The following is a 72,089-nucleotide window of genomic DNA, read 5'->3' on the forward strand; positions in this document are numbered from 1 at the left end:
TAAAATTCAAATATATATTTACTTGATATTTATCTAAATGGTTGAGACAATAAAAAAATATAACATTGGTATCTATAGATAAAAATTGACATCTTCTTGCAAAACTTAGCTAGTCTCCAGATCCATGTAGGTAAATGGTGACTGGCTACTCTTCAGGTCATTAGGGCTGTAGGTACCTAAAGATTATGTGGAAGATGGAGGATGGTTAGCTACTTAACACATCCATTTCTCCCTCCATTCCTTTCTTCATGATGAGAGAGATTCCATTTCCTTGAGCCCTTCACAGTTAGATGTGGTCATGTTACTGATTTCTAACCAGAATGGATGTGATATGTGCTGTTCCCAAAGGACCGCTGACATACAAAAGTTTCATGTTCCTGGTCCTTCTATGGGTAACAGTACAGAGAAACACAGAGAATGTGGAATTCCAAATGAAGAAGGAGCCACGGGTCTCCATGTTTCAGCATTCAGCTGTACAAATTTTAGACTTTATTATGTTCTTGGGGGGTGGGGTAGTAGTAGTAGATATCACCCTAGTAACCTGGCAATCCATCCTAATCTCTTTGGAGTTTTCAAACACATTACATTTGCATAGTTTGCATAATTTTGGAGAGAAAAGTTTCTCCTGAAAACTAGATGAGGACCTAGTTTTTCATGAAACATAGCTACGTGACTATATGCCCATGACTTTGTCTTAGACACAACTGTGATCAAGAGCATGGATGGCCACCATGATACCTGCAGTGTCCACTTCGAGCATTACATCAGATTTTATATGCAATCGTAGGTTAGAAATTCAACCAAGACAAAAGAAAGCCCAACTCTACCTGAACTGAGTTTCAGAATTGTTTTCTCTAGGATAGAAGTGCGTACCCATCCTAAGGAAGGCATAGAGAAGAGAACAATGAAAGGAAGCATAACATATATCCACGTGCATCAGGTCCCAAATGTATGCACTGTACACAGTGTTTATCTTTGAGGACAGTGCTATGCCATAAGAGCTTATAGCCACCATGGAGTATCCCATGGTTACTATATGTTAAACCTTGGAATCTTGAAGAGAGGTATTACCCCATAGGGTAAAAAAGTAAATCAAACTTTTGAGTATATTAAGGCATGCCTGAGTTTAAGTCCAATGCTTTTCATGTTTCATGCGACCTTTAGCAAGCTAGGACCATCTTGACTCACCATAGGCTTATAGTATTAGCCAATTGAAGGGGCCATTTGAAATGAATGAGTGAGGTCCATATCCGGTCCCACCCTAAAACTCGACATCTACACAGGCTACTTATTTTTACTTAGTCTCTCTACTCCATGGTCCTAAGCTCTCCATTTCTAGGAAGGAGGGGACACCCTGTCTCTGTAGACCAGAGAACCTCAGAAGCTACTCTGTGTTTACCCAATCATATGGTAGAAGGGCAGGAGTCACTTTTTTTTTTGTTGTTTTGTTGTTCTTTTTCAAAACATTCAAGAAGCTTAAGGAAACAATCTTTGTGAGATCCTGTGAAGATGTAATTCTAGATGGCCTCCCAGCTGGGTCAGGCCAGCCAGGGTCAAGCTGGAGACCTCAAGGGGAAAGAAAGCTTCCACAGGAAGGACACATGGGTCCCTGAAAATAGATGATTCAAGGTTGGACCAAAATAAACTTACCATAGCCTAAATATTAGGACAGGCAAAACCCACTCCCAGAACATCAGGGCCCCCAATCTCATGGCCAGACTGGAGAAGGCTCCCAGATGGAAAAAAGAGTATTACGTGACCTATGACCATCCCTCTTGATGTGGAGTGAGGTTCAGGGTGTGGCTCCTGTCAAAATGACAGAAGACAATGTGAAGTTGCTGGCAGTTGGCCTTCACCTTGGCCAATCATTTCCAAATTGGGAAAAGAGGTAAATTAGTGCAATCTCCTTCTCAGAGGTTATTTAGTTCTGTCTCTCAAGGCAATTGTTACTCTGTACTCAGTTTACTTTCTCTCTCCAGAGTCCTCCTTTTGATCCCAGCCATTTGCAATGATTGGATGCTGACCACTGCCATCACCTCAGTCTCTAAAAGCACCACTCATCTCGGCTGGCCAGAGCAGAAGCTGGGCTTTGTTATGATCTCGAGCCTGCAATGCAATGGCATAGTCTACTCTGCTACTCCAGCATCCAGTTCTAACTAGCTGCTTCATGGAGGCTCTGGCATTCCCAGAAACTGCCTGGAAAGGTAAGCTTTATATGGTGAGATTCAAAAGATGGGAAGGAACCAGATGAAAAATTCTTCCTCCTTTGTCTTCCAAGGAACTGCCCGACTACTCTTTACCTTCCCTCCAAAGATTATCCATGGAACTTGCTGTGTCTTCTTATAAAGTGTGGTGCAATGGATAGCATACCAGTTACATTTTCCACCCTCTTATTTTCTACCTTGGATAGATACACTTCACTCTTCCCACCCTAGAGCTGGCTTTCAGATGTTAGTGTATTTGCTTGAGTGCTTGAGTATTTAGCCTGAGAGACTTCATTTCAGTTCCTCTTTCTGCATCTGAAGGATCTCATTCAGGAAGACTACCCACCCCTACCCACTTAGCTACTATGTGTTCTGCCTTTTAAAGCATGTGTCTCAACAGGAAGTGGGCTTGCACACCTCTGTAGTTCTTAAAATAACTCTATTTCCTTTCTTTTCATTTCATGTATTTTAGGTTGATAGCTTGAGTTTGAAGTCTTAGAATGTCTTTGATTGGCTTATCAGAACGATAATATAAATCTATGTGCACACCTTTACAGAAATCTAAAGAGAAAATCTCATTCTCACAGACCCTGGGTAAAGACTGAAGTATGCACCTATGAAGCTCAAACAATGGCTTCCACTGGAAGAAATTACCCAGGAGTGTCATTTCCCAGAGTCTAATTCACAGAATGCCAGGTGCATGGGCTTAGATACTCTAAAAATAAAATGAGAGCTGTTCTCAAATAAACTTGGGTGATAGAAGGTTAAACAAAATTAAATAGTTTCTGCCCCTCCCTCATAGAATTTCTGAGACATCATAGCACAGACTAGTGTTATTTTCTGGAAAAAATATTCACAGCTTCTTTGGGGGAGGGTTGAGATGGGTCTTACTATTTATCACTCAATATCTTAGAAATGTAGACCAGGCTGGCCTTGAACTCACAAAAATCCACCTGTCTCTGCCTTGAAAGTGCTGGGATTAAAGGCATGAACTACTACACCCATCAGTTCATGGCATTTTTATAAATTACCTTTTATTCCCCCTGAACTTCCCAGAGGACTCTATAGCAAGTACGTCCTACAGTTATGAGAGTGCTGGCCTATGAAAAGAATCCCCCACCCCATTCTCTCATAACTTCAACTTGAAAAGTTGTTGAAGATACCACAGATGTACAGAGTCAACATGACACTTTCATGAGAAAATATTAGAAGTCTACCTCAGGACTACTAAAGTAATGAAAACTAATGCTATCCATTAAGAAAAAAAACCTTGAGGCTGGAGAGATGGCTTACTGGGTAAAGCACTGCTGAGCAAGCCTGATAACTTAAGTTTGGATGACTGATATGGTAGAGCCCATCTGTAATCTCAGTGTTCCAATAAGAGATGGGAGGCTGAGACAGGACAATCTCCAGAAGTTCATGGGCCAGCACATTCATCATTAAATGACAACCTATGAAAGATCCTGCCTCAAACAAGGTAAAGGTGAATGAACAGTGAGAGCTGACACCTGAGGCACATACATGACACATACATGTCCACACTGTCATACATGAACACAGGTATACATAAAAAGAAAAACTGTAGGCAGAACTTACTGTCTTCCTATAGAGCTCCATCCACAGATCAACCAGCACCCATAACTTTCCCATTTCCTTCCCATGTTCCATTGCAGCTCTGACCTCACCCTCACCTTCACCCTCACCCTCACCATTCCAGGAGAATGAAGAGCCATGGCTCAGCTTGAGTGCCTGTATATTCTCAGACGTCAGGGCCCAACTTAACTGTGCCTAGCCAGAGTGTAAATTTCAAGCATTCTCTTCCCCCTCCTCCCACCACTGCCCCCAGCTTCTTCTATTCTAGGCTTAATAACACTCAACAAAGATGGCTGCAGTTAGCCCTCAGACTACCTAAAGAGGGAGGTTGGAAGGAGTGAAGACCTCAGTAAGCCCCCTGATAATAGGTGGTGGAGATGAGCTGCATATAGAAGCCAGAGACCCCTACAAACCCATGTATTAAAGAACTCACCTAGGGAAACTGTAGGAAGAACAGAGAAGCATGCTGGGAAGGATGCTATAAGGTGGTAGCAAGACCAAACACTGAGCTGGGTTTTTCATAAAGAGAAGGAAGGGTCTTTGGGGACTATGTAAAACACCTACCTTCCAATATTATGCATGAGAGAGTACATTGGCTTATCCAGAGCCATGGAATCAATTAGTGGCCCAGAACATGGAGCAGTATGGCCATGCTGTTCTGGACAATGATTCTGTGAGCCTCTCCAGGATTAATGTGCACCATGAGAGTTTGTGGGTCAGTGATATCAATGATAAGGTACAAACTGCATGGTTATGTTTTTAGCTTTCTGCCTGCTTCCCATTCTTCCCCAAAAAGTACAGTGGGGTTAGAGGAAGCAGTACAAATACGGAGGAAAGTATCAACATACTTCAGAAGATATTTGGAATGTGGTCTGTATTCTGGTTTCTTCTATTACAGCCAGATAACTAAACCAGATTTAATGGTTTAATTAAGGGAATGACTGTTGGAGTGTAGAAGAAAGAAGAGGGAGGAGAAATGGGAGGCTTTTCACACAGCTTCCCCCTGGTCTCATTAAGTAGAACATGCCTTCTTCCTGTACCCTGTGACCTGAAGGCTCCCAGAAAGATGGGCTGGTACCCCCCAAGGACGTGGAGTCCCTAACCACAAAAGAGGTAGGGGTCTTTATGTTTTTGTATAAATTCTATCTTGGCTGCACAGGCCATAGGGAAGCCATCTGCATCATGGGTGTAACCCAATCCTAGCTGATGGGAAATGTCTGCAGGGTCCCAAGGAGCCCAACAGATTGCATCGATCTGGAAAGCCTGCCTGTCTTCCCAGGGCTTTGCAGCCCAGATCCACAGACTCAGCACGCAGTGTTCTCCAGAACAAGCCAACCATGAAAAGAACTCGCCAGCCAAGGAAAGTGATAGCTCAAAGCCAGGGAGTATTCCAGGCTAGCCATTCCCAGTATCTGTCAGCCTGCTACCTCACATCTTTGTAAGACTAGCAGTCAGAACAGCATCTCTTCTCAGGCTTTTGGGAATGGTGAAGCAAAAATACTTTTTGTGAATACAGCATCTCACCACACAGGCTCTGGCCCCACAAGTGCCACTTGGAGAAGGCACCACTGCTCAGGGATTCACGTGGTTGACTGGGACAGAACAAGGTAGTTTCTAGCAGAAGAGCCATTTACCTCTCTTTCAGGGACTCTGTTAACCACAGCAGACAGCACAAGGCAGAGCAACAGCTCCTAGGAACTTTATCATCAAAGACTACTGAGTGATGATGTCTTAACAAAAACCTTTCTGTATGTGTACATGTTGATTAATATATCAGGAAAGGATAGGTATGATACACAGATGAGAGCAAGAGGGAGGAGGGATAGACATGTAGGAATTTGTAAATGTAAGGATTTGATTTGTAAGGGTAGATAGATGATAGAAGATAGATTAGATAGTTAAATAGATAATATATAGATATGGATAGGTAGGTAGATAGTAGATAATGAATAAATGACAAATAGATAAGAGATAGATAGATAGATAGATAGATAGATAGATAGATAGATAGATAGATAGATAAGAGATAGACAGATTCGACCCTTCCTTCCCTTCCTCCCTCCATCTTTGATCTTCTGTTTCTCCTACTTTTCACTCTCCTCTACTTTTTTTTTCCGGAGCTGAGGACCGAACCCAGGGCCTTGCACTTGCTAGGCAAGCACTCTACCACTGAGCTAAATCCCCAACCCTCCTCTACTTTTAAGGTCCTGTGATTAACACTGGGGCTGCCTCACTAGATTAATCTCTTTATTTTGAGATCCACTCATCAGAAATCTCCATTTTTCCCTTTGTCATGTAGCCTAACATTTGCACAGGATCCATGGTGAGTTCCTTTCTGACCCCTGTAAAGAAATGCATTCTAGAAACAACTTCAGAAACAAGGGTTTATTTGCTTCATGTTTTCAGAGTTTTTAATCTGTTGTGGGAAGATATGGTGGAGCAGATTATGTCATGGTAGACAAGAAGGAGAAAAAGGGTCCCAGGAAGTGGATAGAAATAGTCCCCAAGGCATGTCTCCTGGTGATTCACTTCCTGTAGATGAGCCCCACCTCCTAAAGTTTAGGTACCCTCCCAAAATAGCACCACTATCTCTGAACAAAGTCTTCAACACAGGAGCCTCAGGGGATACTCCATATTCAAACCATAGCACAAAAGTAGTGTGGTCATCTCAGCAGAGCCACTCTTCTGCTTGTATTAGGGTCCAGTTGACCTCAGCCTATGGTTCTGCAATACACACATTACAGTTTATGGACAACTAGGATTGGTGCCATGATGTTTAGCTCTCTTGCTTGTAGCCTACAGAGGAATCTAATATGGTTCTTCTGCCCATCTACCTGACAAGACACAGCTACCAATTGCTTCCTTTCATTCCACCTCCCACTGCATCTTTAAGGAAGTTTATGGAGAGCTATAAGATGTATGGACTGAAAAATCCAGCTGGAACTGGAATGGAATTTTTAGGGAACTGAGGGCACAAGGGAAACAGCACCTCCCCAGCAGAACTTGATTTCTCTGTCCTCAAATTCAGACTATAGATAAAAGACAGTTTCTATAAAGTATTTATTACTGACTTTCCTTTGTTTCCTTTCTAGGTCCACTGGAAGATGCTTCCCCCAGGGAATAGCAGGCTATAACTGTCAGAAAACTAACAATTTTGGGAGCAGTCTTCAGCCAATAGCAGACAGAAACCAGTGGGTAAATTCTGAGTACCCCCAGACCTTTGGGACAATCCCGAGTCATGATCTCTACACAGAGATCCCAAGGGAACCTTCATGTAGCCCAATTCCTACAGCAGAAATATTAACCATTCATGCAACCAGGATAAGCAACACTTCCCAGTCAACACTGTATGTCCCACACATAAGGAATCTCTCAATCCTGGGAAAATGGGATGTTTGGCTGTTGTAAGCATTATTTGCTCACTACCCTGGCTCTCTTCTTTTTCCTTTCATTTCTTTTCTTTTCATTTTCCAAACACCCAGTGTTACTTCCTGATATTGCTTTCAAGCAAACTACTTCTAACCAAATACTCATCCCAAGAGTGGCTTTAAGAGCAACCAAACTATTATAAACTCTGGGGTCCAATTTATGCTTAACATACAGGGCTGGGTCACCATGGCCACATATGCTGTGCCCACTTAAAACTCCAGGGGATGGCCATTCCCAGACTGAGTTGCAAACTCTTTGGCATAGTGTATGGCAGGTTCTAATAACAGCTGGTATCTGGGGCCCCCTGTCAGTTTGTGCTAGGATTAAACTCTCCTTTCCCCACCTCCCACCACATGGAAAGAGAAGGCACACAATGTCGTAGAAAAAAAAATCTTCCCATAAAGAAAGCAGGTTTAAATCCTCCCTCACCCTTTGCCTCCTCCTCACCCTAACCCTGCCCTGCCCTTTTCCAGATGTTTCCACTTAGTCATGGTGGGGGCTGAGCAGGGGATGAACAGCATGACTTTGCTTGAACACCCTTTACAATCGATTGAGCTATGGCAGCTGGGCTTGCCCCCAGATGGGGCGAGCTCAGTGCAGACAGCGATTATACATGGGAAAACAGAGAGCCTTCGGGACCAGACCACAATGGCTGGCGCCTCTGCAGTTCTCTCTCAGCTTCAATTAGCAACTCTGAATTAGGAAGAGCTCTCTCAGCTTTGACACTCCTCCCACAGTCAGCCTCACCTGGGAGACAGCCTGCCCCAGGGAGAAGAGGCAGCCCAAGTGGTGGACATCTGCACACTCCTAATGAGGCTGGCCCAGGATGGGAGCTCAGCTAATTGTTCCAATCGGCCGTGATGTCTGGCTTCCAGCTGCCATGTCTGGCAGCACCATTTGGATGTCTTGAGTTTACTGTAAGGTTGGGATTGAGAGACCCTTAGGAATGGAGGGTGTCAGCTGGGACTCATGCTGAAGCAATTAAGGGACATTTGTTGCAGGTGAAGAATGGTGAGATAGTAAAATAAAAATATCACAGCTTGCTGTCATCTTACCAGGAAATCCATAGTCCCCAGCCAAGGCGGACCATTCCAAGAACACGAAGCATGTGGTACGTGATTGCTGGAGCACAAGAAGGCTAAGCAATGTCCTTCATGCTGAACTGGGAACCTGGATTCTCAAAGGGTAAATTAACCAGATCATTGCTGGGCCCCATTCCTGAAAAAAACAGATGACTCAACTTACCCACCCTAAGCCCCAACCCTATTTAACCTGAAGTTAACAAGTAGAAGCTTCAGGCTTCTCGTTAACACCACCATTTTCAAAGCCTTAGCAGTAGTACATGGTAGGCTTTATTTGCACTAATTGTAAAAGAAACAATATTTCAACCTTAGCACCACTGTCTTTTTCCACTCCAACCTCCTCTGAGTCCTCTGTTACAGGGTGGTATGAGCATTGGAGTTGTTTAGCCAAGAGAAACTGACTTCCAGGGTACAACCAGTTTTACAATGGGGGCTGTTTATGTGGCTGTGGGAATAACTTCCAGAAATAGGCTCTCTACCCTCTGTACTCACGATTGCGTTGTCATGGCCTACAGGTGCCAGGGAACAATCTGTGACATAAATAAGACCTAAGGTACCCAACTGTATATGTTCACAGGACACAACAGATTCAAGCACTGAAATCTAAAGGGCCACACACTAGCATGTGATCTGTTATTCAGCCATAGAAACAGAACTGTGCCTGGGGTTGGGGCGGGGGGATTCAATTCTCACCAACGCTTAAGCAAAATGACAAGGTTCTCTCTTATCACATACTTCATAACTCAACATACATATTTATAAATGTGGCTATACAATGAAATTGGTCTCAGTGAAGTCGAAAGAGTATACTCTGACAGAGACAAGTGAATTGAAACATGAAAAGGTCATGGCAGACCAAGACACAGAATGCATTAAAAGAGGTTCATTTTAAATGGGAGTGACGAATGGGATCTTGCATTGCTTTGGTGGTTTAATTTTAAAAGAGACGAACACATGGGAGGATAGGTTTAATTTCTTGCTGATCTTACTGTCATTGACTAATAACAAAATTCATAAAACCACAAGGCCATGAGCAGCAAATTGGATAATGAGTGCAATCAGTTCAAAAAGTATTGAAAGTCAGCCAAGAAGGCTTATCAACAACATCAACAACAAAAGAAAACTTGATTAAAAGATGGCCAAGGACTTTAATAGATGTCTCTTCAAAGAAAACGTACACATAACCAATAAGCCTATGAAAGGATGCTCGGCATCACTAATCACTGGATGATTTAAATTAGGAATTAAAACAATGAAGCAACTTCAAATGTAGGAGGATTGCTATCAGAGGAGTGGAAAGAAAGGGGGAGGGGGAGATGACAAGTGTTGGTGAAGATTTGGAGAACCTGGAAGCCTTGTGTAATTATTGGGAATGTCATGATGCAACCTCTATGAAAAACAAACTTGGACTCCTTCAAACCTGAGTAGACCTAGCCCTGATCCAGTAACTACACTTCTGCTATGGACTCAAGAGATCAGGAAGTAGGGTCTCAAGAAGAGGCTGCGAACGTTCACGACAGCATGATTGATTCTCCACAGTCAAAAGACAGAAGGAAACCAAGCATCCACCACCAGATACATGAATATACAAAATGCCATATATTGATACAATGAATTATTAATCATCATCTAAAAGGAAGAGACTTCAGACACACGCTAACATGCAAAATCCTTCAGTACATTGTGCCAAATGAAGCAAGACAATCACAAAAAGACAGAGATTTTATGACTCCACTTACGGGAGATATGTAGGGTGAAGTCAAATTCATGGGACTCGAAAACAGAATGTTTGGCTTCTTTAAGACAGAGTTTTAGAGATTGACCTGACCACACAGGTGAATGTCCTTAATATCACCAAACTGTGTTAAAGTGGTTAAGTCAGAAAGCTTTCTCTTTTGTATATTTTTACTGCAATTGAAAGCTTTTAAATTAAAAAGGACTAGAAATGTCTTAAATCTCTTTAATTTTTACATTTTCTTTTACGTGCATGCTGTTTTGCCCACATGTATAACTTTACAGCACACATGTGCCTGGTTCTCACAGAGATTTAAAAACAGTTGGAATCTTCTGGGATGGTTGTGAATCACCTCATGAGTGCTGGAAGCTGAACCTGGGACTGGGCAAGAGTAACAAGTGCTCTTAATTGCCAAGCCACCTCTCTATCCCAGAAAAATGCCTTAAGTTTTAGAGCTCATATATGAAAGGAAAGTAATCAAGTTCATCCCCAAAACAGGACTTGATAAGCTTAATAAGGCATGACATTGCCATTAACAAATTATAAAATTCACAGATACTCTCAGTACTGGAAAAAAAATCACAGAATTTGCCAAGTGATCAATAACTTTGAAAAAGCAAATTTAGGGGTTGGAGAGATGGCTCAAGGGTTAAGAGTTCTTACTGCTCTTGCGGAAGACCCAAGTTTGGTTCCCAGCACCAAAACCACTATAACTAAGATTTCAGGGAATCCAAGTCCTCTGGCCTCTGAAGGCGCCTGCACGCTCATGATGTACATAAACTCACATAGGCGCTAACCAATGAATAAATTGTCAATTTCAACTAACAAACAGGGAACAAGAAAGACTAGACTAGTTTTCAATATTATTACAGAAAATCATTGTACCAAATTATTGATGGATTTAAAAGAAAAATAAAGCAAACCTGAGTATGTCTGTAGCCAAAGGTGTAGGAAACAAAGTATTATTAAAGGTCCTTTCATGAATTATCAATTAACAAAGTAACGATTCGTGATTTGACAATTAATAGATGACTGTTTTATTGTTGGTATTCTGTTTATGGTATTTTGTAAGCATGATTGAATTTAATATTTTTGTTATGCTTTCTTTTCTCATCATAACTTGAAGACTCACTTTTATATGGAATGTTATACTCTTTTTCTGAAGAGGGTCCCCAGTTGCCTAATTACATGGATGCAAGATTCCCTTCCTAAACCTGGGTATGCCCTCCCTCACCACAGCAGTGATCTCAGGGCGGCTGAACTTTGATTTGTATCCATCTCTCAATAGAAATCAATGTAAATGATTTACATGACTGTGACACTCTGCCTTTGTGGTCTAGAATTCCTCTGATCACAAACTTGGTCTTGATTACTATACCTTCCAATGAGAGGGAAATTTTTGAAACTTGATGCTCCCTACAGGTGAGCAGGGGACACAGAATAAACACAAAACCAAAGGACCTCTGGAAACCCAAAGTCATACAGAGAATAAACCAATTCTCCCTAAATCACTTACCTCAGTATCAATATTTTCTTATTTCCCCACCCCCCACCCCAACCCCACTCTAGTAGCAATTGTCGTAGGACAGCAAAGACCACAGAACAGGGGCTGGCTCTGAAGAACATGCGAAGAGAGACAAGCTAGTTTGGATCCATTGGATAAATAAGTATTTGCTTAGGTCAGGACAGGCCCTTGGGTGCCCTTGGAAAATTGATGAAAGAAAATGTAGTTAAGAGTAATTAAGCTGCCACTCCTCTCTTAGACATTTCTTCTTGGGGGTGAGGGGGACCATTAGAGTACTAATCCAATAGACCAGCAGAGCATGAATGTGGTATGACAATGGTCCTCAGGGAATAAAGTGGAAAGTAAGATTGACTCCTTCCAGACACTGGTAGATTGACAAGAAGAGATGACCACAAAAGCTGAGTCAAAACCTATTCCTAGATTTTGGGTACAGGGAACTGATGGAAGGAGATAAGTGTTATTTACTTAGACAAGGAAGGTGGGAGGAGAGACGGTGGCGGGAGGTACAGGGAACATCAAGTTCCATTTCACTCAGGTGGAAGAAGAACAATGTGTGAGTCATCCAGGTGGGAATGCCAAGTAGATCCTTGAGTCTATCAGTCTGGAACTTGGTGTCAAAGTACAAATGCGTGGCTTATCAAACTAACGACAGTATTTAAATCCTGAGAATAGATTAGACTGCTTAGAGAGAAGGTCGAGAAAAGAAATGGGGGCAGGAGAAAAAACTAGGTTCGAGAACACAAGAATTTTGATAGAATGAAGAAGTCAGCAAAGCCAATGTAGCTAAAAATGTAGAAGAACCTGGGGAGAGTAATCTCAAAATCCAAGAGAAGAATGAGATTTTAAAAAGCAGTGAGAAAGAGGTCCACTATGCCAAATGCAGCAGACGTACAAATCTAAGGCTTTGGTCCTGTGTTATCAAATCAACGACACAAATAAAGGTGCCCAACATGCACTGCTTAGAACCTAAGGGACTTGTCCAAATGTCATAAAGGAAGTTGGTAAGGTTGTTCTTGGCTTATAGTGATAGCATCCTGAACATGACCACTCTCATCTGATCTTGGAAGCAAAGCAGAGTCGAGCCTGCTTACTACTTGGCTGTAATCTCCTATTCCCTAACTGAATATGAGATTACACAGAGAGACTCTGATGCAGCCATCCTGATAAGGAAATAGTGGAAGTGAAGCCAAGTCAGGATGAATCGGCTCTAGAGGGGCAATTGTGATCACTTAAGAGAGCTGGGAAACAATGTCAGAAAACCCATACCCATCATAAGCTGGCTTGAGAATATCACCATTATCATATCACCAGTAAAGAATAAAAATGCCTGGGGTTGGGGATTTAGCTCAGTGGTAGAGTGCTTGCCTAGCAAGCACAAGGCCCTGGGTTCCATCCTCAGCTTCGGAAAAAAAAAAAAAGAAGAAGAATAAAAATGCCCAAGGACCAGAAAGTTCCTATAATGTCTATTCTACTTTATCATGAAGACCATCACCCACTGACTTCAACCAAGATCCCATTCTCTACTCCAAGAGAGAGAGACCTTTCCCTCTCAGCTACCACAAGACTGCTTCCAACAGTGGCCACCTCCATATATCAACACAGAGATCTGTTTGTGCAAATCTCCCCTGATCCTCCACAATCAGTGACTTCCTGATGACGAGTTTTGAAATCATCCCTGGTTGGAATATTTATACCATGAAAACTGGCCAGCACTGAGTTTCAGCTTGCTGAATTGCTCCAGCCTGCTGCTGAGTACCGTTCTGTAAGACACAACATGCTAATCGAGGAGTGAGCAGGAGTGGGCAAATACCTTGGGAATGTACTTTTCATAGATTCTTAGTGTTTGTTAGTACATTAAAAACTCAGAAGGACCTTTTACATAGAAACTGATTCAAGATTTTTAAACAACAGTTTTCCAAATTTCTTTGACCGCAGATCTCTATCTTGTGAAACATATATCACTACCATCTGGAGTTCATGCTACCTTGATTTTCTTTTTTTAAAATAAAAGTATTAACACAAAAATGGAGATAGAAACCCCTAATGGATCTCTTGCTCATTCCCATGGCTATTTTGAGAGGTGCACAGATGATGGATGGTCTCAACCCTTCTCATGACGGCTGAAAGACACTTATTATTTATGACTTGAGTTCTGTGTCATGATTGCTGCCATTAATAATGATGGTTTAGCCCCAAGGCTGAGAAGGTGGCAGGTCTGGAGTCTCTCTTGCTTAGCTTGACATTCCTGTGATATGGGAGTTCGGGCTATAAAGCTCAAAATGTTTGACTAGCACAGGGAGTGCTCAATTTCAAATTCTTTTCCTCATTCAACAGCGGGAGCATGGGGGACCCAGGGAAGGGGTTTTTCTTGAGCTGTGGAAACTTCTGCTGCCTAACAGATTGAATGGAAGAGCTCCCGGGGACCCAGTGGACCAGAACAACCACGTTCATTAGGAGAGCCAGGAAGCGGCCATGGGGGTCTTGTCTGTCCACAACTTGGCAGGACACAAAGTATTTTACCAAAAGGACTCTCACAGCTGGAAGGAGCAGGTGCCGACAGAGTGAGCCTGTGCAAAACTGGAGAGAGATTAAGGCAGGAAGGAAATTGGATTTTCCCAAGTTTCAAAGGGGAGGGGTATCCTAGGAGGAGGCAAGCGAAGAAGCAGAGAGAGGCTGAAATTGATTTAAGACTTGAAATAAATATCCTTAACCAGCAAATAGCTGTCGTTCTGCACTTTAACAATTTAATGGGCAAAAAGACCCAGTATTAACTGAACCCACGCCTCCATCAGAGGGGGAGATTATCAGTTACTGAGCAGGGAGAACTAAACCAAACACAGTGTTCACGTCCCACAGTTCCCTAGAAGCAAAACGTCTTGCCAGGAAAAAAAGTCTTCCTGGTTTTTCCCCTCTGTCACTCCTCTCTGGACAAAGAGGGAGGCTTTCAGCTCTGGCATGATGATGCCTCAGCTTACAATTCTGAGAAGGTTAGCAGCATATGAGACAAAGAAAGGTGGTTCCTAAAAACCAGTAAGCACTAAAGCATCCTCCATGTAAAGGTGCATGCATCTACCATATTTGCAGAGAGCTGTAGGGTCTGTCCTTTGTCTCACTGGTTTCAATGAGAAGTTATGTGAGGTGTCATATTTCCTCACCTTCTCTAACCTTGACTATTTGGAATCAATGTTTTAAATGTTCAGATGTGATATCTTAAAACAGTGAAGGAATTTAACAAGATATGATAAATCAACGAGTTGTATTTTAAAAAACCAAGATAAGGTCATTAAATTTTGAAGTGAGATTTGAGATTCCCTAGAAAGACAGCGTGCTTCATCCAGATACTCACAGATCTGAAGGCTGAGTGGTTTTTTTTTCTCTCCTAGACATTAGACCTTCCCCCATGGAATACTCTGGAAGATTCTGAAAGAAGATTTATGCATCTGCACTCAAAGGTGAAGGAAATCACTTTGGAAAAAGAACTTACCCTTCTTTTCAATATGTAAGCAGTAATTGGCACTCTGAAAATGAATGCTCTCGTGTATTATTGTATTTGGTCCTCGAAATAATCCCGTAAGTCAGGTGGTAGCATTAGCCTCATTTTCCAGTTGAAGAAACTAAGGCTCGGAGACCTTGAGGAGGGCAGGGTCCAGGTCACACAGCTGGTAAGCAGATATGTGTGACTCTAAATCTCTTGCTCTTTTCCCTACCACTTTCCTTAATCCTCTGGAAGGATCACAGGAGTGTTCTCTACAGGGCCCCAGGGCAAGAGGTGTATGCAGGCAACTTTCAGGGCTTATTAAAGATGGAGGAGCACCTTTAGTCCCATGTTCCCTAATGTGAATTATTGATGTTAGCAGACTGCTGTGTGCTCAGTTCCTGTGTTTCTCCATATACTATGTTCCCTCCTCAATCCTAAAGCCTAAGGTGTAGGCCACATTGATGAATCTATTGGGACACTCAATCCATCCTACGTACAGTCACCAAACCCAATCACTATTGTGGATGCCAAGAGGTTCATGCTGACAGGAGCCTAATATAGCTGTATCCTGAGAGGCTCTGCCAGAGTCTGACAAATACAGAGGTGGATGCTCGCAGCCAACCATTGGACTGAGCATGGAACCCCAATGTGCAAGTTAGAGAGAGGACTAAAGGAGCTGAAGGGGTTTGCAACCCCATAGGAAGAACAACAATATCAGGCAACCAGACCCCCCAGATCTCCCAGGGACCAAAGAGTACACATGGAGGGACCTATGGCTCCAGCTGCATATGTAGCAGAGGATGGCCTTGTCAGGAATTAATGGGAGGAGAAGCCCTTGGTCCTGTGAAGGCTCCATGCTCCAGTGTAGGGGGATGTCAGGGTAGGGAGGTGGGAGGGAGTGGGAGGGTAGATGAGAGAGCACCCTCATAGAAGCAGGGGGAGGGTGGATGGGATAGGAGGTTTCTGGAGGGGAAACCAGGAAAGGTGATAACATTTGAAGTTTAAATAAGAAAATATTCGATAGAAGAAAAGAAAAAAATTGTAAAGAGGAAAAAAAAAGGAAAAAGAAATGTGTAAAAAAAATAAAAAAGTACAGTCCTTGCATCTGCCTTTCTTGCCCATTCTTTTTTTCTCCCAAGATGTGACTGTTTATTAACTGATCAGATTATAAAAATACCATGGGCTACACTTTAGTTCATCTGTTTAATAAGCCGGCTTATCTGGTCTTCCCTGTTGCCAGCATCTCCGTGAGTGGCCTTTTCTTCATTCCACCTTGTGGGGAAGATAATTTGAAGGGCCACAGGAAGTTATTTGCTTTCCTGAAGCGGTTCCCAACTGTATAGGTCTCATGAATTAAATCCTCCATGCAGATGATGCCAAATTCACCAAGATATCTAGCAATCAAGGAATTATTTGTCAAGGCAATCTGCTTTTTATTGATTTGGCCATAGCTTTGCTTGTGACAAGCTCATTTACTGACTTCAGGTTGGGGTACCCCCATGCAGTGTATGGTTCCACAGTCCTCAGCTTGTTCATTGAAGCCTTGTTGAGCTTCACAAAGGTTCCACTGAAGATCTGTCAAAGACACCCTGCGCGCCTTTGGGCTTACTCCACTAACACCTCGGATTCTGATGACCAAGGCCAATGTTGGTTCTGCGGGCACATAGACGTTGCCATCTGAATCTCAGTCCGGTACATCTGCCTGCTCTCCCTGTGATAGTGCTTTGCCTTCTCATAGGTGAGTGTCCTCCTTGCCTTTCGCAATATCTTCAGGGCAAACTTCTTCCTCAGGTGCTTCACCTTCAACTCTGTGAAATTCCTTCACTTTTCCTTAAGGGTTCTGGCACAATGGCAACCTTCTTTCTCTTCTCTGGAACAGCCGCCATGGTTCCAGCCAGAAAAGGAGAGTGCCCATTCCTTTCCTACTGATCTTTTCCAGAAGCACATGGCTCTCTTGAGTTTGCAAAGTGTTATGAAAAGTAAGGAACATACACCACGAGTGTATTGGCCATTCTCCAGTCACATCACATAAGATGCCTTGTTCTCTCAGGTTTCCAGCCCCAATGCTTATATCCATCTCATTTATGCCCAGCCCTTTCCAGCAAGGACCAGAAACCAATTCAGCATGTCATTTGGGGAAATAGATATGTTCAAATTTCTATGAAAGATCACCTATAGACTTCATCCCTTCATCTAACTTTATGATACCTTCTTCCCCCGAATCACTTCTTATATATTATCACTTCCTCATCCAGAGATCGTCAAGATTTCCTCGCTGACTCTAAGATTAACTACAAATCTCTTAGTGAATCATGTTGTAGCTCCCTCATTCAGATAGTGTTCAGGGTGTTCTTACATGGAGATTTGGATGGATTGATGAATGAGATGGATGGATGGATGGATGGATGGATGGATGGATGGATGGATGGATGAATAGGTATATGGCTAGGTGGATGGATAGACAAACAGATTTAATACCTTAAAATTAGAACATTCTTATCCTCTTGCTTCCATGCACTGGGATTATAAGTGTGTGCCACCATATCCACCTGATTTGTGTAGTGCTGGAGATCAAACCTGAGTCTTTCCACAGGCTAGGCAAGCTCTCTACCAACTGAGTTACACCCCAGCCCTCCACTGTTACTCTTTATGAGCATGTACTCTTTCCCAGTGAAGGAACAAGTGAGTCTGAAAATTCATCCTTATTTATTACCCCAGAGCCTTCTTACCCACCTTCTACTCTAGGAGAATTTCTCTGTGAAATAGTAAGGACACATCATGACAAACTCTAACTGTTGCCTAAATGATCCTCACCATCTTCCGGATACTGGCTTAAGCATGTCCAGAGAGTTCCTGTCTGCCACCTTTATATAAGGCAAGCATACCCAGAAGAGTTCCTATCATCTTAATCCTTTTAATCTTATACACCATGACCACAAGCTAAGTGTCCCCTACTGTTCTTCCTTTCTTGAACTATGACCTTAAACTGAACATGCCACTTATGTGAGCACACTTAGGACTGAGCCCATCTGGGGAGTGATTTTCTGTATGACTGCAGGCTCCTGGGATAAAATGCTCTTCATTCAGAAAAGCATTACTTTGGAAATAACTCCCATACCCTTCTCAACCTGCTTGAAGTCACCTCGGCTGATCCATCACTTACCTATCATGAACAGTGCTGCAGTTAACAAGTGTGCAGTTAAAAAAGAAAAAGAAAATGCTGGATAAACGAAAGCAACAAACAGAAAGGGAATTGCTCCCAGTTAAATGGAATAATTGCAACACCTTAGTGATGTTTAAATGTAACAGTAGCTTTAAAAAGAGTAAGAATAGAAAAACCTACAAATAAAGAAATGTGAAATAAATCGAATAGCTTCACAGAGATGATTCCCCTTGTCTTTACTTCTAGGATTTGATACTGCTGTGTTACTCGACAAGTTAAGGCCACCATAACAAAGCGAAACAGACTGGGAGTCTTGAACAGTAGAAATGCATTGTGTTACAGTTTTAGAAGCTGGCATCCCAAGATCAAAGTGCCAGCAGGGTTAATTGTCCCTGAAGCCTCTGTGCTGGCTTGAACATGGCCCATCTATTGCTGCTTCCTACGTCTTGGCCTCTGTGCACATGCATCCCTGGTAGCTCTCTTGAATGTACAAATACACTCTTCATATAAAGACACCATCATATTAGATGAGAGTCCATCCACAGGACTTTAAAAGAACTCATTTAGCCATAAGTATCTCTTTAAAGAATCTATTTTCCAAATAATCACTTTCTTGGGTACTAGAAGTTAGACCTTGAACATTCAAACAAGATAAAGGTACATATACATGGCAAGGGGAAATTATGGTTGCAATCCAGCGTTAATCGGCTGACCTTGATTGAAATGGGGATATTAGCCAGGTACAACCAACATAATTGCAACTAATATAAGGTCAAAAGGAAACCCTGAGCATTGGCTTGAGGGAATTCAGCATAAGAAAAACTTGACCCACCCATTGATGTCTTCTAGGTAGGCAAAGTCAAGGAACAGAAAGAAATCATTGAAGAGTCCCCACTGTGGTTCTCAAAAGGAAAGCTGACTTCAGCTAAGTGGCCCCTTTTCAAATTCTGACCACTGGAACAGTAAGATAATAAAACTTAAATTGTTTTAAGTCACTAAATTTACATGGCTTGACATAATAATAGAAAACTAATAAATACATCAGGTACATGAAAGGGTTAAGATACGATGTGACTAGCATTTCGAGTAACTGATAATGACATGTGTGAGTCAGTAAAAGGTAAACAATTAGCTACTCATCCAGTTTAAAAAAAATAAACAGGATTATAGGTCTATGCCACATTATTCATAAAAATAAAGCCCAGATAAGTTTTAAGACCTTAACAATATACACATGAGGCCACTGGAAGCGAATAGATGAGAATGTGTTTATGACTTTAGAATCAGGAAAGAGAAAACTTCCAAAAGTTATTAAACTTTACAATATTAAAATGTAAAGCATTTATATTCAAGAGATAATCTAAGAAAAATCAAAAGACAAACAGGAAAACATTGGAAAATGGTATTTATAGCATATATCTATTTACAATAGATATATGTTCCTTTGCCTTACTTCTCTTCTTGACAGGGAACATTAATTACTTTCCAAATTAACAACAAATAAGGGGATATGGGAAGACTCTCTTCCAGCATCCTTCCGTCACAAAGAAATGGTTAGAACAAAGAGAAAACCAAACCAAAATCACTCTGAGAGCATAAGGCTGTGCTTTGTAAAATGTGACTGCATTGGGGCAGCTCCTTCTGCTCACATCCACACCCTTGCGTCTGTGCAATGGTGTCAGGTCAGCCAGCATTGTGTGGACAAGACTCCTGATGCACTAACCTAGTTACAGATTAATGCACTGGAGATGTGGCATAACTCTCTGGTTGTCTCCTCTTTTCCCTCATTTTCCTGAACACACGGGTATGCTATTTCTGTCATCTCTTGCCAGTTGGATGTGTCTGTGTGCCAGAGTTCCAGCCAATGGGACCAACAACAAAGGACAAGTCAGAAGACACTTAGTTTTCACCAGTCCTTACGTTCCCTACCTTCTGCTGGATAAGAAATAAGCCACAAAATATGCCCAGCCTCCCACTGCCATCTAAAAGGCCAGCACTGCAAACTGGAGCCTGGATGCCTAGCAGAGGGTCATGGTTACCTTCAGTTGTCAACTTGACATGCCCAGGAAAAAGGAAAGTCAATTGAGGAGTTTCTTCTATCAGATTGGCCTACTGGTAAGTCTGTGGGGTATTTTCTTAATTGCTAACTGCCACCTCTGGGCAAGCATCCTGCTTTGCATAAGCGAAGCCAAGCCAGAGGAGCAAACTAATAAGCAGTATTCCTCCATGGCCTCTGTTTCAGTTCCTGCTCCCAGTTCCTACTTTGAGCTCTTACCCATGGCTTCCCTCCATGAGAGACTCTAAGCTCTAAGCCGAAATAAACTTTTTACATCCCCTATTTCCTTTTGGTGAGTATGATCACTGCAACAGAAATGTAACCAGAACACAGGGTGTGTTTTGTCACTGTTAACAATAGTATCATTTGGAAAGTGACATGACCAAGCCTCCTAGCTATCCAACTTCATGAAGTGTGGGCTGACATCCTGCTCCATTGTTTCTACATCATGAGTAAGGCAGTGTTGGAATGAAAGTCTCCGAATATCAAGACAATGAGTTCCAGAACTGAGACAGGGCTTGTAGAGTGAGATGAATGAGCCAAGATACAGATGTTAGGAAAATTAATATCCACAGAGGAGACTCCATCTAGCTGCATAGAATCTAGACTTCTCTCCTTGTGACCCTTATTCTTAGTGTATTTTTCAAGACTCCAGACCTTGGTTTTACGTTTACTTTATACTTTTTAATTTTTTCTCCCTAAAGAAATGAATTTAAAATGAATGGAATGAATTTTTAAAAAAATAGAATAAGTGGATTGCTGGGACCTGTTTGGGAAGGGTCTAGGCCACCTCACCAATTTGCTATTTGCTTAGGAGACCCTTCTCACTTCCCAAATGTGAGAAGTTTGTTTTCAGCCCACTGGCTTCCATGTCAGGTTATACAACAGCTGGTCAACTCACAATGGCCCCAAACATGCTTGAATATCATCTTACATGGAGGGGCTATCTGACACAAGATCTTGCGGCATAGCTCAGGAAACTATCCCGACAACCACAGAAAGGTAAATACAGACCCTAAACTCGCGCCAGCTGGGCCAGCAGCAACAGAGCCTTTTGCCTGGCAGCTGTGGGACAGTTTTCAAATATAAACACCTCCCCTCTGCCTTCTGCTTTCCCTTCTCCTCTCTGTTTTCTTTCCTGAGGATTAAGAGATTTCATTCTCATTGTTCCATAGATGGAAAGGGAGGTCTCCCTGAGCCAACGCCAAGCACTGTGTGTTCCTTATGGTTTGGAAACCCCTTGAAACACTCTGTCCCCCAGTCCTGCAGCCAACCCACATTGTACCCCCAGCCCCTAAGAGTTCTAGCAGAGTCCTGGGAAGGCTGCTGCAGAAACTGCATGTCTTTCCCAATCTGCCCAGAACATCTGGATGGCAGAGAAGGTCAATAGAACTTCGCTTTCCTATGGAAGATAGGACAACTATCAGAAACATAAGGCAAAAAGGAGTGTCAGCTACTTCTAATGGCCTTGCTAGATGTTCTGATGTCTCGATGCATTCATGAAGCAGCTCTGTACCTATGTCAAGGGCACAATAAGGAGAAGACAGTTGAGATCTGGACAGCATCTGACTAGACTCTTTACTACCTTCTGTTCATTCCCAATGTCTGTTCTGTCCTGTGTCCTGGGAAGCTAACATCTAGAAACTACTCCTTCCCTAATAGATTCCACCAAAGAGTCACTGCAGGATGTGGCTGGAGACTGGAAGAAGAGAGAAGTCCATCTTGTGCTACATTTCTGGGAGTGGAAATAGCCACGTACATTCACAATACAAGCCCACACCCCAACCTCAGGCAGTCCACTCTCTACCAGTCCAGCTTCAAAGAAAACCCAGGGAACACTGTTTTCTCCAGTCACAGCGCAACCTGGAGAAGGCAGGAATTCCCTCATGTTGCCCATCTCCAATGCCCCAGCTCCATTGTGTGCCCTTTCAACATCCTTCACACCTTCCCTCAAGAAGCCTCTTCATCAGTCTCTTTTTAAAGATCTTTTTAAAATTATTTTTATGTATGTGGCAGGGTGTATATGCTTATGTGTGGGCATAACTGAAGAGCCAGAGGCATTGGCTGCCCTGGAGGTGGAGTTATAGGGCATTGTTCCCCACCTAATATGGGTACTGGGAATCAAACTCTGGTCCTCTGCAAGAGCAGTGAGTAGTCTTAGCCATTTGGCCATCTCTCCAACCCCTGAATCAATTCTTTTCATTTGGAGCATAGGCGATGAATGCTGTTTCCTGCCATGCCCTCATCTACTGCACCTGGCACCATTGGTCCAAGTACTGAGGTTTAAAAAGTAAAGATAATGTTTGCCTTTGTGAATTCATGCTGTGATCAGAAGGGAAAAAAATACAGACTACTGGAGATGGTTCTAGAACAGTGTTTCTCAGAGTATGGTCAGCCTCATCTGGGAACGTGATACAAATGAAAGTTCTTAAGCCCTATTCCAGAGCCACACAGTCAGAAATTCCTGAAGCCAAGTTCAGCATCTTTACCCAGAATTTTGGGAGCCCTGGGACCGCTGAAATGCATCTCTGTCATATCCCAAAGGAAGTCAGATAAGGGAACACGGCAACCAGATTTTTCAAAACCATGGAAGTCGACTGCTTATCCCTCTAGATGAGCCTCAAGATGGTTTCTATGACTTGGGTTGTGGCTTAGACTCATTAGTCTAGGCGGTTAATTAGTCACCATGAAAGGATAGCCCTTCACTCCAGTTGCAGCAAGAGGCCAGATGCTTCTTGATGCAGTCAGTGGTGGGTATGCTTTACGCCTGCTCCCCTCTCAGATGCTCTGCACATAAACATCTAAGCTCAGACCAGACTCTTGGTCCTTAAATGTCAACAGCACCTTAGCTGAAGGCCCTGCCTAACTGCTTTCTCCCAGCTGTACCTAGCTACATCACGTGGACTGAAACTCTGTGTGGTTTTAAAGGGTTAGAAGGTCTTCTCTCTCTGCTCACCTGTGCTTCATTCTCACCCTCCTACAAGCATCTACCTGAGAACCAGTTCATACTTGCAGTGGAAACCCATGACTCCGGGTGGAAAAGCAGATTGCAGTTTAGAACTCACAATCAATTTTTCTTTGTAGCAGCTTCACTCTGCATCTGTTCCTGTTATTTGTGAAATGAGAACAAGATGTCTGTCTTGGAGGGTGAAGTAGGAATTCATTGAAATGAGGTATAGGCAATGCTTAGTATAAGCAGGGGACATGTGCTTGGACTGTGCCAAGTGGAGTCCCTTGCAGTCTTCTCCTTGAAGACTATAGCCCTATGTTTCCTATGATGAATTCCTAGAGCACAGTGCTGAGCGTAGAGCCCATAGTCAGACTATGTCTGGCCAGCACTAGCATTTGCTATCTTTATGTCTTAGGCAATCTCCTTAAGCTTAGGTCACTCCTGTTCTTGCCTACCTCATGCTTAAATCTTTTTTTAAAGATTTATTTATTTTATTATTCATTTGAGTACACTGAAGCTGTCTTCAGACACACCAGAAGAGGGAGGGCATCAGATCCTATTACAGATGGCTGTGAGCCACCATGTGGTTGGTGGGAATTGAACTCAGGACCTCTGGAAGAGCAGCCAGCACTCTTAACCACTGAGCCATCCCTCCAGCCCTCATGCTTAAATCTTAGCATCTAGAAAGCCAGCTTCTCATTGCCTTCAGACTTCATAGATGTCTGCTCTGAGTCCTCTTTAAAATTATTCCTAACTAAACATGAGTATGAATTAACTATCCGCTCTCAATTCATAATTAATCATATCATTACTGTATATTCCAAGCAAAAGACTGAGACTTAAAGCCTATAGAGTTTAAGTCAACAATAGTGGCAATTGGGCAGGATTTCTGAAATTGAAACTATTTTACTATGCTTCTTTGACTCTTTCTCATTTAAATGTTTGGGGGAAAAAACCTAACACATATTTTGGGCAAGAATTTAAAAAATAATGGCCAAAAGGCTAGCAAGGGTAGTGACCAACGTCACATTCATATGGGAAAGCCTTAAAACCTAATCTCTTGGAACAGTGAAAGGTAGTTACCATAGGCTTGGGGAGAACATGAGTGGGGACAGGGGTAAGAAAAGGGAAATGCTGAACATCTCAAGCAAGATGAGAGGAATGTGTTTTACTAATCCATTGCATGGTGATCCCAGTTAAGGTATTCATGCATTTTCTGTTGCTATCAGGAAATACCTAGGCCTGGTTCTCATGAAGAAAGGGGGTTCATATTGCTCAGAGCACTGAGGTTCACAGCCATTAGCTCAAGTAAGAGCATCTCTGACCTCATCATCTTGTCTGCAAAAGCAGGCAGGAGATCACATAATGGGACTGAAAGCCAGTGGAGGTGTGGTCATTCCTACCTCCCGGTAGGCCTCCTCCTCTCTACCTCTGAATATACGTATTTTTTTAACTTAACTTTTTTTTTTTTAGATACCATAGTCTCTCTACCTCTTCTGTTAAAGAAGCTGTTAAATCTAAGCATCATCATCCTGGGGATGAGGTGTCTAACATATGAATCCCTGAGGAATGAACCATGTCTGGATCAGAGCAATTAGTAATAACGTTAATTTTCAAACGTTTAAAAGAACACATTTTAGTCTCTTCATCACACACACAAATTTTATGTTTGTATATGTTACTTTGATTTGACCTATAATGAACAAAGTGATCAAAATATCATATTATAGCCCACAAATATACATGGTTATTGGTCAATTAAAATAGCTTAATTCAATGACAACAGCAACAATGATGACAAAAATTTGGAAGAAGAAAGCCTCGACTCAGCTGCTGAGAGAGATGGCAAACCAGGTCAGATCTGGGAACTGGGTCTCGGGAAGGTCCCTGCACCAAGGACTTCATTGTGAGTTTCCCCACTGTCCAGAGAAGAGCTGCTCTGTTTCCCATCCCTGGAATGCTTCAGAGTCATTGTCACCACCACCCACTTTGTTCTCGCCCTTCCCTGCCCTGAGAAGCCCTTCCTCCTTCTTTCTTCCCATTCCAAGTCCTTCAGAGCCCAGTTCCATCCCTGCTTCCTCTGAGACACTCCCTGGAGAATCAACTTCCTTCCTACATCCTCCTCCACAAACACCCTTGTAGCTCCTGGTCAACTGAAGGTCATGTAGAATAATGTGTCTTGATTCCTAGTCAAAGTGATGCCTTCACGTATGCACGTCTTCTTCCCCCCGAACCAATTTCCTATAACTTCTAGGTCTGAAAGAAATTAGATCAGTCTCCAAAAGAAATATAAAAGGTACATGCAAGAGCTTTCAACAGCAAGCATCCTTTGTAGTGTATCTTTCTATCAAGATCTCTATGTCCCTCGTTATTAGTGACACATCTGTTTTCAGAACCCTAACATATTGAAGGGGAAAGGCAGACACTTTGAATGTTCTGCTTAAGATAAACCAGCCTGGACTCCAACCTCACCCTTAAAACACCTAGAATCCTCTTCTACCCCCTGATAAAGCTCTAGTGCTCTGCCTCCCTCCCTGTAGCACATTAGTGGACAGGGGTCTAAATTAAGATTAATTGCTCTCCAAAGCTCCTCTCTCTTTTCCTGGTTGGCCATAAATAAGCAGCCATGTTAACTGATAGAGCTGGATTGCAATATGGGGCTTAATTAACAACAACAACAAAAAAAAAAAGTCAGTAGTAGTCATCTTGAGAAAGGTAAATCTCAACAAATACCAAAGCTTGAAGTGCTTTCTTGATAGTCAGTTCATAATGCCTAAAATTAAACACCAGTAACAATAAAAACTACAAAAAGACATTAAGAATAAACCTCTAAAACCAGAATCAAGCCCCAAAGTGCCCACTCTTACCACTCCTACACCATTCAGAGGGCAGGCTAAAATCTATCCAACCCTGCAGGCAATATGACTTTGTACTTCAAATATTCTTAGGCTTGGCATAGTAGTACATGCTTATAGTCCCATGGGAGCTAAAGAAAGAGGACCAAGACCCAGCCTGGATAACATAGACAGTGGCAGCACAGTCTGTGTTATAGAAAGACCCTGTGTCAAAAACAAAAAGCAAAATAAGCCCTTTGCCATGATAGGCACCTTCATCAATGTAACAGAACACAAACCCAACATCTATTAAAACCGGCTTTTATACATAGCGATCTGGAAGATGCTAAGTAAGAATTCAAGGAAATGTTCCCATTCACAATAAAATAAAATAAAATAAATCCTAGGGATAAGCCTAACTAAGAAAGTGAAAGACTTTCGCAATGAAAGCTTCACAACACTGAGGACAGAAACTGAAGAAGCCAGTAGAAGGGGAAAAGCTCTCATGTTCATAGATATGTAGAACTGCTAATTAAAATTCCAGAATGAGGAAGAGTAATCCTAAAATTTATACAGAAGCACAAAAGACCTCAAACAGCCAAAGCAATTTTGACCCAAAAGAGAAATGCTGGAGGTACCATATCTGCTTTCAAAATCATTAGTAACAAATGCAACATTGTACTGACCCAAAACCAAATGAGTGGCACAGTGGATTACAATAAAGAACCCAGAACCAAAGCCACAACTACAGCCATCTGGTTCTCTACAGAGGTGTCTGTGTTAGTTTTGTTCTTCTTTGGCTGTAGTAAAACACTGACCAAAAATCAATGTAGGGAGGAAAAGTTTATTTGACTTAAAGTTTATGGTCCTTCATTGATGGAAATTGTCTTAGGATTTCTTTTGCTGTGACAAAACACCATGACCAAAAAGCAAGTTGGGGAGGAAAGGTTTATTCTGCTTACACTTCCACACTGCTGTTCATCACCAAAGGAAGTGAGGACAGGAACTCAAGCAGGGCATGAATCCAGAAGCAGGAGCTAATGCAGAGGCCAGGGAGGGTGTTGCTTACTGCCTTGCTCCCCATGGCTTGCTCAGCCTGCTTTCTTATAGAATCTAAGACCACCAGCCCAGGAATGGCACCACCCATAATGGGCTGGGCCCTCCCCCTTTGATCTCATGGAGGCATTTACTAAATGAGGCTCCTTTCTCTGTGATGACTCTAACTTGTGTCAAATTGACACACAAAACCAGCCAGTACAGAAACCAAGGCAGGAAGCAGGAGACAACCATGGAAAAACATTTCATATTGGCTTGCTTCCTTTGGGTTGCTCTGCTGCCTTTCTTAGAAGTCCAAGGCCTACCTGTCCAGGAATGGCACCACTGATAGTGGTCTGGTCCTTCCTACATCACTTAGCATTTTCATTGAGAAAATGCCCTGCAGATAGACTCTCAGGTCAATCTGATGGAGGCAGTTCCTCAAATGAGAGTCAATCTTCCCAAGTAGTTTTAGGTTTCTGTCAAGTTGACGAAAACTAACTACGACAATGCCAAAACACATATACTGGAATAAAGAGAGCGTCTTTAACAGTTGGAGCTGGAACATTGTATATCCACATGTAGGATATTAAAACTAGATCCTCATCTCTCCCTCTGTACAAAAAAATATTTCAAAATGGATCAAAGACCTTAATATAAAACCTGGAACATTTTGCTAGAGGAAAATGTGGGAGAAATGCTACAACATATGGGCGTATAGCAACTTTCTGGACTGAATTCTAATAGCTCAGGAAATAACAAGACCAGACAGATGGGGTTGTAAACAATTTTAAAGACTCTACATTTTAAAGAAACAATTGGAGCTGTGGAAATGGTTCGGCATGCACAAGCGTAAGGATCTGAGTTCTGATCCCCAACACTCACGTTAAAAGTCAGGTATTGCTGCTTGCTGTAACTGCAGCATTACTTGGAAGAGACAGGTGTGTGTGTGTATGTGTGTGTGTGTGTGTGTGTGTGTGTGTGTGTGTGTGTGTGTGTGTGTGTGTGTGTGTGATCAGAGACTGCCAGTCATCCAGCCTAGTTGAAAAAATAATCAAGCTCTTGGTTCAGCGATAGATGCTGTCACAAAGGAATAAGACAGAGAGTGATAGAGGAGGCCTTTATACCATTCTCTGGCCTCAACAGCCACACATGTGTGTTCACATATGGTCACACATGTATGTACTGACACATACACACACAAATAAAATTCAATTAATTAAAATAATTGCCTAATGGAAGAGCCAGCTTAAAGCGTGGGAAAAATAGAAGATAAATGTCTAGGATATATCTTTGAAGCCTAAGAAATTAAATACCAAATAATCCAATACCAAATATAAATCCAAAAATAAATACCAAGTTAAATACCAATTAGTAGCTAAGCCAATGAATCAAAGAGACAGGTTTTAAGTAAAATTTGTCATCATTTTAAAATAATAATATAGAGATGGTTCAGTAGTTGAGCATGTGTTGTTTTTGCAGAAGACCCAGGTTCAAGTTTCCAGCACCCTCGTGGCAGCTCATGTCCATATGTAATACCAGTTCCAGGAAATCTGATCTCCTCTTTTGGTCTCCACAGGCATGAGGCATAGACATGGCGCACATGCATGCATGTAGGCAGAACACTCATACACATACAATAAAAACAAATCTTCTTTAAAATTGTCAACACCCTAGCTATCAGGGAAACACAAATTAGAACTACATCAAGATTCCATCTCATTCCAGTTGGAATGGCAATCATAAAAACAAACAACAAATGTTACCAGGGAGATGGGGTAAAATAGGCCCTTATACACTGTTGGCAGGAATAGAAATCCAGCGACTATATCAGTACTGAGATTCCCCAGAACACTTGAAACAGCAACCAAATGATGAAGCTATAATATTCCTGGGTACATAGGTGAAGGGATGAAAGTCAACATACAAATCAAAGTCCCACATCCACATCTGTTCCTACAGTAATCAAAGTAGCCAAGCTGCAGAGTTAGCCCAGTGTTCCCATCAGCAGATGAGTAAATTAAAGGGAAACAGAACACACACACACACACACACACACACACACTCACACACACACTCACACACACACACACACACACACTCACACACACACTCACACACACACACACACACACACACACGTACTGGAGTCTTGTTCAGTCATCAAGAAGCAAAAAATCATGCCATTTGCAGGCAAATAGATGGGATGGCACATCATTGTGTAAGTGAAAAAAAAAGGCTAGATTCTTCAGAAAGATAAATATCACATTTATATTATATATGGAATTTAGAAAATTTTCAAGATATCAAAATAGAATATGGATTGTCAGGGAAAACAGCAGGGAGGAATAAGGGGGAGAGGAGAGGAATATCAAGGGTTTAAAGGGACAAGCTATACACATTGATAGCCTTTAGTGTTCACAACATGACAAGCACTATTTCCACCCTGCTAATTAGACCAGAACAGAACTGTTAGGCTCAAGAGGAAGGCCTAGGTACAGCCAGAGAATGATAAAAGCCAATCCCAAAAAGAGTGTTAGAAAGAACTGAAAGTGAATATCCTGAAGAAGAAAAGTCTCATGAAAATACAATCCCTGTTTTCAAATATGTGAAAAGCTTTTATGTAAGGAAAGGAAACAATTTATTCTGTAACTCCCAAATGAAATAGGCTTCTACAGAAGAAGAATGCCCGTTAGTGCTCTTAAGCGTATAATGGGTTACTTTGTGGGCATCCAGGTTCCAACTCCAGGAATTATGAAGGAAGCATCCAATCCTTAAAGGAGTCTGTCTTCCCTCGGGATTTCAGTGTCTTCATGAGCTATCCGGGACTCCCATGGAGTCACAAGTGGCCACACTTGCTCTAGTTAAAATTGCTTGTCAAGTTCTCCATCCTGTGCCCCGAGGAGGAAGCCACATGCCTAGATAAAACTGACTTGAGCTTGCTGGTTGGGTATCTGGTAGCTGTTACACATACCTTCTAGGTCCCCAGAAAGCAAAGACTCATAGGCAAAGTACCTAAGTACCTTCACCTCATGGAAGAAAGCCAGGCATCTAACAAGAGACATTTTTGAGGCTTAAGGCATTCACTGTGTTCCACCGAATCACACCAAGTGTCTCTTGTCCCTTCCACTGGTGATAATAAAAGCCAGGATTTTAGAAGAGCATGCAGTGGCTACGTAAGTTGAAACCATAGTTCTGCCACCCACCACCTGTGCTACTCCCACCCACCCACCTGTGCCACTGCCACCCACCACCTGTGTCATTGCCACCCACCACCTGTGTCCCTGCCACCAACCCACCTGTGCCACTGCCACCAACCCACCTGTGTCACTGCCACATACCACCTGCGCCATTGCCACCCACCACCTGTGCCACTGCCACCCACCACCTGTGTCACTGCCACATACCACCTGCACCATTGCCACCCACCACCTGTGTCACTGCCACATACCACCTGCACCATTGCCACCCACCACTTGTGTCCCTGCCACCCACCACCTGTGTCACTGCCACATACCACCTGCGCCATTGCCACCCACCACCTATGCCACTGCCACCAACCCACCTGTGTCACTGCCACCCACCACCTGTGCCACTCCCACCACCTGTGCCACTGTGGGTGCCTGGCTTTGTTTATCTGTGCCTCGTTTCATCTATAACATTGAGATGTGGTTCTTCAGCATTCCTGTGATGGTTCACTGCATGTGTCAACTGGGCCAAGTAGTGTCTGATATTTGGCAGAAACATGTATTGCATTTTGGGAGAGGGATTTGGGATAATGCTGATAATTAAACTGATGGTCCAGGAAAGCATATTGGCCTCCATAATATGGGTGAACCCTGTCATGACAGCTGCAGGGCAGCAGGAAAATGGCCTGACTATTCCCCCAGAAAAAGAAAATATTCCCCATGACGATCTTCAAGCTGGGTCATTGTCCTTTCTGATTCTGAAGTCTAAAATTCCCAAATCTAAAGACACTGAAGCTCATGGGCCTTTGGACTCCAACTGAGACATCAGCTCTGACGTCTTGCCAGCCTTCATAACGATGTGATGCAAGTCCCTGTTGGTCCTTTCTTTACAAAACCAGGACTGGTGCAATATCTGTCTTAAGAGTTTGCGTTAAGGTTAACTAAAATGAAGTTGGGTGTGGGTACCTATAACTTCAGCATTGGAGAGGCTGAACGGGAGGAATTGAAACTCTGAAGCCAGCCTGGACTACATAGTATCGCCCATAAAGCCTTTCCCAAATAGGAGTCTTTATCTGCGCCTATCCTCTGTAGAACGCATACAGTCATATCAGATGTGTCATGTCTACCTTGCCTCTCTCCTGAGATTCTCTGGCCATGCCAGACACTGAAATCTCTTCTGTGACAGTTCCTTGTCTCCTTGTGTTATATGCACAGTCAATTCTATTTTAATTTAAATCTGACCTCTTTCCTGAAGCACTCCACAGTCTAGTTAGAGATATCTATCCTTCTGTCTTATCCCTTTCCCATCACCCAATCGAGTCCTGAGTCTACTCATTTGATTGACAGAATGTTCAGTTGCCCTCAGAGCCTCTGTCATCAATGAATTTCCCACTGCCTCTGCTCGGGGACACTGGTCACCAAGCCTGCGTGAGTAACCCATAGAACAACACCCATAGAACTTTATAAACGAAAGATACAGATTCTGGCATGGAAAACAAACTCAGTATAGATACAGTAAGTGGAGATTCAAGGAGTGCAGGGAGCAGAAAGTCTACCCCTTGCTAGCAATGTTCAAAGGAAGCCTCTGGACTTAGAGCAGCCTGGCTCTGCTGCTAAGTGAGCCATTAGAATGTCCACAAGTAGACTTCGCTACCTGCACGTGAGGGCACTTGGTCCTAGAGAGGTGCTTCAATAGAGTCAATGTTCAAGAAACTGATGTTCCCTGTGATCCCTTTCAGCAGCCTTTTGACCCACAGAAAAGTGGCCCAAGCCTCTTTAGTTTAGGGGCCTGATTAACGGAAAATATAAGACTTGAAATTAAGGGAAGGCACCGAATGTGTTCTGAAGAAGAAAAAAGTTCTCTCTCATCAGCCATTATTTCTGGCCTTCTAGAACATTCTGGGGCCCATGTCTGTCTCACTGGTCCTGCCTTCCTCCATAAGCTTGCAGGCTATCCTATGTGCCTCCCTCAATTGATCAGCCATTCACCCCAGGCCTCCTGTACACCGAAGAATGACAGTGGGAAGCAGCTGATGCTCAAAGCTCACATTTTCTCACAGACTTGACCTCTCCTGTACTTTATCCCTAATCCCTGCCTGAATGCTGCTTCATGTCACTGAGTCCTTATCCTTGGCAGTGAACTCTGGAAGAACCATCTCACCAATATCCCTCTGCTTCTATGTCACTGAGGAAACTGGAGGAAGGAAAATGTTTATTAAAATCACTGAAGTCTAACAAAGGGGTGGGGACAAGGGAGCGTCTAAATTCCAGCACTCTCCCCACAGACAGAGGGTGGAAAACCCCAGGCTTTCTTGCCTGGATGTCATCAGATCTAGGCCTCCCAAGAGCAAGAAATCAGTGGAAATGTATATATATTTTAATACGCCCTCATTACAAATAAAAATGGTTTTACATCAATACAGGGGTTGGTTGAAATGTGTTCCAACTTTGCTAAGCAGGGAATGCATCAAACTGCCTATAATAATATCAGGCAAGTGATCTTCATGCCAAACTCAGACAGAGAGGAATTTTCACTGCCAGGGGAGATCTGTTCTTCATCAATGTTTCAATATTCAAGGAAGCCGGGGACATATTTCTGTGATTGAAGCAAATTGCTAGTTGCCAATACTATGATTTAATTCATTTCTTTTCTCCTCTCATTTGGAATAACGGCCACAGCATTTGGTGCCCTGAAAGCGCAGCACAGAAGAAACATTGTAGAAAAGAGTAGAGAAGGGGAATGTGGGGAGGGACGGTGAGAGGAAACAAGAGGATGAGAGGAAGGAGGAGGGCAAATCAGCTGGGATGAGAGAAGCCATGAGAACATGTGGAGAAACCAAGAAACAGAAGAGCAGATAGCACAGGGGAAAGCTGAGAAACATATAAAAGTGAGGAAGAAGTAAAATAAAAATCATGGAGGGGCTGGGAAAATTGTCCAGGGAATAAGATGATTGCGGGGCAAGAAAGAGATGCTAAGTTTAGATCTCCAGCATCCATGAAAAAGCTAACTGTGGTAGTGTGCACCTATAATGTCAGCACTGAGAGGTGGAGAGGTGGATCTAACTAACCAGGCAATCTAACTAAAATGGTAAGCTCTGGGTTCTGTGACAGTCAATGTTTCAAAAGGAAGGTTGAGAATAATGATAAAGATACACAGAATTAACCCTGGTTTCCACATGTGCATGTGCAGACTAACATACTGCGCACACAGGTTAGCAACATAAACACACACAGGTAAGGAAGAGAGAAAGGGAGAGAGAGAGAGGGAGAGGGAGGGGGAGGGAGAGGGGGAGGGAGGGAAGGAGAGAGAGAGAGAGAGAGAGAGAGAGAGAGAGAGAGAGAGAGAGCCCGCAAAATGTAGAAAGGCAATACAAAAGCCAAAGGTGAGAGTCATCTCAGGACTAGGTCTCCCCTCAAGTTTTAGGCAATAGGTCCAAGGCTGAACGGACCTGCTTTCCCAAGGTCACTGAGCTCATTCAGGGCCATTGAACTTGAATCAAAGAACTAGGTCCTCCTAAGTCCAGTCTACTCTCTTCACAGTGCAGGGTGTAGAGAGCAAAACAAAGTCATAGAATGAAGACAGAAAGACGGAGCTTGCTGTGCAGATGTACATGGAGAATTGGCTTTCTTCAAATGTCTGTGCTGTCTACTAAAATCTAACAATTCAATAGCCACCGTTTCCTCATTCTTGAGCCCAGCAGCTTCTTGGGAATCGTACCCAAGACCTAGAAGACATAATTTGATTCCTCAACAGATTTCACAAGAAGTCAGGTTTCACACAGAATAACAAAGAATCAGGACGCTAGATGGGTTGTGAGAATCTTATCAGATTGGTGTCAGTATTCTCAGTAGACCTCTGAATCCAAGTCCTGATGTCTGTGTATGTCCAAGACGACAGCTATCCTCCTAGAAGCTGCATCCTGGATGAGGGAAAATGCCAAACTCTAGGGCCCTGATCCTAGATCTCCATGATAACAGAACCTCTCTTCTCTTCCCTAACCCAGTTGATTTCTGGTACATTAAAGAGCTTAAACACAACATGGCCATGCCAGACTGGCCACTCACTTTCTGTCCATACCCTAAGATACCACAATGAGCCATTCCTTAGCCACATTAGGACCTGAAGATGTTCAAGATTGCAGTGTGGTTCACTCTTTGAGGACAGACTCAGGAAGGCTCAGGGCCATCCAGACAGGGAAATTTAGGAGGCTGGGTACCAGGAATATTCTCTAGAAGTGAATATAAACCATAGCTCCAGGACATGTTACTCAGTGTTAGAACAGGACCTTGTTGAGTCTAAGGTTTATATCAAGAGTGTACCTGCCAAGATCTGAGAAAAGATTTATCTCTGCCTCCCCACTTACCTGAAGACCAATTTATACTTAATGGCTCTGTAATCCAAAAATAAATAGCAAATCAATTCTGGTTATAGAGCTACTCTTAAGTAATTTGGATAAAATATCAATGCTAGTGCTTGCCATAGTTTATAGAAGGAGAAGGAAGATTCACCATTCTCTGTTCCATATGCTGAAGGACTCTTGGGACCAAATTTATTGATCACAAATTATTGACAAAGCCTAACAAAGTACCTGGATGATGAATGAATGAGTGAATGAATGAATGAATGAATGAACAAAGGCAGGAAGACTAAATATCTTAGTCAGGGTTTCTATTCCTGCACAAACATCATGACCAAGAAGCAAGTTGGGGAAGAAAGGGTTTATTCAGGTTACACATTCACACTGCTGTTCGTCACCAAAGGAAGTCAGGACTGGAACTCACACAGGGCAGGAAGCAGGAGCTGATGCAGAGGCCATGGAGAAATGTTACTTACTGGCTTGCTTCCCCTGGCTTTCTCAGCTTGCTCTCTTATAGAACCCAAGACTACCAGCTCAGGGATGGCACCACCCACAATGGGATGGGTCCCCACACAGACACACCTTGGTCACTAGTTGAGAAAATGCCTTACAGCTGAGTCTCATGGAGGTATTTCCTCAACTGAGGCTCCCTTCGCTGTGATAACTAAAGCTTGTGTCAAGTTGACACACAGAACCAGCCACTACACTAAACATCAACCTTCAACATAAAAAGATATGTTTCATCATCAAAAATAAATAGTAGATGTTATTTTATTAGTGTTCAGAGACTATTAGGCATGTAGCCTGGCCTAGAGGAATTGGGAAGAGGTTCAGTAGGAATAATAGAATTAAGGCAGGCATTTCAGGCAGGGGGAACCTGGATGGACATGCCATATTGGAGAAACTGTGATCAAACATAGTTTAAATATCACAAAGGATACTAACTCTTTTATATGGATCTCAATACCTCATACGTGCAGACAATTGGTATACCTTGAACATATGTGCTAGGTTAATGGAAGACTGATCACTCTTCTTTTAAAAAAGAAAAACAACATGAAAACTGAAAGAAAGCTTAAGAATTCCAAAGTCTGGAGACCGGCATACTATTCTGTAAAGGACTAGATACTACTGTCTGTACTGCTTCTGCCTCTATTCAACTCTGCCATGTTTTATGAAAGCCCCCACTGATGCTAAATCAATAGCTTAGCTGAGCTTTAATAAAACCTTATTTACAAAAACTGACCTTGAGTCAAATTTGGCCCAAGAACCATGGTTTACCACACACTACTCTAGACCCAGACCTCTATTTCACAGACAAAGACCAGAAAGATAGCTTAACTCACCCAGGATCACACAGTGTGTTGGTACAGAGACCTAAGCTAAATAGTAATGTTTCAATGTGTTTGTGTGGGGCATAAGAAGCAGAGATGTTTGGGGGCATCTCCATCCTAACTGCACTTTACCCAACCTGAGGAAAAAGGTAGAGAGCAAGATAAGCAAAAACAAAGGTACATCCTAGGTCAAAGACTTGAGTGGACACTGTCTCCTGATGGGGACCCAAGTCATAATTGACCAACACATAATACAAAAATAACAAAAAACATAAAACAAACAAACAAAAAAACAAAAAAACAGCCTGTATAACATACAAAATGCCCACCTCAACCTATACTCAGGGGAAGAAGCTGCCTTGGGCTAGAATCTGTCCCAGATTTCAACTGAAAGGAAAAAACACACCTGGAATCCCAGAGCTCAGAACCACTGCAAGATCATAACTTCATCTATGTATAGAGAAGCTGAATTTCCAGTAGAAGAAACAACACCTGGTTTCGACAAGGTTTGGACACCAGGTAGTGGCCAGGTGGTTCTGGATCTTCAGTCCTATCTCTTGAGTTCCCTGAAGGCTCTTCTCTCACATCCCCCATGGTTCTGAAATCCTTGTTGGCACTCCTAACATCCTAATGGAAACCCTACTCCCACTCCTACCCCCACTGCAAGCATTCTAATCATCTTTCACACACAGACAGACATAATAGGCTATAGATGGAGAAGTTTGTAGAACATTTTACCAGCATTGACTCAGTCTCTCAGGAGATCAAGGTACCTTGTAGAAAAGGAGGCTTATTGGCTGACTCTGCATTTGAGTAAACAGGAAGGCTGCACTCAAGGTGAGAAGGGGATTCCAGACACCCTTACCCTTTACACACTCCTTCCATCTTCAAAGACAGAAGGGGCCAGTACAACCTCCACCCCACGTCATCTCTTCAACTCTTTGTGATACCTCAACTAGAATCATTTGTGTGTAAGACTGTCTGTCTATCCATTCGGCTGAAAGCTCCTCCATGGCAGAGATGCCTCTCACTCATTCCTGGCCTCCTAGCCCCAAGTCTGGCACATAGACAGGTATTATTCACTGATGTCTAAGCTGTGATAGCCTGCAGAGAGCCAGGAGAGCATAGCAAAGAGGTTAGGAGATTATGTGGCCTGGAAATAGGCAAGCCTGAGTTCAAATTCTGACTCACGCGTTTTAATTGCTATGCGAGCATGAAACACGTTACTTAATCTCTCTCTCTCTGCGGTTCAGCCTCCTCATGTGAGACTCCGTCATCCTGAAATGAGACAATGCTGTTGGAGAACTTGATAGAGCACACAGAACTCAAAACTCTTAATAAATGTCACGAAAGGACAGACCCACACCAGCCAGGATGACCAGTTGATCCCTTGATTAGCTGGTTTGCACGCTTTCAATATCAATTTGCAGTTATCTACACTTAGAAACAGGGAGGGCCTAAGAGGAACGTAGATGAGGTAAAACCATCCATGGAACCAGAAAAACTAGAAAATCATGAGCATACCCTGCCCTCTCCTCCTGAAAGAAATAACCCAGGGACCCCTGCAGTGCCACCAGAGGGCCCTCCCTTCAAGCCAGCACAGTGCCTGCAGGCTCTCCCTCTCCTAGCCTTTCTTTTGATTGATGGAGCCCCAGACAGTTTCTAGAAAGTCCACACTGCTTTGTCTTTAGTGAACGCCATTGTATTTCATGCTGGCTGGTGACACTAGAGAGACAACAAAGGACAGACTGTTTGCAAGACTTCAATACAGCAGCACCTGGTATTCAAAGCTAGCTGAGCCCCAGCGGCCTAGGAATGTCCAGTGGTCTCTCAGACTGAGTTGGGGTGAGAGCACAATTGGCTTAGGAAAAGGGTCCAGAAACCAGGCTAAAGGGGAAAACTGTAGCTGCCCGAACTGCACTAACTAGGTCCCAGTTGTTATAAAAATGAGAAGCAGAAGGAGAAAGGTGGGAGGTAAAGCAACTCTAGTTCAAACTCCAAAACACTTCCGAAGGTTTTAAGAGAATAAAATGTGAACAAATTAAATGTACATGCCCAGAAGGAATTTAACTATATCAAACACATTTCTCATGCGTACCTCCAGTTCCAGCCCCCAATAAGCTCTAGAATCATGAGTCAAGGCTAGCCTGGGCTATATAATGAGACCCTATCTCCAAAAGGCAAGGGTTGGGCAGGTAGCTCAGTAGCTGAGTACTTGCCTCATATGTGAAGAGACCTGGAACCAATCCTATACACTGCAGACAGTAGTGTATATTTCTGAAACACAAAGCCAAAAGGTCATGCATATAATTAGGTATAGGCTGTCAGGCTCTGTTTTGGGGGAATTTGTGAAATAATGTGTTAAAATATTGGCCTAGCCACTGCATCCACCCTCACCCCCCATAACTGACTTGTAGTATTTGCTGATTTCCAAGGTATGAACCTTCCTCCTGTTAACAATTTTAAGCTACCGATATGATTATTAGAATTGGGGGCAGGGGATACTTATTAATTGGCTTTTGCAAAACCAACTCAAAGCCCCCATAGTACCTGATGTTAACTAAGGAATGAATAGACTGCTCGGCATCATCACATGGCAATACGGGAGGAAGGCATTCGAAGGTCAGAAAAACCTAGATTTGTGCCCTGATCCTCATGGATATTAGTAAATTGCTAAGTAGGATGAACAGTAAAACAGGTTCATAACTGTTGACTCATAGGGCTGTGTTAACAATAATAATGCAGTGTCTGAGGCACTCCACCACTTGTTTAAGTTGCAGCGTTGTTTCCACAAGCACATAAAACATATGTCCCACCATCACTTGCTATATGCTCACGTATGCCCCACTGAAATCAAGAGTATTTACAACAGCTGCAGAAAGCTCCCCCACTGGTTTTCCATTATAGCTGTGAAGTCTCAGGAGGGTTGGGGGGTCTCTGTAGCTGTGCAGTCCTATGGAGAGTTGGGGTCTACTCTCTCTGTGAATCTCAGCAGACTGACCTCCCTGACCACCAGACTGCAGCTGAAGTAATGCTAAGGCTAGCCAAGGACGTGCAATTTCTCCCTGAGTCTGCAACACTCACTTCACATAAGTTGCTCGGCCTTACTTACCCCTGAGATCTCCGTATGTCGAAGGCTACATGTAGGTGCTCCAGTCCAGCATTTTAGCACAGTCTACCATGATCTCAGACCTGAGGGAAGCCATCTTGGACCCTCAGGACCAGTCTATCCATGAGCCCCACATGGAAAATGAAAAACCAATCAAGTTCCACCTGAATCCTTGACTTACAAAACTGAGGGACCAAATGAACTAGATGTTTGTCTTTGTCCATGGTTATGGAGATAATTTATCACAAAAAGAGCTATTTAATAAATTGTCAACTCTAAAAATTGTTCACTAATAAATAATGGTCCACATATGTGTACCTTTCCCATTAATAGAATGCCCGTCTTCTGAGATAGCCATACTCCTGCTGTTTACCAGTAAAGATGAATTGTGTCTGCTTTCCAGACCCAGGTGAATAGCATCACCCAATGAGAATTCCTTTGACTCAGACTTCACTCAGACACGGCCTGAGTTGTTTGTTTCAGTGGATCTTTATTGATAAGTAACTTTACCTTTTTATTGGTCTACAACAACCTGTTTCTCTGATCTCCTGTTGATAGAAATCTGGGTTGTGTCCAGCTTCAGGCTGTCACTGGCTCCCCTGCATCCTCCTTCCCCTGTATTTTCATCTCTCTTGGGAATATACATAGAAATAAACTGGTTGCGTCATAGTCCAATACATCTGTATTTATTAGAGAATGCCGAACAGATTTCCAAACTGGCTTCAACATTTTATCCTCCCACCAGCAGGGATTTATTATCTCACTTATAAAACTTCACGTTGTCATTAATTTGTACTCTACCCACTCCAAAGCACATGCAAAATGTCTCGACTAATTTCATCTAAACTTCCATGATGACTTATACTGTCGGGCATCTTCTTGACCATTCGGATGTCTGTGGATTTCTGGTTCAATCCTCTGCACATCTTTCTAGATTCAGTTGTCTAAAATGATTACATGTAAGGGTTCTTCATACACACTTGAATCTAGAACTATGGCGAATGTTTTCTTCCACACGACAGCCAGCCGTTTCACTTCTTAACTGCGTTTCACAATGAACATAAGCTTGATTTTTATGAAATCTAAGCAAACTTCCTTTCTGTAGTCAGTAAATCTTTAGCTTGAGGACTCTATGTCTATTCTTAGGTTAACAAGGGATTCCCTTGCACTTTACTAAATGCTTGCCTGTCCTAACTTCCACACTTAAACTTATAACCTATTTGCACATGTATAATTTGTATAGGAAGGGTCCCTGTCTATAACTCCCATACAAACACCCAATTTCTCCAGTTTGCTTCCCTACAGATATACCATTCCAAAATAGGCTTACTAATCACATACTTAGAATTTCATCACCAGAGAAAAGTGTCATTGGTATTTGTAAATATTTCCCTTTAAAATCTCAAATGTCAGACCTAGGGAACAACATATAAATGTACTTGCCACCAACACTAACAGTCTGAGTTCAGTCCCTAAATTGAACTTGCACATGGTGGAAGGAGAAACTAACTCCTACAAGTTGTCCTCTGCCCTACAACACACACACACACACACACACACACACACACACACACACACACACACACACACACAGAGATAGATAAACATTAAAAAGTATAATAAAACATCACCAATGGCATCCACCAGTAATATAACAAAGTAAATAGACCATATTCTTAGGTTTTGGCCTTTGGTCCTGGAGTACATTGAATTGCACACAAGAAAGTGCTTTGGGTTAAAAATCAGAAGACTCAAGTTACATCTCATTCTAACTCAGCATTGTCAAAGGGCTTGCCCTGCTAGGCACCATGCTTGGGGTGGGTGGGAAAGAAAGGACAGGAGACGACATTCTTTGTTCACCAGACTGTCGTAGAAGGTACAGTGAGACCACCCTCACTGACCCTGACCCTAGCCTCAGCCCTCTGGAGTCCAGAGTGGAACCCCTTCTCCCTTCTGATAGTTATAGAAACTCTGACATCCTAATCAGTTCTATGCCAATGACCAGGAATGAAGAAAACTCCTCTGAAGCCCTTGAGGAGGATTCAATCACAGGACCACCAAACCTCAGGGTTGGAAGGGACCTTAGCTGAAGTCAGTGGCCAACAAGATTGCCTAAAGCTCTTGTCTGAAAATGACAATTTCCAGGCTGCAATCCAGCATAGTCTGTTCTTTTTTGTTCGGAGATCAAGCCTGAAATCCTATATTTGAAAGAAAAAAAAAAAGTCCAGGTATTCTATGTCCAGCCAAGTTTAAAGACCTAACTTCTTGCACAAACTGAAGTGGGTGGGGTGGGAAGATGCCTAAAATTTCTTAGAACTGCTGGGATTAAACAAATGTAACTAGCTAATCAGATAAAGTGATTATATTTGTGAGATTTTTTTTCCAAGAGAAACAACTAGCCCTGGGCAAGCATGAGGAAGAAAGTCCATGAAGAGGAGGGAATGGGAAAGGGAGGCAGGTGGGTGCCAGAGACTCACTTCCATCATTTTGAAATTTTACCTGGAGTCCTGCTTAAGGCCAAAAACCAGTTTCTATCAAGTTGGTGGCAGATTAAACCCCAGGCTCCGTTAGTCAATTCAGACTCTAACATGAAAATATTCAGAGCCAAAAATTAATTGAATGCAAGATAAGGCAAGTTGATAAGGCAAGCGCATGGAGAGAAAGCATTTTCAGAACAGTAGCAAATTCTAAACTTTGACTGAGGCATAGCAACCCAGCAGACCTGCAGAGGGGTAGGAGACTTCCAGAAGAGTGAAAACTCCTACTGATGACAGGTCAAAGAAAACTAGCTGGAAGACTGACAGAGCAAAGCAGAGATACATTGTAACTGGTTTAGTCGGCGGTGAAGTTCTTCTTTTTGCTGAGTTTTGGCTCGGCGAGCAGTATGGGAGGATTGCTGAGAAAAGCAGCAGAGGATGGAAGATCACTGGGTCAAGACAGCTCAGAGGCCAGAAGTGGCCCTTTCAAAAGGCCACGGCATCACAGTACAGGTGGCAAATCCATTAAGGGAGCAGCCTTGGGTAAGGTACCTCTGTTCCTCAGGCCTCAGTTGACAATGATCACAAAATCCTATGGTCATGACTCCCATGTTTCATGAACACTGATGGCATTTTCTTTAAAGTCCAGAAAACCCAGTGGGTCACCAAAACCGACTTCTCCCCTTCAAACCTCTGAACTTTCTCTCACACCCATTCGCATCTCTCAGAATGGAGATTGGAAGAGAATTCTCTAGTGGGCTCAGTACCTAGAGTGGGGGAGAGGAAGACAGAGCCTCCACAGATCTCCTGTCAGCAGCTACTCTTTGGCCCTGCACCCACGTTTCAAGACCTGAGAAGGACTTTGGTGGTCCCTGCCAATACTTCCTCAATCCCACTCCTCATTATTATCCCCTCCTCTGGGCTGGGGAAATCTAGAGACTTGTTCAAGTCCTTTCTATAAGGAGAGGCCGAGGTAGGCTAATAAGAGTACTATCTACCTTGTCTAGGAGCAAACAGGAAACAGGTACACTTTATGCTCCATCCAAAAATGCTCAGATAAATTCTATGATAGCAAATCCATCCCTAAGGAAAACTATAATATATACGGATAATCACTGATCCTGTTCTTTGGGGATTTACAATGAGGGAAGTGACCTTTGAAGGAAAGAAACGTGGCACTGATAGTTTCTCTCTTCTTCTCACACATGTACATAAACCATTGACACCATGCCATGTCTCAACTAAGGCAAAGGAACTTTCTCGATGGAGACTTGCAAAGGAGGAGCAGACTATCTCTTTGAATGTTCTTCCTGGATCATCATGGCTTCAAGTCAGGAGACAATGCATTTCAGAGACTCTCAATAGAGACTGCACAACTCAAGGGACGTCCCAGCCTTAGCTGGCTGACATGCTCAACTAAAACCCCTGTGAGTGGCAAGGCCTCTTGAATTTTCCTTCCCACAGAAAGAAGAACATTCTCCACCTTTAAAGTGGGGTTCAAAGCTCAAACAAACCATGACCATCATATATGAAGGAGCAACCTAATCCAGCATAATAGACAAAACACTCTCTAGATACACCATCCTCCTTGAAACACACTCCTGTTCTCCATGTGGGTCAAGGCCATTGCCATAAGTTAGCAAAACACGGGAAAGAGCAACTCCCTACTGTAATATTTCAGGGCCTTCGTTGACAGTTACTCAAACTGACGCCACTGAAGAAATTGGAGGTTCAATCTATCCCTCCTCCCACACCTGGCACAGGGTAAGCATGCAAATGCTAGTTGGATGGATTTTCAAGTTCAAAGGAATAAACCAATTCATTGCGCATATCAGTGGAACAGAATTCCAGGAGACATTGCGGCCTAGTAGAATTGACCCTGCCCAAAGCAGATATGAAGGCAGCCAAACCAAGCAGAGACAGCTAGCTGAGTTATCCTGCTTTCAAGAATAGAGTCCGAATGGCTTGTTTCATGCTTCTAATTTGCACATTCTGGCTAATCATATAAGCCCACTTCCTCCTTTCAAAAAAGGGTGGAGGGGTCCCTCGTAAACAGAACAGCCCACCAAAATCCCTTACATAAAAATAATTCATAGCTTGGGAATATGTAGAATTCCTCTGGCTATATGGTCCATAACCTGCAAAATGTCTGTGGACCTAATCTTAAACTTCCTTCTTTTTCCATATTTTGAGAGATAATTCCCCTAAATCTCTTTTAATACTCCCAGCTGTGTTCAATGTGCTCCGGAGGTCTCAAAGCCCCAAACCTACTGATGTGGGTAATGAACCCGCCAGTTCCCTTCTTCCATCATGAGAGGGGTCTGGCTCCAAAAGCAACTCAGCAAATGCATACTCCTACCTGGGGATTGGGGTTGCAGGGAGCAGGCTCCCTGTATGACCAGGCTGAGCACCGTGCATGTCAAACCCTGGCTATTCTCACAGAGAACTATCTCATCCCAAAGACAAACTCACCATATAATAGCAGCCAAATGGAAATTTAAAATTCTGGTACAAGATGTTCCCACCATGTGAACACATGCATTCAAAGAAGAAAGACGGGTGTCTGGGGTTGGGGGGTGGGGGTGAGAGGAGAAATTTTGCTCTCCTTACTTACTGGAAATACCAAGGCCCACTTTGTCCTCATCTTAAGTAAGGGAACTTCAAGCTGTAAATCTGTCAGTCCCTTGAACGAGGATGTATAAAAGGTACATTCCATTCTCAGATCAAATTAAACAATTTACTCCACGTGACCTACTCTTACTAACAGCATGGCTTACCTTGCATTAAGTGAGGAATTTATTCCATGGGAAAACTGTCTCTTCCAAATGCCAAACCCCTACTTTTAATCACATTTATTTTCCTGATTAATTTTACTTATTCTTTCTACCGAGGGACATTTTTCTTTTTCTTTCTTTTTTTAATCATATGTCCTTTAATTCACTTTACATCCCAGAATCAGTCCCCCTCTTCTCCCAGTACCCCCTCATACGGAACCTCCCTCCACTCCTCTCTCCCCTCTTCCTTTAAGAAGGGGAGACACCTCTCCAAGGTATCCCCCACCCACTCGTCCCCCTACTCCTGACCCCGCACACATTACCCTGTCATCTACCAGCACTGCAGGACTAGGCTCATCCTGTCCCACTGAGACCAGCTCAGACTACTATAAGGGACATTTTTCTTTAACACCACCTCTGTCTCTCTGTCTCTGTCTCTGTCTCTCTCTCTCTCTCTCTCTCTCTCTCTCTCTCTCTCTCTCTCTGTGTGTGTTCATGTATGTAGGCATATGTATGGGTTTTGAGGATGCATAAGTAAATTCCTGGCATACATGTAGCAGTCAAAAGACAACCCCAGGCATTGGTCTTCAAGGTCTTTTATTTGAGACAAGGTCTCTCATCGCCTTGGAACTATACCATCTAGGCCAGGGTTAGCTGCCCGGGCAGTTTCTCAGGATCCTCTCATCTCACCTCACTGGGATTACAGGGATGTGCCATCACATCCAGCCTTTTATGTAGATTTGATGGGATTTGAACTCAGGATCTGACATTCATGAGGCAAGTGTTTTACCAACTAAGCCATCTCCCCAGCCCCTGAATCTTTTCTTTTTCCTGTTTCTTCTGATTTTTTTCCACATAAATTTAAAAATTTTCTAGCCCATGTAGGAAATCAGAGACACAAGGCATCATTAGGAAAGGTCTCCTGATTGAGTAGTGTGCCAAGCCCAAATAGTATTACAGACAAGTTTCTCTGGATTATTCTATACAGAGAATAGACTTCACCTGTGGCCAGATTGGCCTCAGTGCAAAACCTCTTCCAACCTCTGTGGAAGGCAGTCCTTCTGAGGGTAGACACTGTACAGGGATGCTTCAGAGAGTGGTTCTCAACCTTCCTAATGCCGTGACCCTTGAATCCAGTTCTTCGTGCCATGGTGACCCCTAACCATAAAATCATTTTGTTGCCACTTCATAACTGTAATTTTGCTGTTATGAATCGTGATGTAACTATTTTGTTTTCTGATGGTCTTAGGTGACCCCTGTGAAAGGGTTGTTTGACCCTCACCCACCCCAAAGGGGTTGCAACCCAGAAGTTGAGGTGGTTGGACAATTTGAACTCCTTTGGTCATACTCACTTGGCTCCACCATGTTGACCTTTGAGTACTTTGTACAAGCTGGTATTGACCATCTGTCCATCTGTCTGTGTCAGAGCTGCAGGCTTCCTTTGTCACACAGCTGTGTGTATAGAATCTGATTGTCTAGAACCTGAGCTCCTTCTGTTGATGATGAGCAACCTGAAAATGGAGAACTTGGCTTTTAGCTCTGTGTCTTCAAAACTGGCCCTACCAACTGCACATAGCAAATACTTGATGTAGCTTAGCAAATAAATGAAATAATAAATGCAGACCCAATATAGACCCAGCACTAGCTAGGCAGCCTGGGGGTAAGAGGTGGAATTACACCTCTACAGGGAAGATATGAGTATGTGTTAGAGTGTGTTTGTGAAAGTACATGAATGTGTGTATCTATGAGTATGTGACTGTGTGCTTGTATGTTAATAAGCATGAGAGAGTTTGGGGAAGTGTGTTATAAGTGTGTATATGTGTGTGTCTTGTGAGTGTGAAAGAGTTTGGGGAATTACATGGTATGTGTGTGTGTGTGGTATGTGCTATGTATATGAATGTATGTATGTGGTGTGTATGTAGTATGTATGTGTGTGGGGTGGGGTATGTATGTGAGTATATTTATGTGGTATGGTATGTGTATGTGTGGTATGTATGTATAGATATGTATGTGGTATGTATGTATTGTGGTGTGGTATGTATGTATATGTATATATGTATGTGATGTGATGTGGTGTGTATATGTGTGTATATGGTGGGTATGTATATGTGTATATGTATGTGGTGTGCTGTGTGTATATGTGTGTTGCCTTCTAAATATTAAAGTGTTTGGGGAATTGTGTGTGTTGTGTGTACATATATGTGATGTGTGTGTGTATGTGTGTGTTTGTGCTATGAGTGTGAGAGAATTTGGAGGAGTATGAGTGTGTGTGTGTGTGTAATGTGTAGTATGTATGTGTGTGTAGAATTTTTGTTCTGTGTGCATAGGAGGAGGAGACCGAGGGTCTCCAGAGGAAAGGTAAATCCAAGCGAAGTGGGGCTGCAGACAGACTCTGCCAGGTCAGCTGTTTCTATTCATTAGACTCAGTTAATGATATAGCCTCCACTCCCTTTTGCCTGAGTAAACAAACCCTAAAAGATTTTTCAAGCTTATGTTCTTGTTTTCTTAGCTCTTCTGAGTGTGCTGGCAGCCAAAAGCATTGGGCACACCCCTCTCTTTCAACACCCTCCAGGGGCTCGTACTGATGTACAACAGATGAAAGTCTCCACTGTGGGGGCAGCTGCTCGTGGACTTGCTAACCTAATGCTGACTAAATCGCATTACTCTGCAGGAATCCCACCTCGTCTTTCACATGGACCAGTTCATACCCTCCACAGACGAAAGGCGCACCCTCTTTTCCATCTTCCATTGATCCCTCAGAGTCTTTTTTATTTACATGTGTGTATGTGCACGTGTGCCTCCATAGGTACACACATGTGCCTGTGTGCATGCAGGACAGAGGAGGGTATCAGATACCCTGGAACTGGAATTACAAGCCATTGTGAGCTGCCAGAAATAGATGTTGGGAACTGAAGGCCCCCGAAGGAACAGCAAGCACTGCCATCTCCCCAGACCTTCCCCAAAGTCTTTGTCCCTCTTTCCCACTTCATTCCAGTGATGTATCTTGCAGGTTTTGTGTACAGACAGTCACACACATTTAATTTCTACCTAATAGTAAGTGCTAGGAGTTAGGGCACTTCAGTAAACTTCCAGTACCCCATCCTACATTGCATAGATGTATAGACACATGCACATGCTCACATGGACACACACATGCACAGGCACATGCTCACATGGACACACACATGCACAGGCACATGCTCACATGGACACACACATGCACAGGCACATGCTCACATGTATACACAAGTACAGGCACACACTCACATGTACACATACATGCACATGCTCACATGCACACACATACATACATGCACACACTCACATGTATATACATGCACATGAGCACACATACATGTGCATGCCCATGCTCACATGCACACACATACATACATGCACATGCACACACTCACATGTATACACATGCACATGAGCACACATACATGTGCATGCCCATGCTCACATGTACACATGCATGTGCTGCTGCACACACATGCACAAGCTCATATGTACTCACACATGCACAGGTATACACAGACATGCCCTGCAAGTTCCCTTCCACATGAATAGGAAGTTCTTTGTCCCCAGAAAGCTCCTACACACTGCCTGAGGCTTAGCCTGTGTGTTACAGGATCTGATTTGAAAGAAGCTGCATCAGAACTTGAATAAACCAAGGGGACTGGTGGAAGGAAGGGGGCCTTGTGCCAACTAACAGAGAAGCCTTGTTTCAATTAAAGACCTGCAGATTTTGTCCTTGTCGAGAATGACTGGAACATTCTAATAACATGAGCATATTTTCCTGGAGACTGACCCCATGTACATATAAATCTTATAGGTTTGCTCAGCGTTTACAGCCATTATTTATAATGGCCTGAGAATGCTGCAGATGTTAGGCCAATGCTGTTTAACATTCAAAACTTCTAGAAGGTAGGGAGTCAGACCCAAGCCACGGACGTCTCCAGCTCCAACTGTGTCTCAAATGCATCAATAAAGCTTCTGTGGACGTTCACTTCAGATCTTACTGGATAGATAGAACAGCTGCCCTCTAGCACCCCACACAAGTCCAAACTGGCTGCTCACGGGCACAGAGACTGATGGAAGGCACGGACTCCTCTTGACACTGGGATTTTGATTTTGAGATTCATGTATGGGACAGATCCCTGGAGCTGTGGTCAGAAGAGGATCGCCTAACTGAAGTATCTACTGGCCTCCACGTCTCTCAAGGCTAACAATCCCATAGTGACTAGGAGAGCGAGAAAGTGAACAGAGAGGCTCTCCAAAGGGCATTGTTTTCTTTTTTCATCAAGACATCAAAAGATACTTATGGTGGTATGCAGTTGACTCAGCTCCATTGGATGTGTAGACCTCTTCTCCTTCCCCACACTTCCTCAGCTGTCCCTCACCTTAAGGGCTCCTGTGGACACTGGGGGAAATCACCCCAGATTTCCTCAGTGACCTGCTCAAGCATGTTCTAAAGTTCTACTCTCTGCTGTTCCCTTCAACCCAACATTACTAGATATTGTGCCTTTTCTCCATCCCCCATGGAGATGCTGGTTCAGCTCTGCAGGTGCCCTCAACCTCAACCACACTGAATCCCCAACACTCACCTGAAATCCCCACTGGGTTCTAATTTTAGTTTTATACAAACAATTTCAAAATATCTTGAACTAAGATAATGAGAAAACCCAGCACGGGGTAATTTTGAATCTATCAGAAACTTCCTTCTTTTCTTTCCTCTTTTTTCATTTTTGGAGTTAAAACACAAGACATAGTGGAAGCCAAATCACTGCTCTTCCTCTTCACACCCAGGTCACCCCAACTTTGTGGACATGGAATGAATAGACAAGGTAGATTCTGTGAGTCCCAACTCCTCCTCCTCCATTATCCTCCACTGTAACGACATCCATACACCTCTTTCCTGCCTTGCTTTAGCCCTGCAGTTTTCCATCCTGATGCTGAGCAGGCCACCCACAGGCCCCCAAAGCTGGCCCCTGGCCAAACAGAAAGAGTCTCATGGTGATGCTAAGCTGACCTCACCCTGGGTTTTCTGACCCTCTTCCCTTTGAACTTTCTCCAAGAGCCTATCATACCAGGGTCACAAACTCTTAAGTCTGCCGGTCTGCAAAAAGTTCACTGACCCACCCCTGCTACCCCCTGAATAAACTAGATTGCACTGGCTTCTCCTCTCCAACAACCTCCATTCTGCACGCATTTCCACCTAGCACCCTTCGCCACCCCCTACCCGCTCTAGCCAGTGGTGAGTCACAGAGAGTACAGAACAATCAGCTCTCTAATTGCTAATTTTTTCCAGTTTGCTCCTAACTGCTCAAGCTATTTGTGCTTTGGATTCCTTTCTCACAGCTGTATGTGTGCAGTTCCAGCCTGGACTTGGTCGAGTTCCTGTCTCTTCCCACCAAGGAAGGATCTCTAAATGTGGAAAGTTCTGTCCCGAATTCTTTCTTGCTGTCCACCAGCACCTCCGATTCTGGAATCCATGCATGGCTTAAAGAGAAAGTTGGGCAGGGCAAATATCCCACACTCTAATGCTGCTTAACCACAACAGGGGCTGTTTCAACCCCTCCCTACCAGAGAAACCCTGGTGCCTCCCAAAATAATCTGCACATATCTCCTGTTGAAATTTACAAGGAGTCCTATCGTATTTTCTCTCAATTTTTCCAAATCTGCAACATTGATGGGATCTCTTTCATCCAATTATTGAGTAATTCTGAGAATGGGAAAAAAGGAGTGGACCAGAAGACCACCCCCTTCTCCCCTCCCTGGCTCTGGCTTTAGCAGTTTCCTGCTGTTCATCTGTGGCACTGGGATACAAGCTAGGTTCACCATGCTCCTGACCTGGCTTTTGCCCTTTTCCCTAGAGAGAACCCTGTTATGTTTCCTGTCGGATCCTTGGAACATATGCAGAAGGATCATGTTTAGACTCAAAGACCATATGTATGCCACACTTAAAATAACACCTGTACTTTTGCATGTGTAGAACCACACAGGATCCCAAGGCCAGTTTATCCATCTTTCTAGTTCCGTTGGAAATGGAGTGTGCATGGTCTAGATGGTAGAGTGGGTTCTGTTTTAAAGTGACTCCCCACTCCTTACCTGCTAGATACATTATCTTCCAATTTCCTTTCAAATTGAGATCATATCAGAGTATCTTAAGCAAAAAGAAAGAAAGAAAGAAAGAAAGAAAGAAAGAAAGAAAGAAAGAAAGAAAGAAAAGGAGGGATAAGGGGAAGGGAGAGATGGAGGGAGGGAAGGAAAGGGAAGGGGAGAGAAAGAGAGAGAGAGAAAGGGAGAGGGGGAAGGGAGGGAAGGAAAGGGAAGAGTAAGAAAGAAAGAAAGAAAGAAAGAAAGAAAGAAAGAGAGGGAGGGAGGGAGGGAGAAGAGGAAGGGAGAGAGGGAAGGAAGGAAAGGGAAGGGAAGAGAGAGAAAGAGAGAGAGGGAGAGAGAGAAAGGGAGAGGGTGAAGGGAGGGAAGGAAAGGGAAGAGAAAGAGAGAGAGAGAGGAAGGAAGGAAGGAAGGAAGGAAGGAAGGAAGGAAGGAAGGAAGGAAGGAAGGAAAGAAAAGATGAGGTGAAGACATACAGCAATGTCAGAGGAAGCAAAACACCTTAAATCCAGTCACTACCATGCAATGGATTCTGAAAGCCTGGTGATCAGAGATTCTGTTGCTTGAATGTCAGTGAACCCAAAAGACAAATGAAGTGTCCCCCATCTGGGTGGTTGGCATCACATCGGTTTGCATATTGAAATCATGCACAGCAAATCCCATTATAGTGTCCTTTAAGGCATGCCTGAAGAATCACGCTGAGTTCTGCGGCATTAAATGTTCTGTGGAAGAAAAGGCCAACTGCTTAGAATTCTAGTTGCTACCCAGTGAGATTCTGCAAAAATAGCAAGGCTCTCTTGTTGAGCCAAATCCAGCTGCTGTTTACACTCCGGTATAGAATTCTGAGGGACAAAGGAAGGGAAAAAGGAAGAGAAGGAGGGACAGAAGGAGGAAAGGAGAAAGGGAGGAAGAGAGGGAGGGAGGGAGGGAGGAGAGCGAGCATCCAACAAAATGGAGAGACATTGATGGAGGAAGATTGACCCAAAGCACTCAGGCCTTGAGCTGTAGCTCCACACCCTAGTTACCCCGGAACAAAGTTTAATGTACTATTCTTGGTTCCAGAAAGTGTCCCAGGTATCTTGATCTAAACTCTATGCCCTCTGTAATCTCTGATGCTAACAAATCCTAAATCCATACTCTGCCCTGTGTGAGGTTTGCTAACTATTGTGGACTTCTGACCAAAAATGACCTCTCTGGAAGGTCATTGGGAAACTGCCTGTTTCTACCACTGGACAAGCTTCTACCTGCCCTCGGAATTCACACCAATCACATAATTCTAGGTTCCTACCCCCAACCTGCCTCACTTTACAGACCCAGAAACTACCACAGATGCTGAAGGCCTAAGCTCCATCATCCCTTACCTGTGCTCCGATTGACACCATTGTTACAGAAGCCCACCAAGAAACACCACCTTTGCTTGTGCTTAATCTCCAGATTAAAAACCAGAAGTCACATCTCAAAGGTAATGAATGTCTCGTTCTCTTAACCAGGAAGCACACATGCATGTGCACATGCACATACATACAAACATACACTCATATATACATACATACTCACATACATATATATTTACAAATATACACACATACCTATTCACACACATACCTACTCACATACATACATACACACACATACTCAACACATACATACACATAAACACACATATACATGTTAACAATTGTGGTATAGAATAAAAAAATAAACAAATGTGTGAATCCACAAACCTGACTTCCACTCTGAGCTCTGACCTGCTCTGTATACCTGGGAGAAACCTCCTCACTTCAGAGAATAATTATCAATGGCGTGCTTAGCCATTAATAAGACATCAACATGATAGACCCTTCTACAAAGCTCAGGTATCTTTGTAGGGGGAAGAGGTGGAAAGATTATTAGGGCCAGAGAGCCAGGAGTACCAGACTGAAAATAGTGCCTTCAAGATATGACAAGACTGGGGTTGGGGATTTAGCTCAGTGGTAGAACGCTTGCCTAGCAACCGCAAGGCCCTGGGTTCGGTTCCCAGCTCCGGAAAAAAAAAAAGATATGACAAGACTGTTATGAAATGTGTTACGTGCTCTTTAATGATAAAGAGTCATGAAATCACAGCAGCTTTGACTGCCTACATAAGACCAGCATAAGAATAAGCCAGTCAGCGTTCCAACATGGACAGAGTCGGGGCTTAGAGGCTCCCACTCCTAAATGAGGAGCTGTTGACAGTGAAGTTCTTTTAAGGATGTGGTCCCTAGTAGATTGACCATGCTCTAGCAGATTACCCTACATCCAGGGTATACAGGCAACACAAACTGGACTTGGAGTTACTTTTGCTTTTGTTTTTAAAGAGGACAAAAAGTTGGGTAGAGGTGGGAAGATGGAGGTGGATCTGGGAAGAGTTAGGGAGGGAGTGGAGATGAATAAATATGCCTAAAATGCATTGCGAGAAAACCTCAGAGAAAAAAATATTATGTTTAAAAATCAACTGTAAAAAATAATTCGAAAGAATTAAATTATTCCAGAAACTAGTGAATCTCTATAAAGACTGAGTCTCCAATGAGCCATGTATCCCACTGACACCTTGGTTTTATCTGGTGAGACTCTAAATAAAACATCCAACCAAACATCACACCAAAGAGCTGCCTCTGTGAAATAGTAAGTCAGGGATGTCTTAGACTGAAAAACAAATTATAATTTGTCAAAGACTCTGAGCAAGAAGATTTTCCTCCATGGTGTGTGTGGACCTGACACAACAGTTGAAGCCCCAGACAGAGCAGGAAGTCTGGATTCTGTGAGCAAAATCTGGTCTTCCTGGAGCTCACTTCCCTACAGCATCTGTACCATCAGGCCTCCTGGATCTCAAGACTGCTGGCTCACATGCTCTCCCTGGATTCACCAGCCTCCATAGCCTCATGAACTAATTCCTCCTAAGTCACTTTCTAGCCACACATCCTTTGACTGCTTCTCTGGAGAATCCTGATAGTCCCCAAGGACTGACCACTTGTCATGTGTTCAGCCAACAGTGGCCAGTGGGACAAATGGGCCCATCATTAAAGAGCACGTAACACATTTGGAAAGACAAGACTATCTTTAGAGCAATGGAAACATGTGCAATAAGGCCTGGACCAGTTACTGGTAGAATACAAGGTCAGAGAAGTTACAGGAAGTGTCAAGGGAAAGGTTACAGGGAATTTCAAGAGAAAGGCAGTGCTTGTCCTGAGTCTCTCTGTGGAAGAGGCTAGAGACACAAGCTAAAGTCAATAATGAGCTTGATGCCTCCCCCCACGACCTCCCAGCTCCTCTACCTCCAAAAAAACCAAAACCAAACAAAGCATTATCACTAGAGCACAGGTTCCCAAGACAAATGAGATTCTTCCTCTTCTTCACCTACCCCATCACCAAGCACTTCCTGACCACACTCTTTACCTATAGTAATACATTAGTGATACATCTTTTCTCTTATTTTTTTTTAAGTTTGGTATTTTGTGGTACTAGTGATAGGAGGCAGGGCCTTGGGCATGCTAGGCAAGTACTCTGCCAGTGACCTCCATTTCCAGTCTTGCCATAAATCTTTAAAACCCTAACCACCTCCCCATTCTCCATCCACATCCCTCCCACCCCAGTCCAAGGACATCATGGTTCTCCTAAATCAGGTAATGACCCCTCCTGTGGTTACCCTGTCTTGATTTGTGCCCCTCCAAGAATACTCTTTCAAAAGCAAGCATGTCTCTACTTAGAAGTCTTTGGCCTCTGCATGGTACATAACAAAACCCCAAGTCTAGTATGTGACTTTGCACGCTGAGCTGTCACCTCATCTATACCTAATGCAGTGGTTCTCAACCTGTGCTTCGTGACCCCTTTGAGAGTAATGACCCTTTCACGGGGGATGTATACCAGAGATCCTGCATATCAGATGTTTACATTACGATTCATAAGAGTTGCAAAATTACAGTTATGAAGTAGCAACGAGAATAGCTATGGTTGGGGGTGGGGTCAGTGCAGGTGAGGAACTGTATTAAATGCCAAAGCATTGAGAGCCCCTAGCCTAGAGCCTCTCTTCTTCTTGGAGCCCACTTGCAGCTTTGAGATATTCAAGAAGACCCTCCCTCTTCTCCCCAGGCTCAGGCCTTTGGCATGTGTGGCCTCTCTGTCTGGAACTGTTTCCAGTTTGCTCTGGCCAATTTCTATCCCAGAATTTGAGATGTCAAAAACAGCCACCTGGCCATGTGTGGGCCTGCCTCTGCCTCTGCCTCTTCCAGCATCCACAAAATGTCCGTCTTTCTAACTGGGCTTCAAGACTTAAGAGACTCCTAGTACACACCTCTGAAAAAGAACACCGAGTAGTTTACATAGGCCAGTTCTGGCCCATCCTTTGAAAACAGAGCTCTGAACAGGCAAGCTGTCCCTCACAGAACCACACTAAAGATACTAAGAGACACACAGCACAATTGGAGTTATGAGAAGGTCAGAAAGGAAGGGCCCAGGAGTTGATCATGAGCCTGTGGGAGGCAGAGAGGCTGTCACGGAACAGCATTGTGAAGGATGAAGACCCACAGCAAAAGACCCAGGAGGAAACCAATCACGTTCTAGCGAGAGCAGAGGTAAGCCTGGCTGAGGGAAGGGGGAAACATTGTACTCTTCACCCCAATAAGATGCTGCCCTGGGGGCTCCTGTACAGTCACTTTGTCACCCGCCCATGAGGTGAGTCACTCTGATGAGATGTTTCCCCAGCGGAAAGGATGCTGGGTAACACGAGAGCCCCAACACAGCATTGCCTTTTCCACAAAACATGTGGAAAGCTCTAAGGCCCTGCCCTTTAAAGCCCAAATTCCATCTCAGTGAAGTGAACCTGTTCAAATTTAAGAAAGTTCCATGTGTTAATTACCAAGGGTGAGATCTGCGGTGGTCCACCTCTTCCCCCACCCCACCCCCCATCAGTCAGGAAAGGTTAAGACGGTAGGATACGAATACCAGATTTCCGCTTTCTTTGCAACTGTATGAACAGGAATCTGTCTCTTCAAGAAGACAGACTTTGAAGTTAGTCCTGAGATGAATGGGCCTCTGACTGATAATTAAGAGGCCTCCCTTAAGGTCATAGCAACCCCAGGCACACCCACCTTATTCCAAGGTCAAGTTTGTACCTATCACACCAGATCTAGATGGGATTCCACCATCTGCTCCTAGTTGGGCTCCACCCTTCCTTGCCCTAGAACAATGCCCAAGATACACTGATGGTGTAGAGTTGGGGCTAACAGCAGCAATGCTGAAGCCAAGGACTGTTTACATGTCCTTCAGAACAGTCTGTTCTCCCTTCCACCATCAGAACCAGCTCCCGCCCTCCATCCCCCTTCTCTGTTAGCCCTCAGAGACAGCACATTCCTAGCTTAAGCAATGCATTCCTATTACCCTGACGCATATCACCAGAGTGGGCTAGGCAGGCTTTGGAGACAGCCAAGATACCCACCCAATCCTCAGCTTTGGCCAACAGCATCAAGCCAAGCCATGGTGTCATAGGGGCTAAGGTCCCTTGACAAGGCCTGTCAGCTCAATTCTGAAAATTGGCCATGGTGTTGCTGATGGAGCCGATGAGAGTTATATCAGACATTGCTACGGTGCTGAGATTGATCAACTGTTGATTAGGGCAGATCTGAAGGGGTGACACGCCTGTCACTGTGGAGGTGGCTGCCAGATCAGAATCAGAAGCTAAGGGAGGAGTAGACTGTTGAGTGCATGAACTATTATGGTTTAATGTGAACTTTCTGGGTATGGCTGTCTCTAAGGCAGACGCGGGGGCCAGGTCCCTTACTACAAAGTTAACAGATTCTGGGTGGGTTTTGAATCAGCATCGTGTCAATGTCCCTTTTGTATAACATTTATCTTCACGCTCATTTAAAGCATGTCTGCACTGTACAGGCTGGGCAGGATTAGAAGACAAACATGCCGAGATTCCTGCTCCTAGGATGTTACAGAGCAATTTGTTTATCCTGAGAAGACAAATCTGAAAGATCCTTGTGGGACCAAACTACCAAAAATGTCAGTAGCTATAATGAGAACTCCACCTGAAGCACATGCAGAAGCCACCAGAGAACTCAACACCTTTTCATTAGACTTCTTTCTCCAGCACTAATGCTATTAAGGAGATTCAAGTGCTTGCTAAGTACCAGAAATCGTTACAAGTTCTCCATAAATTATCCCCTAAGTCCAAGAGGTAAATCTTTCTGCATCCTGACTTTCTGGGTACAGAAACCAAGACTCAGGTTGACTTTCGTGCCATGTTCACTGCGGGGATTTCCAGGGACCCAGCTGAGACCCGCTGACCTGGTTCAAGCGTCCTGCTTTATGAAGTCCATTCATTTGGACTTTATCCCTTTCCATCTGTAGCTGCATTGAACTGTCAAGATACAGACAAAAACCCATAGGCCCTAAATTATTTGGTCATTCAACAAACATCTATTTAAAACCCCTGTCTGATGAGAATGTAGTGATGAAACAATTCAAGGTTTGCTCTCAGGAGCCTGGTATAATAAGGAGAAAGAAGCAAAGATAAATAAATAAATCGGGGAGCAGGGACTGGACACAGCATAGTGTCTAGACCTTCAAATGTCCTTCAGGGTTCTTCATCTGAGCTACTGCGGCTAAGCCTCTAGGTTCTAGACCCTCCATATAAGATATACCTTAAGTTGTACCCACCTGTGACCCAGGGCCCGACACCTAACCTCAGCCCACCAGCACCTATGTTATTCACACCCCAGCTTTGTGCACAGCTGGGAGAACTACAGATGTAAGCATCTTTTAAAGAAGTGAAGGAGCAGGAAAAAGTACGGGGCCATAGAACTGGAAAAGAATTGCCAGAAAGTATAAGAAAGAGCTGGGCCAAGGTGAGCACAAACTCGCCAGTGGGGAATTAGAAGAGAAATATGGTCCAGTTTTTCCACGAAGCATAAGAGCTGCAAAGTTTCTCACTTTGTAGAAACCCCGTACCCCCAGCCTCTCAAATGAACATCAAAGATAACCAAGTTTCTTGGCAGATGCAGGGAGAGCCTTGTGTTTCTGGGGGTATTCATATGTTGAGTCACATTTGGGGTTCAGTACTCCAATGGCAAGATTGTACCCCTGGAAGTTGAGTCCTAGGGAATCTGTGCTTATCACCAAGAGCATTTAATCCTTAGCAAGCTCTTTGTATCTGGATTATAGAGAAAATGGCAACACCTACAGATAACTGGGGGAGGACATGGTAGAGATTGGTAGGGAAGACTAGGCCCGATGTCTACCAAGACATTACTGAATATTTAACTCTCCGTGGGAGGTCCAAACCTCAAACCCTTCTCCTGTGACTTTGTGCATGGAGTCTACCAGAAACAAAGAACCTTGGCTCCATTCCCACGTGTGCTACTTGGAAGGCACAACTGGCATGATCACAAGCACAGGGTTTGGCACAAGCATTGAACAGATTGCCACACTGGCTTCAGGGATTAGAAAGGAGACACCCACTGGGACTGGGTTCCCATACTTGATTGCATTGCAGGAATGGCCATCGTCATCTGCCTCCTTTGTTTTAGCATCATGGTAACATGAGGTCTCATGCCCTGGACTCTCCCATCTTTTTTGTTGGTATCATGTGACCAATGTATCTAAGAACCTCCTAGTCATTGTCAATGTCATTGGCAGAAAGCAAATAGTCAGATAGTACCAAGATGAGCCTAGAAATCTTTAGTTGGACATTCAGATCTCCATGGCTGACAAAATGCAGTACAAACAAGCCAAGACTTTGCCCACAGCACTGGAATCTAGGCCTTCTTGCTCAAGGCACTGACACTGTGTGAGGTTATTGAGTTTAAACCAGGACACAAATGTCTGCCTATCCCTGAGAAACCTATGCTCATTAATGGGCACAGAAACTGCCCTTGGAAATTCTCAGGGGTCATTCTGGCCAATATCATAAAAAGTTGAATATGAAATTACAAGGGAGTCAGGCTGAAATCCCTCTTGCTTTTACCAAAAATTTCAGCTCCCCACATGCAAGCTGATCCCAGTGATAAGTTCTTTACCATGATAATGAGCTTAGGGAAGTCAGAACTATTATCAGTAAGGGTCCATTGAAGCCTCCAGACCAGAGCATAGCCTATGATTTCTATACAATGTGCCTTCTGTACAAGAAGCATGTTCTGGGTCCCTACCTGCCAACTTCCCAGAATCTTCTTCTCTTTCACGGATACTATGACATCCTTCACCTCCGGCTTCTGGTTTGTGAACTCCTGTCAACAACTCAATCCTTAGCCCCAGTATGCCCAATGCAGTTACCAAACCCACAGCACTGGGATCCATGCTATGTTATTTCTCACAAAGCGCTCTGTACAGCCAAGAGCATAGGAAGCATCTCAGGCAACCCTGGGATGCTGGCAGTCATGGTCCAATGCTTCTACATGGTTGTGCAGTAGGTTGGCCAATAGTTACTATAGCAACTAGCACGGAGCTAAAGGAACAGCTAGATGAGCTCTTTGAACCCATGCAGAAGTCATCTCTGCTCAGGCATGTCCCCAGCAGAAGTCTTTTGGACTCTTAGAGGCAGGATGCTGCTGTGGCTGTGACAGAGGATGGGGGCCAGTGCTCCACTGAAAAAGCAGACATTTGCAATGGCCATGGGGACAGCAGGCTCTCACGTAACTGGAAATGCAGGCCATACAGTTTCACTGAATGACAATGTGACAACTCTGCATCTGTAGATACCACATAGAGGAAGGCCAACTGGTCTCTGACAATGTGACACTTCTCCTCTGGCAGAGACCTGGCTCAGTCACCTTTTTCACTCTGAATTATTGTCATACCTGTTGTGCCCAGGAACAACATTAATACCATCTTGATAAATCTCTCTTTTCCTTGGCATGTGAGAAAGCTGAAAGAGGCATTGTAGCTCAGAAGCCTCACCATAAGAAGAACAGCCTGGGCTTGAGGTAAATGATAACTCAGCTTATAAAGCATGTGTGTTAATCCTGAGATGCAACAGAAAAACCAACTCCACCATTTGGGGTCAAATTTAAAGCAAGCTTTATTAAATATTAAATACTGATCAAAGGATGGACTTTGTTCAGGACTGTTCTCTGCAGTTTCCCAGCTAAGAATGTCCTTGAGCCATGTGTTGCAGGGGTTTTGAGGACAAACCTATAAGCTACTACTGTACTTTCCCATGAGACTTTGCAATTTTCCAAGAACTACAAATCCCAGCATTCCTGACTTGACTCCTCATAAGTCATATTTTAAAAAGCCAAGTGTGGTGATACACACTGCAATCCCCTCACTGAGGAGACAGAGATAGATCACTGGCGTTTGCTGGCTGGCCAGTCTAGGCTACTTGATGAGTTTCAGGCCTTGTCTCACAAACAACAAAGGTGAATGGCACCTTGTAAAGCCCTATACCCTCATACATACACATGCATATGCACACACACACATAGGTGGTACACTCATGCATATAAACACAGAGAGGACAGGCTGGTAAGCAAGCAACTTGCTAGGTACTTGTCCACATGTCCCGGCTTCATATAAACAAACCCTGAAGCTTCTGTCATTGACATCATTGACAAGGTTAGAGTCTGCGCTCCCAACAAGCTCCAGGAGGAATAGGTAAAGGACAGTGTGGAAGACTGGTGACACAGCTGTGAAGACAATAGACAGGTGCCAAAGGAAAACCTAACTACTCTACTAACCCAGCAAACTACATGTCTGACCAGGAAAATCCAAGAAATGCTATCTTCCAATGAGGTCTTTCCTGAAATGAAGCCACTGGGCAAAGATTGCCACATACCTCACAGTAAGATTAATACTTTCCCATGGCCTTGGGAGTATCACAGTTCTGAATGTCCCTGTGATCTAGGCTCTGACTGATTTGTAGATGTGCCACATGCTGTTTATTTGAGTGTCCAGTGAGGGGATTGCAACTTCTCATCCGTCTTTGCTGTTGGGAATGTTTCATTCTGGCCATCTTTTCCCCCAATTCCCCAACATTGCATGGAAAGAGATTACATTCCCCAGCTCCTGGGTACAAGATCTCTTGTAGAAAAAGACAAACACTACAATGGTGCAAAAGGCTCTCAACCGATGCTTGGTAGCTTGGTACTTGATGGCTAAATGTGGGCAGTTTGTGTTTGATTTTTCTCTTTCTCTGTCCTGTTTTAAAGCATTGAGCAGGAGAGAGAGGGGGGAGAGAGAGAGGGAGGGAGAGGGAGAGGGAGGAGAGAGAATCTGTCTGTGTCTATGTGTGTCTATGTGTGTGTGTCTATGTGTATTGTGTGCCTATGCATGTTAATGTGTGTCTATTCATGTGTGTTTGTGTGTGCCTATGTGTTTTTGTGTCCATGTATGTTGGTATATATTTGTGCATATCTCTCTCAGGGTGTGTGTGTGTGTGTGTGTGTGTGTGTGTGTGTGTGTGTGTGTAAGTTTCTATGATATTAAAGTCTTGTCTGATCTTCTAGGGTTTCCCTTCTAAGATCAGAAGGATACTTCAAATCTCCATTTCATGCTATAACCTGTGCTTCCTGTGCAACCCTGATTAGGGATGGCAAGGGAATAAACAAAGTCGGACATACAGACAAACCTAAAATGAAACTGGAATTAGATGGAATTTTGCTGTTGTTGCTGCTGCAGCAGCAACCTAGAGCCTTGGACTGCTTATTGTATGAAGCACAAAGAGAGGAGTTAGCAAATCTCTGGAGGAGGTGTCTATAGGTCTCCAGCTACAGACAAGCAGGAGAAAGTTGCTAGTCTTGACACACACTGATCAATTCTTCTTGTAAACTCAGACTTAGATTAAAACTCCTGAAGAAAGTGCCCCCAAGTCCTCCTGAGCCTGTCCCATCTGGGTTAATGGCTTTGCCAATTTCCCATGGGTCAGTTGGCCTTAGAGTCTTGAACATGCCCATGCCCATATCAAAGCACACATTCACTCTGGACTTCAGGACTTCACTTACTGGGGTTTCCTTCACTCCCTACAATCTATATCCTATCAAAGATCCAACTCCATTTCTAAAAGTTCTTATAGAAACTTAGCACTTTAGTCAAAATTCTGCTCAATGTTTGCAGGAGGCGGGAAGGCCACCATAAGGACCTGGACAGTGTCGATTTTGACTCTCAGGCATTGCCATAGGCAACCTACCTTCTCTTCAACCTGTCACACCGCCTTCTATCTTTCCCCTTTCCCCCATTCCTATATCTCCACCCCACCACAAGGACTCCAGTTCGTCTTTCTCCAACTCCTGTTCAAGTTTCTTCGTCCTAATTCCAAAGCGCCTTTGACTTAGCAGGAAGCATTGTGGTTTGAAATAGTAAGGTTTATTTATTGTAGAACATTTGCAAAGCACTTCCCAGCACTGATGTTATGCCAATGATGTCGCATGCTTTTAATTTAAGTTTATTCCTGTGTGGAACACATATCTGTGATGACAGGCGAAGAGGCCTCATTTTAAAGTCAGAGATAATTCATAAGACAAAGAAACAAAATAAAGTGTCAGATGATATAAGAAAGATCCAAAGTTCATATTCCAAGTAAGTGATGTCCAATGAGCATTTTTCAATACTGATTTTCCACAATTCTAGGTTTTGGACTCCGAAGCCCAATTAGAAAAGCATAGAGCAGATTTCATGGGGCAGGTACATCAGGGCTGGACAACTCCATCTGGGTGATATCTGTCCCAATAAGAAAGGCAAGCATGTAGGAAAAACAGTTTTCTCTATTATCTTTTGAATAAATCATAACACCTGATCAAAAAAATCCAGCTGAGAACTTGGTTTGCAGCTCTATGTATTGCCAGGTGTGTTACTCGTGAAAGTACAAGGTTTGTGTGCAAAGGTCTGTCTTCCCTCCTTTCTTTCATTGAACAACATAGACTCAGGGCCTCTCATGTTTGGGGAAGTGTACTTGAGGCTAGAAAGGAGATCAAGACTAATGGGAAAAAATAGATTAAAAAAAAACAAATACAACTTGGGTTCAGATCTATCCCAGTTCCTGTACCCAGGTCTCTTTTTTCCCATCCAAGGGCAGGCATAGCATGGCCTCTTCTCTGACAGCACCATCCTACGGCCCTTCCCACCAGTTCTTTGGGGACTTTAATAATGTCTGAAATCTTTCTGTATGCTGGATATCCCCTATTTCTTTCTTGATCTGTTATTGTTCATATCATCTTTGTTCTTTCTCTCTCTCTCTCTCTCTCTCTCTCTCTCTCTCTCTCTCTCTCTCTCTCTCTCTCCACATTCTCACTTCTCAGAAGCAACATGTCCTCCTCCCCCCTTGTTCCACACAATGCAGTTCTGAGACATCTTTCATTACTTCAGTATTTCTCTAGGTGTTACCTTCCAGCCACAGTGACTCAAAATATTTCTTCCAAAGAAATCTAATGCTCACCTTAAACAAAGTTCTGGAATGGAAATCAACAGGTTCTCTATCTATCCTCAGAAGACACACTGTGCTAAGAATGAGATGGGTCTTGTCAAGCACCAAGTAGAGGAAACAACCTAGGTGGTGACAGATAGACAAAATTCTAGTGGATGGGGCGTATTTCTAAGACTCAGGAGACCATTCCAGAAGTGTAGGGAGTTGGGAGTTGCCCCACAGGCTTGCCAGTGTTTGGGTTATGTTTCAACCTTGATTGAGTACCAGAACTGCACACAATGCCAGCTTTCGTGTGCTTTGAGCAGAGGTAGGTACATTGTGCTTCTCTGTTTTTGTTTGGACTTTTCACCCTGTGTACTTGGGGTGTTTCTTCCATTAAAACCAGCACTTCTCCTCCCTCTAGAATTGTATAACCACTCCTTAGAGGTGCTAACTCCACTGTGGGGGCAAAAACAGAAATGAGCTACTCTTTAGTAAAGTGGCAGTAACTGCACAAAGAGCTTCCATGGGAGTAGTCTGTTATTTCAGAGTCCCTGATGACAAAAAAAAAACTATGTCCCTGGAGGTTTAGCCAACAGGGACCTCGTAGCACTGGGTTGTTTGAGGATACAGCAGGTCCAGATCTTCCCCAGCATAACAAAGAAGTCTGCTCGCCTCCTCCTAAGACAGTTCTTCCTCTCTTTCTCCTGAAAGTAAGAACTCCAGATGTGGCCTCCCCGTAACAGACACAATTCTTAAGAAAGCTTGGAGTTGAAAATTCCAGAGAGACATAACACTGTCCTCCAATAGCTGAAGGCTTGTCACAGAGAGGAGGCTTCCTCAGCACAGTGTGAAAGAAGACTAGAACAGCAGCTCAAAGCAGGTCCAACAGGATCGTCTTGAAAGATTTGAGGCTAACACTAGAATTAAGCTATTCTGAATATCTAAAATTAAGTATTATTACAGTTTCCCCACCCCTTACATCAATTTATAGCCTTAATGTACCTCAGTTTAGACACAGGACGATTTTGAGGATGTAAAGAGGTGTCATGAGTGACAGCAGAACAATACAGAATGCTAGCTACCGCCACAGGGCCTGGCTATCAACAAGGAGTGGATGATCTAGGCTCTTCCCTAGTCCCAGGTACCCACCAATGTTCACACGCCCATTCTAAGGAAAGGTCCTGAGTAAATATGATATCTAACATGTCAAGTGATTCAAAAGAATTGTAGACCACTACGAAAATAAAAAAATAGCCTTCACATCCTGGATAGGGAAATAATTAATGACAAGTGGATCAGAGAGGCAGGGAGCACACCTGTGGGAAAGAAGGGTCCTGGCACATGCTACAGACCAAGTGCACACTCAGAAACTGAGTCCAGACACTGTGACACATCAGGGTTACTGTCCCAGAAGAGAGCAGTTAGTGCTGAAGCTCTACCAGGACTGCATGTATCCAGACAGCCACGGACTTGCAGAGATGGGTAGAGATCGCTCATCACCATCTCTACCATCAGGACCTCAATTTGCAGATACATAGACACAGGCCATGAAATGAGCAGCTTTTATACTTGTCTGCTTTTAAAATAGTTTTGAAGGTCAGAGTTATTAAACTGTAATTGCACGCCATGCAGTTTACCACTGTTAGTTGCACGGATTAATAAATTCTTACAAGTGCATAGAATTGTGACCCAAAGATGTATGATACTTCCCTCACCACCAAAACATCCTTGTATACGTCTTTGTAGTTAACAACAGACCTCTCTTTGTCCTTAGCCCCTAGTAACTACCAACCAGAGGTCTGGCTATCTGTTCTTTTTTGCTATCCCTTCCAGAATTCCATACAAAGGAAATCGTAGCATATATGTCTTTTGACCCTTTAGTTTTTTTAGTTTTTTCCACTTAGACAATGTACGCATGATTTCTATGTCAGTGGTGGGTCTTTTTCTTGCTTTACTAGTATCCCCTGGTATAGATATACCATAGTTTATCCATTCACCACCTGATGAGTATTTGGGATGCTTCCAGGTTTGGGTGACTATGAATGACGCATACAAATACCAGGTTGACCTTGGACAACCAGTAGAAAGGGTGTTGCCAGTGTATGATGAAGTTAGGTTTGATTTTCTAGGACAATGCCAAACTGTTTTCCAAAGTGGCTGGACCATTTGACATCCCAGGGTGTCTGACTATCACAATGGCCTTGTTTTTACTTGGAGTCTGCTCAGTCTGAAGATACTAGCATATACTATGAAGCTAATACAAGGAAGTCAGGAATGCACAGCAGTCATAGTCACCTCCTCAGGAAATAGCCGGTTTCCTAACTGTTTGGACATCAAAGGGGGGCTGCATAGCTACCACTCAGAGGTATGACAGAGGTCTAGATAGATATCCTTCAGGGTTCCCTCAAGCTCCCATTTCTGTGGTACTATGAACATGTACGTCACACTCTAGCATTCCTGAATCCACCCTTTCACACTTGGCTCAGGGCAGAGATGGGTGAGTCTCGGTGTTTGACATCCTTATCAATTTGACTGATATGTTTGTCCAAGTCTATATTTTTCATACAGTCAATTGGCTCTCTTAGCAGTTCTTTCAAAGCTGGAGCCAAGTAGTGGGCCACCCACATCCTGCTTTAGAGTCACCTGTAGAGCTCTTTGGGGAAGCAACTATTTCATTCAACCCCTCTCTTGTTCAGCTTGTCCTTATGAGGATAGTACTACTCAGTCCTTGGATTCCTGCAGGATGGCCTAGGGGAAAGTATAACTGGGCAAGTCATACCGGTCATCACAACTAGAAAACCCACTTACCCTATCCTCTTTTCCATGGGTTTTGGAGTCTTGTGGGATCTGAGTTTGGATTCTGACCCTACCACTAGCTGTATGGCCCTGAGAAAGTCACTTAACTTCTTTGAACCCTGGTAACAAGGTCTCTGCAAAAACTTAATTGTAGGCAAAGCATCGTGCATTGCAACCGGTATAGAATACATTCTTGGGGAAGCACTGTCTATGACCCCACTGTCCCTGGACCTACAGTCTTGTGCAACAAATCAGGAGCCACTGGTCACCTCAGACCAGTACTAAGAAACAATACTAGACACAAAACAGGAACTAGGCTCCAAGTAGGAGAGCATGTGCCAGGATGACACAGAGGGGTTGACCAATAGCTAGCACTAAGGAGACTTCTCATAGTGAAATTGACTCTAGATTTCAGATTTGGAACTGATCTCTGGGTCCAAAATATCTTTTCTGACCAAAGGTTTTCCATGTTTATACTCTTCCTTGACTTCTCCCATTCCCTTTGAGTCCTGGGAGGAGATTTTCTCCAACATTCTTCCGGCACATCAACAGCAGCCATGTTAAAACATCTGAGAAGCTTTAAGATGGGTTTCTCGTAATCCAGAAATAGTAAGAGGATATAACTATAAAGTCTCTGTTATTATGCCTTTGCTGTAACAGAGTACCTTTTGGCCTTTGGTAGCTTTTAATACCCACAGTCTTGAGTTCTACTGGGGCAGCCCCTTGCTTTTACTCTTGGTCCACCCTCAGTTCCACCCACAGATCCTGATATGTAAAGGGCAGTAGAACCAAGAAAAAAGACAAAAGTCAATATGCTCTCACCTTGAGAAATGACTGGAAGGTTCTCATCATGCACAGCCAGCTTCCCTACTCCCCCATCATTCTGTTTGCCGGTCATCCCAACTCTAGCCTCCAGATTTTGGGGGACAAATTCAATTCCTTAGGTCAGCAATATAGTAGACCAGGAGAGTGGATTCTAACTATGATCAATGTTTGTAAATAAGCCATGATCTGAGTGAGCAGTGGATAACTGTCTCCTGGCCTCAACATATCCAGGATCTGTGGGTGGACCAAGAGCCTACCCAAACATAGAGGACTTAGATCCCAGCCCTATCATGCTCCAGGCAAATAGCCTTAGAAAAGTGATGACATCTCCTGATCAACACCATGACTCTTCATTTGTAAAATAAGGTAACAGTATTCCCTCTCTGAGACTGTTCAAATATTAACAAATCTACATTTAAGGACTTCTGACACTTGTAGACACTGGATAAACCCTAGGCACCTTTACTGTTACTGTTTTATTCTTACTTTAAAGATTAAATAAGACAATCCACTTGAAATTATCCCACCAATTTCACCAGATTCCCTGCTGTCTGACTGGAAAGAAGAATATTGGTTGGGCTCAGCAGCAGGACTCTCCCGCTGTGTCCCTTAAGGTCTGAGTGTGGTATAAACATGTTCTCCATTCCCATCAACTCCATCCTCAGAGGATAGCCTCAGTGTGATGGACAAGCTAGAACTGAAACCATTCAACATTACCTTCGACCTACTCAACCTTAGAACAACTTCGTTCTAAGGAACACCAACATGCCTGGCTAATTTGTCATGGCCATTATTAACTTTGGGTTATAGATATCATTTCTCTGAGGTGAGAGTTTCTTCACTTTCCCATACTCATCCCCAAATCACAGAAAATAAAGCGTTGTCTTTGAACATTATGTTCTGCCTCCGCTGGCTGCTCACGGGTGATACCTGCTTGTGGAACAAACAGAGGAGCTCAGTTTACAAGGCTGTCAATCTGGGAGCCCATCTATGGTGCTAAGAAGATTGGAAACAGCATTTCAACAACTCCAGGCTAAGCATGAGGACCTTGGCCCCCACAGAGGCTCTCACCTTTCAAATTTGATGGAAATCAATAGCGTGAAGGGCTTGAAAGACACAGCTCAGGTCTTGTTGTTTCTGCTGTGGGAATCTGGAAGGAGACAGGGCCATGTAGATTCCAGCCTCAGGTACTGTCCTAGCCAGCACACAGCCCAGTAGCATGTATTGCTGCCTCTCTCCAGGCAGATGCCTCTTCTTCGCTGACTCTCCAACCAGCTCTGCTTCCACTCACTGCCTCAGAAACCAAGCTGAATTCTTTCTTCCGGTCATTTGCAAAACGTCCACATACATAAAATTTTTTAAAAAATTAAATCTTATTTTTAAAACAGTGCTAAGAATAGATCAGAGTGTCCCCTCTCTGTTTCACGGTTCTAGGCTTCACTTTACGAAGATCTGGGTCCTCTAACATCCTGACTCAAGATAAAATAAGGACGCTATTCAACATCAATGTATGGAAGGGCGTTTGGAATAAAGCTCATATATGAGAGTCTTGCTTCCAGAACATTGAGGAAGAATGTCCTTCAGACATGACTAACATAAATAAACAAAAGAGAGACTGAACAAAATAAGTTCTCAAGAGTGCTGCTTCCCACAAGCCAGGCACACCAGTGTGAGTCCACCTCACCGCTCACTCCTAGACACACAGCCCAATGATCCCTTTTGAGCTTCTGGTACCTTGATGCTCCAGTCACTATGGTCCTTCAGTTCACAAAAGCTACCACCTTACAAAGCCATTTTGTCCAAGTCACACCCAGTCAGAAGCATATCCGGGCTATTAACTGGGGCCTTTCTCATCCGCACCTTTATCCATTCTTCATGTTGCCCTCTATGGGCCACTTCTCCTAAGCCAAGTTCATTAGCTATATCAGGAGCAAAGAGAATGAAAGGGTACTGGGAAGAAGACTCAGGGGGCAAGCTCCTGCCGAGCAATAATGATGACCTGAGTTCAGATCCCTGGGACTCATGTAAAAAGCCAGATATAGTAAAGTGCATCTGTCTTCCTGGCACCTCTATAGCCAGATGGAAGGCAGACATGGGAGAATTGTCTCGAAGTTTATAGAGCAGCTAATCCAGAGCACACAATGCAAAGACATAAACAAAAGACCCTGTGTCTAACAAGAAGACCTTCTGACTTCTAACTTCCATATGTATAACCACAGTCAGAGAGAGAGAAAGAAGAAAAAGGGTTTTCAATAACAAAACTGCCAAGGACTGTTTTAGGAGTTAGGGCCACAGTATGAGAGAGATCACAAAGGACACAGCTGAGTGGGAAGTGTGTTCTGTGAACATAGTAGGACTAGATTGAAGTAAAAAGACAGAAAGGAGGCCAAGAAAGTAGAAGCCACACTGTGCTCAGTAGTATCAGTGAGAGATGTCCTCTCGTCCTTGGAACCAGGGCACTTGAGCATACTGAGATGCTGTACCCATCTAATTTTTTCAAGTATGACTTTCCACAGAACTCTAACCTAGCAGATGCCATGTCCATGTCTTGCTAGACAAAGGGCAGAGCTTAAACACATGTCCTCCTGCGTGGGTGACATACAATGGGGACTCAGAAGCCCTACTGGCAACTGCTCTTCAGTGTCTCCTCCCCCTAGATCTGAAGATAGAACAGACTAAATGGGTTGGTAAAGCTAATGGGGCCAAACAAATACTGTGTGCTCTACCTGAGGAGGGGAGCGCTATAAGGTGTCCTTGCCTGGCTCTACCTCGTCCAAGTACAATCTGGGATCCTGACCAAGACATGGTCAACTTCTATTTCTACTCCTATCTGGAGAGAAGTCAGGAGACAAATTAAGGCAAACCCATTCCTATCACATAAAGATACCTTTCATCATGACAAGAAAACTCCCAGGGTTAATTTGTGATAGTCTGTTTCTACAACAGAGTAACTGAGAGGAGCAATTTTTAAAAAGAAAGATTTATTTTGGCTCATAGTTTCAGAGTTTCCACCCAAGGTCCTCTGGCTTTGCTGTTTCTGGGCTATGGTAGAGCAGAGCATTAGGTTAGGGGAGTGGGGAGAAATAAATTGTTCACTTTGTGGTGTCTTGGAAAAGAGACGGCTAGATTCTTTCAAGGGCCAACCCCTGTTACCTACTTCCTCCAATCAGCCCCCATGCCTGATGTGCCAGCACCTCCCAACAACACCCACAAACCATAGATCCATCAGTGAATAAATCTATACAAAAAGTTACAGCCTTCGGTATTCATCCCCAAACCCCACCTCTAAACACTGCTTCAGAGACTCAGTCTGTGGCACATGGGTCTTTGCCAAAAGGCACTTTGTTTTGTTTTGTTTTTTTTTAACTGTAGGAGAAGGAAATTGCTCATAATGCAGAGCTCTTATAATAGTTGGGACAAAGAATAATCAGAGCCTCCAGTAACAAGTTCTCTAGAAGGAAGGGAAAGAGATGGAGTTAATATATTTTTGGTTGCAGATTCAACTTTGTGAAGTAAAAAACATTGAGCTCTTTAGAGGTCTTCGATGGCAAACAGTAGAAATAACAATGCCATCATCATGTTCATCTCTTGGTTTTAAAAGAGTAATAAATGGAACGAAAGGTAGCTCACAGAATCCGCAGGAGGGATGAATAATCTCTCTGTGAAAGGAAGAAAAGCCAAGCATTAAGTCCAGGGAGCTGTCAGCTCCCGATGCCGGTCCCTGACCTGGGACAAGAGTGTCAGCACCTGCATCCCGTTAGACCTGGATTCTAAGAGGCCTCTCAGCAGGGTGAGTCTTAGAACATTCCTGATCCTTTCTGTCAGCACTGGGGAGACTCAAGACCGTCTAGGAGCTGCTGACAGCCACATGTAAGTTGATGGCCATGACCCGGGCTCTAAGAGTCCAGAAGAACAGAGTCTGAACCTAAGAGCTCCCCAGTTGACTCCTGTTGATAAATTCTGGCAGAACTGAGATGGGAGTGACAGACAGGCTCTATCAAGACTACTGTCTCCAGCCCTTGTTTATCTTAATCCTTCTGCCTCTCTCTCTGGGGCTATAAGCAATCCACCCTGCCAGGAGGTAATCTTTACTTTGTCAAAATTACGAGACTGAAAATCCCACCAGATACTGATCACAAATCTCATGACTCTTCAAGACATGTTTCTTCCTGGTATCTATCTGTTCTTTTCAACACAGGGATCTTGAGGTAGTAGTTCCCCTTGCTCCGTAGCAGCAACCTTTCCCTGAGACCTAAGTCAATCATCTTTGGCAATCTGGAGGACTGAGGCAGTCTGGTCCTTCTTGCCCCACCTTCTGCTTCTTTATTTCAAGCTGTCCTGTTTACCTACCTTAAGCCTTAAAATTCTTTACCCTAACTTCTTAGCCTGCAGCTCCATCCTGCTCCTGGCCTCTGCACACAGCCAAGGCGTAAGCAAAGCCTAGAATTTTAATGAGTGCCCTAAGAGTGTACTCCCATGATGCTTTGGGGCCTAGGGAGCTGTAGGGCACACTGCATCCACCTCCCAGCCTGGAAACTCCACGCCAGTGTATCTTCCTGTTTTTAACAACATAACTCTGCTGCTCTGGTAAACATGCCTAACTAGGAGCCAAACCAAAATGCCCATCCTTGGCCTTGTGCCTCCCCACCTCCAGAACAAGCCTTTCTAGGCTGGCCAGAAAACCCTGGATCTGAGTAGACAAGTCTCTCCGTGCTCCAGGCTGTGTGCTGCCTCATTTCCCGTGGACAAGTTAACCCCCATTGGGAAAGAGAACTATGGGTGCCCCAAACTCAATCCCAAAGCCCTTCAGGGATAGAGCTCAGAGGTAGCCAGAGAAAGGCAGATGGGGTGGCAACCCTGGGAGGGAGCCAGGGGACAGGAAGAGCACTCCTGCCCCTGAGGTGGTTTCCAAGAGTGATTTTTTTCCAGCCAGACGAATGGGACGAACACAGCTGTCTCCCTGATGGGGTTTCAAGATTCACTTCCTCTCCAACACTGCAGCTGGGAAGGACAGTCCCACCAACAGAAAACAGGACTAAGAATCCTCTTGGGCTTTCTTTCAACTCCTAAGAAGTAGAAACACTATCCACAAAATAGTAGAAATTAATATGGCTGGCCCTCTTCTCAGTTCAGCATTAATCAAGCACATTGCTTAGAATTGTCATCTGGTTTGCTCTCATGAGGATAGAATCCTAGGGGAAGGTCCATGGACAGAGATGCTGAGACAGTGATGAAAACTTCATGTGGGTGCAATTTTATTTCGCCTCATTTAGAATTTGAGACACGCTCTTACTCTGTACCCTAGGCTAGCCTAGAACTCACTCTAGCCCAGGATGGCCTAAAACTCATGCCATGAATACTCTCACCTCAGTTTCTCTGAGTGCTAAGATTTTATGAGCCACCACACCAAGCTATCTGGTACTCTTAAAGCTAACTTTCAAAATGGTTCTTTGGATTCTATTTAAGATGCAGATGAACCAGGAAGGTGGCTCAGCGGATAAATTGTTGCCTCCAAGACTGATGACTTGCATTTAATCCCCAGGGCAAGTTAGCCTCTGGTCTCCACATGCACACCATAGTCTACATGTCCACACTTACAGCCTGCACATACACACACACACACACAAAATTACTTGTAAAAAAAGTATATAAAGGCCTGAAAGAAGCAA

This window comes from Rattus norvegicus, chromosome 9 (assembly GCF_036323735.1).
Source record: "Rattus norvegicus strain BN/NHsdMcwi chromosome 9, GRCr8, whole genome shotgun sequence".
NCBI lineage: Eukaryota > Metazoa > Chordata > Mammalia > Rodentia > Muridae > Rattus > Rattus norvegicus.